The sequence below is a fragment of the Nuphar pumila genome, chromosome 9 (genome assembly GCF_984573655.1).
Source record: "Nuphar pumila chromosome 9, dmNupPumi1.hap1.1, whole genome shotgun sequence".
Lineage (NCBI taxonomy): Eukaryota > Viridiplantae > Streptophyta > Magnoliopsida > Nymphaeales > Nymphaeaceae > Nuphar > Nuphar pumila.
In genome coordinates this window covers 21,087,098-21,159,186 of record NC_143257.1, presented here as the reverse complement: position 1 = coordinate 21,159,186, position 72,089 = coordinate 21,087,098, and positions in this window count along the sequence as shown.

The following is a 72,089-nucleotide window of genomic DNA, read 5'->3' as shown; positions in this document are numbered from 1 at the left end:
GCTCCACACGTCTCCTTTCGTCTTTAGGTTCAACATCAACAAGAAGCGAAGATAGAAAGATGGCGATGGTAATGGCTGGTGTAGACGCAGATCTGAGGATGAACGTTCGACAGCCTCGCACCACTTCTTCGCTGGAATCAATGGTGGAGTGCTCGACCAAGGTTTATCACGCGGCTGGCTGGAGAGATGAAGAGTTTGATATGGGAGATGAAGGGTTTGAGGGAAAAGGAGAAAATGTGAAACCAAAAAGGGGAGGGCGAGTTCCAAGGAACCTCTTTGTAAACCCACCAACCGTTCATATCCAAGAGCCCTCATTTTTTTTCTTAATTATTTGGTTTAATGCCCACCATTTTTTTCTTTGAATTGGTTGGTTGGGCCTCCCATTTGGGAAAGACGCCCAGCCCTGTCCTTCGTTGTGCATCTTCCCCCCCTCCCCCATTTAATCCATCTTAAATGGGGAGGTGAAACGCCACTTTCTTAAAACATGTGTCGCCCTAAATTATGGATTCATGAGGAGTTACAAAAAAAGAAGATTTCGTTGGTTTATTCTGCAAAAATCCTAGTGCACAGGGGGATTTGAGCTGGGGACCTTCTTAGTACGAGGTAACGAGCCCCACTAGTGTGCCATACACAATTTCATTGCATATCTTTGCAACAAAATTTTATTTAACCACTTATAGACGTCTGGTGGATTTTTCCAAAAATGACGTCTTATGTATTTATTTCTTTTTCTCCTTTTCCCAATTCTAAAATCGTGGGAGACGTTAACACCTTTTTTTTTTTTTGAAACTTCCCCTTGCCCATTTTAAGGAGCCTTCCTCTTTACTATTTTAAAACCCCCTCTTAATTGTCAAATTAGTGGAAGGGCCTTTCCAAAGGAAGAAACTGTTGGGTTTCCTCTTTGGAAAACCACCCAGCCGTCCTCTTGTTATGATCCCATGATTTATCCATTTAAGTCCTTCTTAAATGATCTTCATTTAGGTTAAAAAGCACACGAATTTGCCAAATTCGTTTTTTTTTTGTAAAAAGTATCCCTGGCACACAAGGGGACTTGAACCGAGGTTCTACTCCCTAAGGGGCAACGAACCCCACGAGTGTGCTATTTTGAATTTCGTTGCATATTCTTACAATGTTAATTTATTTAACCTTTAGTAAGGTTTCGACGAAAATTCCAAAAATAACATTTTTGACAAAGAGACACATCTTTTTTCTAAAATCTGTGTGAGTGTAGTTCATGGGATTTGAACATGGGTTCTCTTCTCTAAGAGGTAACGAGCCCCACCAGTGCGCCACTGTTTGTTTCGTTGCAAACTCTTGCAATCGTAATCTATTTATCCTCTTTCGACACAATTTACAAAATAGCGGCTTTTAACAAAATCTGTGGCATACACGGGTATTCAACTCACATTCTCATCTTGCTAAGGCAACCAAACATACCAGTGTGCCAACTCTTACTTGGTTGGACTTCTTTGCGACTAAAACTACTTCAATGATGAGCGATGTTCAAAATCGCGTAAGTAAGACGTAGAAAGTGGTGTGAGCACTGTTTATGAGGAATCAAGTTCTGAGAATCATAAATCAAAGTCATAATACATATGACTAGAAATTGCCAAGTTTGGGACCCAAACGAGGAAAAAACCTCATTATTTTATGTGAATTTTTGGAAAGTGTATATCAGTAGGATATGGTCTTAACGAGGCCGATATTCGCAAGAGATGAAACTTTAGACATTTTCTTTGTGAATTTAGCTATAATTGAAAATTTGAAATTTGATTTTAAGTGGGTTTCACCTCCATCCAAAATCCGAATCCATATTTTATATTCGAATCCAATTACTGGATCCGTTTGATCTAATTGGATCGACTCTTCATCCTTTTTTTCGTATCCATTTCCAAGAATTATAACCTTTATTAATTTTGATAATTATCGAAATTTTGCGGGTTTTACATCCTTTCCCCCTAAAAAGGATTTTCGTCCGCGAAATTCGTTAAAAGAACTAAGCAACTAGACTGGAGTATCTTTCTTGTATTTTAAATTTTTGGTTTTCCTCATATATTATCCAATGGAAATCTATCAAAGAATTTCAAAGATTCAATCTAGTTTACTGTTAAAGATTCTTCGTTATACATCCCGAATTGGCATTGTGGATGTTTGACCTGACACAACCTTAGATAAGTCATCAGTAAATCCAAGAGATCGTCACACCTAGCTTCTCAAGCCATTTAGTCGAGCAAACAAACAATCATAAGTTTCTCGATCTAACTTGACCACAACATAAATATAGTAGTGTTCCTAGCAGTATATCTAGGTTTTTGATTTTCACATAATAAATCAATTTCTTCAAGAAATAAGAACATATTTCAATTACTATATACTTACAGAGCTCTTGCAGGGTTGCTGGAAGGCCATGAACCATATATTCTTGTCTTGCTCTGATACCATAGTTGTAACACCCCAAATATTTAACTTGAAAATTTTGGAATAATTTTTTTTTTCTAAACAGCAACAGAAAAGATTTATTAAATCCTTTGTCAAATTATTTGGGCGGGTTACAAGCGATAGCATAGACTCATGGTATTAAGTAAAACAAACTCTTGCATTGAATTACTATAAGTTTTAAATTACAACTTAATGATTTATTACAAGTCATATTCCTCAGGACATCTGAAGATAATATGGTCATATAGCACTGTCCGTAGCGACGACCGCAATTGCTCGCCATACCGTTTCCTGAAAATATTAAATCAGAAGGAGTCAGACTACCACGTCTGAGTAAGAAGCAGAGTAAGAAGCATAATATCCATATGAGTGTGCACAGTGTCAAGTGTAGAAGTATATGTGCAACAAGTTTAGATAGAACTAATAACCATTTAACAATTGATAAATGTACAGGTCACTAAAGTCAAGCATTTCATGATATATTCTATCAACATCAAAGCACGATCCATCATATGCATAAACCATATTCATATAAGTAATAACAACTTTTAAACTAATGTGGATGTACACCTGACCTAACTAAAGCATTTCATGTAAAGTGTGCATAAAGCACAAACATCAATGTTCAACACATCATTCATAAGTTATCACAAATTCCATGTAAAGGAAAACCAATCTGAATCATGCCTTGCAGGAGTCACATCTTACTCGAACAATTTCAACATCAAGCAGTATGCAAGTACTTGAAGATTTTTCTTAATGCACTAACTTTATGTTTCATCTTGTTAATTACCTTGTGAGTACACACAAACATTGGACATCGTAGCGGACCGAGACCACACAGGGTTTATTATTTTATAACCCGTATAACTAGCCGTACAAATATCTAAAGGGGACGGTTCACGACCGAGAGTACTCCCCAATGGCTAGAACTAAATATAGGATGCACCCTGTACTTCTGCAGAAGACTTGAATCTACCACCTAGGACGAATTGATAGTTCTGGCCCCCTAACTCCGAGGACTGGGGACCGGGTGAAACGCCTCACTCTCACCAAAACAAAAATTGTCCCATAGAGCTTGTACCATCTACCCTCTCCAAGGTAGACCATGGGTCCGGTAACATACACCGTCTTTCAGGTGTACTGAGAGCCCTGAGAAACCAGTAACATATACCGTTGTCAGGTATACTAAGAATCCCTTATTTTTATTTTATGTGTGCATATATTTTCATTCTTATTTGTTTGGGTCTAGTAACATACATCGTCTTTCAGATGTACCAAGAACCCTGAAAAACCAGTAACATATCCCGTCTTTCAGGCATACCCAGTATTCCACAATTATATTATATGCATATTTCATATTTTGTTTATTTCTCAATGCGAGTCATTGCATCACAGGGGATTTCCAAAATCCCAACCCATACTCGGGGTGATCTCAATGTATGCACATTTCTTAACTTAGTGTGCAATAGGCACTAATACAACTTTTTGTTGATTCGGTGTGAACCCGAACCAAGTACTTGTATATGCATTATCTTAGCTTTTGTTTTTTGTGCTAGGGTATACATATCGTACCCCACTGATGGTGCTGCAACATGGCATAACCCAACTTTAAAAATTCATAGGTGCTCGTATGACACTTTTAGCTTTCAACGAAAAGGGTGTGCGTACGCTATGGTGGCCAAAAAGCCCACCCAGTTTTCATTCTTCTTTAGATCGTCAAATAGAACAAGATTATGTATGCACTTGACATTTGCTGAATATAAGTATTTTAGCATTTATAAGATTGCACTGAGCCTTTAGTCTCACAAGTATTGTATTATATATATATACATATATATATACATATATATATATATATATATATATATATATATATATATATATATATATATATATATATATATACACACACACACACTCACACACACACACACACACACACACACACATATATATATATATATATATATATATATATATATATATATATATATATATATATATATATGGGAAAATCCATGATTATAGTTTTAGTTTCAGGATATTGACCTTTGAACACTTTTTATTGCTTGATAACACATGTTTCGTGTGTTATGGTAATCCAAACATTTTCTTGAAGGACACTCTGGACCACTTAGCATATACCTTTCAGGGTACTACTAAGGTTTCATTTGGGTTCACGGATCCACCGAGGTCACTTGGTCCAACGGGATGTTTAATTTAACCACAACAGGTGTTTTCACATATTCCTTATTTGTTTGGTTCGAGGAGGATGGCTCGTGACAATAAAGCCATAGTTCCAACCGTAGGTGTGAACATCCGACCAATCCCACTACGATGGGTCCCAAGGTTGCTAAGTTCACTAGGTGGTAATTCGAACCTGAATATGACATGCCACCACTGCGGGTACTATGGTCCACGGTCAGCTTCTCAGAACGGGCCAATAACAACTCGATTTGTATATGAGGTTGTGGGTCCCCTGCTAAAATACGTCAGCAGTCCGCTAGACGGAGGCACCGCCCCACCACAAAAATTCTGGGTTAGTAAACAACAACGGTAAGCTGGTTGCCACTTACCGGAACCCTTATAGGTGCATAATTTTTTTCTACCTACATGCATATATGTGCAGGGATTTTAACGCAGAGGTAAGTGTAAACACTCACGTTTGTGTGTGAGTGTGGACTTTTGGTCCACTAACAGAATGATAACTGGTTTTTTGTTTGCCATGTACATAACACCTAAAATTTCCGAATATCTACCCCACATAAGTTTAACATACAATTAATACACATCTACAATTTTTTTTACACTGATATACATTAACATGATTAAAGAACATGCATGCTTCATTTTGGTGGGACATTTTATCACAACATGGAGAAGCATAACGATGGGTTATTTATATACAACAGATTGCATACATCACCCAATCAAAATATAAAAACATAAATGACTGATCTGCAACATGAATCAAAATATGAGGAAACTCTATATCTACATGACCCTTTCTTTGACAGATTCACAACATGAGTGATATAATTTGCATTTACTTTAAGTGGATTCCAATTTGGGGGCACACATAGAAAACATAAAAAAATGAATGACGCACCAAGTATAAGTAATGGTATAAATACTACCATAGCTATCAGCTGTCATGTGGTTATGATAGTTTACACACAGGGAATAGCAATCTAGTACAATCACATACTTACATACATTTTATGTGTGTGACAGAGTTCAGTATACGTATATAGTTAAAAATGAGTTTTCTTTTTGTGCGACTAAATTGAGCACACGAATAGTCCATAAGAAATTTAGTTTCTCTGTGTATTTAGTTTCTCTGTGTCTGATTTCGGTACACTTATAATCAAATAAAAACTAATTTTAGTGTGACAACATCTAGCATACATGCATAGTTAAAAGTGAGTTTTGGTGTGCCTAACTCGAGCACACCCATAGTCAGTAAAAGAAATTTAGTTTATATGTGTCTGATTGTCGTACAATTATAATCACATAAGAATTAATTTCTGTGTGAGAGAATTTTTTTTTATACAGAGACGAGAAATTTGATGGTCCAACATATACACATACCGCATAATGCTATGTCCAAACATAAGGAGATCTTTCCCTTACCTCGTTGAAGACCGAAGGAGTTTGTGAGAGTGATTCCTCTTGCTCCACACGTCTCCTTTCGTCTTTAGGTTCACCGTCAACAAGAAGCGAAGATAGAAAGATGGCGATGGCAATGGCTGGTCTAGACGCGGATCTGAGGATGAACGTTTGACAACCTCACACCACTTCTTCGCTGGAATCAATGGTGGAGTGCTCGACCAAGGTGGATCACGCGGTTGGCTGGAGAGATGAAGAGTTTGATATGGGAGATGAAGGGTTTGAGGGAAAAGGAGAAAATGTGAAACCAAAGAGGGGAGAAAGAGTTCCAAGGGACCTCTTTGTAAACCCACCAACCGTTCATATCCAAGAGCCCTCATTTTTTTTCTTAATTATTTGGTTTAATGCCCACCGTTTTTTTTTCTTTGAATTGGTTGGTTGGGCCTCCCATTTGGGAAAGACGCCCAGCCCTGTCCTTCGTTGTGCATCTTCCCCCCCTGCCCCATTTAATCCATCTTAAATGGGGAGGTGAAACGCCACTTTCTTAAAACATGTGTCGCCCTAAATTATGGATTCATGAGGAGTTACAAAAAAAAAAGATTTCGTTGGTTTATTCTGCAAAAATCCTAGTGCACAAGGGGATTTGAGCTGGGGACCTTCTTAGTACGAGGTAACGAGCCCCACTAGTGTGCCATACACAATTTCATTGCATATCTTTGCAACAAAATTTTATTTAACCACTTATAGACGTCTGGTGGATTTTTCCAAAAATGACGTCTTATGTATTTATTTCTTTTTCTCCTTTTCCCAATTCTAAAATCGTGGGAGACGTTAACACCTTTTTTTTTTTTGAAACTTCCCCTTGCCCATTTCAAGGAGCCTTCCTCTTTACTATTTTAAAACCCCCTCTTAATTGTCAAATTAGTGGAAGGGCCTTTCCAAAGGAAGAAACTGTTGGGTTTCCTCTTTGGAAAACCACCCAGCCGTCCTCTTGTTATGATCCCATGATTTATCCATTTAAGTCCTTCTTAAATGATCTTCATTTAGGTTAAAAAGCACACGAATTTGCCAAATTCGTTTTTTTTTTGTAAAAAGTATCCCTGGCACACAAGGGGACTTGAACCGAGGTTCTACTCCCTAAGGGGCAACGAACCCCACGAGTGTGCTATTTTGAATTTCGTTGCATATTCTTGCAATGTTAATTTATTTAACCTTTAGTAAGGTTTCGACGAAAATTCCAAAAATAACATTTTTGACAAAGAGACACATCTTTTTTCTAAAATCTGTGTGAGTGTAGTTCATGGGATTTGAACATGGGTTCTCTTCTCTAAGGGGTAACGAGCCCCACCAGTGCGCCACTGTTTGTTTCGTTGCAAACTCTTGCAATCGTAATCTATTTATCCTCTTTCGACACAATTTACAAAATAGCGGCTTTTAACAAAATCTGTGGCATACACGGGTATTCAACTCACATTCTCATCTTGCTAAGGCAACCAAACATACCAGTGTGCCAACTCTTACTTGGTTGGACTTCTTTGCGACTAAAACTACTTCAATGATGAGCGATGTTTAAAATCGCGTAAGTAAGACGTAAAAAGTGGTGTGAGCACTGTTTATGAGGAATCAAGTTCTGAGAATCATAAATCAAAGTCATAATAAATATGACTAGAAAATTGCCAAGTTTGGGACCCAAACGAGGAAAAAACCTCATTATTTTATGTGATTTTTTGGAAAGTGTATATCAGTAGGATATGGTCTTAACGAGGGCGATATTCGCAAGAGATGAAACTTTAGAGATTTGCTTTGCGAATTTAGCTATAATTGAAAATTTGAAATTTGATTTTAAGTGGGTTTCGCCTCCATCCAAGATCCGAATCCATATTTTGTATTTGAATCCAATTACTGGATCCGTTTGATCCAATTGGATCGACTCTTCATCCTTTTTTTCGTATCCATTTCTAAAAATTATAACCTTTATTAATTTTGATAATTGTTGAAATTTTGCAGGTTTTACAATCACAGAATCAAAGTTGTACAAACAAGGATGCGCAAACAACACTCCCTAAAAGCTGACTCTAAATGTAATATTTGAAATGGCTTGTAGGATCTTAATCCTAACTCTATGGTTCAGATCATCTGATTACAATCAAGGTATGTCGATATACTCATGCTGAAGCTCGAAGTACGTGGCATATAAATATTTCTTCGGTTCTAAGATAATGGCTTCCCAACATCCTTGAGCACCTACCGATATACTTCGGACTATGGCCCTTAAGTACGTGGTAAGGGGGCGTTAACCCGAATAAGTGGTTAAGTTGTGAGGCTCTCTCCCAAACTATGGTTCAGTGAGACAGCCCAGCAATGTGAAGACCGGGACAATATAGGTAGGGATGTTTTTGGAAACATGCTCAACATGCAAGAAATCAGATGGCTCTAATACAGAGTCCTAAAGAGATAGGATTTAATAATAAAGAAGCATACACTTGCATACATTTTTTGTATTTTAGACCTAAGTCTAAGTGAGCATGGATAGATCTCCTCAATATGGTCACCATACTTAAATCCTATATGCATTATGTCAGCTAGGATAAAGTCTAGGCTCCTAAGATTTGCATGAAAATGTATCTCACATTTGTAGAATAATAACTTAGATAATATCAAATCAAAGAAAAATTCATATATCCAACCAGATGAAGACGAGTCCCATCACGGTCGCCACTTCTGTGATCATTGCAAAATATTTTCTCTTGTTCCTCTTTTCCTTCTCTTTTCCTTTCTAGCCTCTTTTTCTCTTTTTGAAGGAGAATAAAAGATAGAAAATAAGAGAGAATGAGAAAAGGAAAGAAAGAGAGGAACTCTTTTGCAAAGGACTCACTTGACCTTAATTTTAAAAATATTTTAAAATTACTCGCTTCCGTATTTTGAAAATTTGTGAGAAAATGAAGAGATAGGATTCGCTCGTCGGTACGAGGTTTGACCGTTCCTGGCGCCTTTACCAGGGGTAATCGAACTAAGGATCAAGCTTATGCCTTTTGCTTTGCCTAAATATTATCTAAGAAATTATTCTAAGTCTAGAATGCACAAAAAATCACGCTTGTGAAAATGCAAAGATGTATGCTCTTTGAGAAGAATAATTCAGTTTTTTTTGGGATTTTTCAAATGATTTTGAAATAAATTTGAGAATATGGTGAAGAAATGGTTTTTTGAAAGTTGAAGATTTTGAATCTAACTTAGGACTTGAAATAGGTCTGAAAGAGACTTAAAGTTCTAAGTCTTGGAATATTGAGAGATCTTGAAAATAAATCTTGATTTGAAGAAATTAAGAGAAGGGGAGATTTGAAACTGAGATAGAATTTTCAAAGTCCAAAGTGAATTTTGAATTTGATTCTCAAAAATCAATTTTGAAAAAGGGATCTTTGATCTTCAGTTTTGAATTTAAAACAGGAATTTGAATCAGGATTTAAATTTAGACTTGGAAAATAGATTTGAAAATGGTTTTGGAAATCGAGGTTGGAATCTTGAAATCCAGATGAGATTTGAAAATGGAATTGAATTGTTTGAATTGGAAATCAAATTGGAAATCAAATTGAAAAATGAAACTGGATTTAAAAATTTGAATCCAAGATGGAATCCGATTTAAAATCTGGAATTCAAGATAGAATTGGATTTGAAATCTAGAATCCTAGATAGAATCAGATTTGAAATCTGGAATCCTAGACGAAATTAGATTTGAAATCTGGAATCCTAGATGGAATTTGGAAAATTCAGAATTGAAATCCAGAATTCTAGATGGAATTTGGATTTGAAATCTGGAATCCAATATGGAATTAGAAGATGGATGTGGATTTTGGAAATCCAAATGAGATTTAAAGATGGATCTGAACCATGGAAATCCATATGGGATTTGAAGATAGATCTGGATTTTGGAAATCCAGATGAGATCTGAAGATGGGTCTGGGACTTGAAAATCTAGATGGGATTTGAGAATGTAATTGGATTTTGGGAATCCAGATAGAATTTGGATTTGGATTCAAGAAATCTAGATAGAACTTGAAGATGGATTTGGATTTGAGAAATCCTGATAGAACTCGAAGATAAATTTGGATTTGAGAAATCCTGATTGAATTTGAAAGTGGACTTGAATTTAACACTAATCTTAAAATTTTGATCCTTTAATTTCAAAGTGATGTGAAGATTAAAAACTCAGAAGATTTCAAAAGAACTTGGGGATTTGGGATTTTGTAGTGAAGGAAGAATAAACTTGATTTAAAACTTGAATTTTTGAAATCAAGTGATGAATCTGGGATTTCAAAGTTGAATTGAACTTTGAAATTCGATCTGAAATATTGAATTGAATTTGAAATTGAATTTTGAAAATGAATTTTAAAAATGAATTTGGAATTTCAAAGTTGAATTGAACTTTGAAATTTGATTTAAATTGGAAAATGAATTTTGAATCTAGAAATGAAATTGAAATTTTAAAGTCGAATTGGACTTTGAAATTGAATTTTGAAATAAGACAGATTTGAGAATAGAAAGATGAATTTGAATTTATAAATAAGAATTGAAGATTGATCTGAAAAATGAGAAGATATTTGAAGAATTATCTCAAAAATTACTTGGGTTTTTGAAGAAAATTTAAAGTGATTTGAAAATAATGATGTAATTCTATCCTAAATGATAAATGAATTAAAAAGAATTTGAAATTAGGCTTTGAAGAGCATATTTTATTCTTTAAGTGAATTGAAATAAGATTGAAGATATAATACATTCATGACTATGGTCACAAACGTATTATAAGATAATCTATATTTAAATTCAGATGAAGAATAAAACACATTTTTGGTGCCTTTATAGAGTTTGAAATGAAATTAACTCTCAATATATCCTGACTATGACCATTGATATATATTTTAAGTTAATTTCAAGTTAAACTCGGATAGAGAAAGAAAAATTCAGAAAATATGATGAATTTTGAAAGAGACTCAGTGTGGATCCAATGTTATTCCATAAAAGATAAAAATCTTAAGCATTGTTCACATTTTGATTATGGCCATCAATGTGAATCATTTGCTTAAGATTAGGTACCTATTACTAGAATGGTGCATGTGCCATTCATGTTCTCATTCATGAATTTTTGAAATAAAAGAGAACAATGATATAAAACAAGCATTTCTAGAAAATATGCATGCTCATACATTCTAATCTAGTACAAGAAATGTAAAGTTTTCATTAATATCTAGCTATTACAATATTGAATATGATAGAATTCTGAATCTAAAAAGAAACCTAACAATTTTTGCATATTTCCTACAAAATTCCAAGTTAGCCAAGTAATATGGAAAAGAGGTATCATGTTGAAAGACTAACAAGAACATGGTCATGTGCAGAACAATATTAAATGCGGATGTGCCTATCTAAATATAATGCTTATTCCTAATGAATGAGACTATAATGCATATAACATGTAACTAAGAAGTCAGAAACACTAACAAAGGTGAAACGGGAAATGAAATGAAGATGACATGTATAGAGGCATAACAAATGAGATTAATGTATTTATCAACTATAAGATGAATATCACACGATTTTGCAGAAAATTTGCAGAAAAGGGGTGACATATGAATGGTTTAATATGTCATAATGATTGGTCAACCTTTATGATCCATTCACATTTGTACTAGCAATGTGCAAGAAAAGATAGAAAAAGATGGTGCAAACATATATTGGAATGCAACAATGTGGTAGTAGGGGCTATGTAAACAGATATGCAAGTGAGACTATTTATTGTGAATAGTGATGAAGGTAGTGAGGCTACGACAAGGGTGCAACAATGCTGTGATATGTGAAGATGCAAGGTGTGGCTGGGGTGGGGAGCATACAACAAGTGAGGTAGTGTAAATGGGTGAAGAGGCAGCGGCAGGTGATGTGACGCAAGATATAATGGCTGCCTCCAACAGTGCCTTGAATCTTGACACAACAGGAGTTGTGAGATGCGGCTAGTGATGGTGAATGGTTGTACTTTTGCAGTGGTTATTTTTAAAACATTATTTTCAATAAAAGCATTTGAAAAATCGTCAACCAAAAATAATAAAAACCGACTTTCCACTTTCGTGGCAAGTACTGGTTGAATCCTCAGGGAACAGGATACATTCAACTTAAATCTAAAACTTTAATTTATTAATATCACAACTGTTTACAACTAAGTTAACATTACATTTTTAATCAAACTACAAATTAAAATGAAAATGAAAATGAACTAAAACAGATTGCTAAGTCTTCTCTGAATCGCCAGGGGTATTTTTCTCTTTTCACCATACATGCATTTGCACTCGCATTTTGAATACACCCGTTGATCTGTATCTAACTTATCAACCTAAAACAACAAAAATAAAAAGTCAGTATCAATTCCAACAATTAACTCTAAATTACATCTAAAATTAACTTTGAACGAATTACTAATCTAATACTACAATTAAGCTAAAAATAAATTAGACTGTTAAATCAATGAAAAATACAATTAATTAGACTAAGGAAGGAACATCTAAAACCACTACCTACGTTACTTGCGAGAAACACCAATTAATTCTAGAATAAAATTCTAAAAGACATACAAGTGCTAAACTAAGTTAAATTAATCATACAACTAAAAGTTAAAATGTTTAACTAAGGAAATCACTAACCTAATATAACTAATTTAAGGTAAACTAACTAATTAACGAAAACCAAGAAAATTAAATGTAAAGCTAATTTTAAGTTAAAGTTAAATACTAACTTGACTTGACTAGGGTTAGTTAACTACTAACTAGGGTTAGTCAAGGGGACAATTAAGGTTTAACATTCGTATTCATGCACCCCCTAGGTGAACCCATAGGGTTAGTCACTAATTAACCATAGTTAGACTTGCCTAATAGAACACTCTACACGATTTTGGCTAAAGAAACCTAAGTAAAAGTCAACACCCAAAAAGGAAAATAAGAAAATGCTATCCTACCATACCTTACTATTTACCAAATCTAAATCAAGGACTCATATTTAATTTACCTACAGCTAAATAAAGGACTCATAAGGACTTACCTAAGGTAGCATCACATGGTTTTTGAAAACCTTGTCTAAAAGTCAATACTTACTAAAACCTAAAATACTATTTAAATGTTAACCTAATTAATATAAACAAATAAAGCTGGACAACATACTAACAATTCAATAGCTAATCTAACTTAATAATTGAATTCAATGTGGGCCTAAGAAAATTTCATTCATTACTTTAAGTGGCACACCACACGAATTTGTCATAATCATAACAAAAAGTCAACATTTACTAAATGCACGTATGTTACTCTTACCAAAATTTAATACCTACCCAAACCAGCACAAGAACACACCTATAGTAATGAACCTAGCAAATCAATATAGGAAATTAACCAAGGCTAAATTAAGCAATCACATAAACTTCATAACCCACATGCTACACGATTTTTCAAAATACAAAGTCAACATATTCTAACAAATGGAATGTAAAGGACTAAAATGCTAACTTAATAATATACTGACTTAAAAGAAAGGACAACCTAATAATTCAAAATGTTTAGCTTACCTAATGACTGACAAAAATTCAAAGACGTCCCTAAACTACAATACCCTATTTTTACCAAACAATCAATTTTTAACCAAACTAACTCCAAAATTTAATCTACACTAATCTCTGATTAAGACCAGACCTAACTACTGATAAAACACCACTATACATGCTGGAATCAACTCTAAAAAGAAATTACAGAACAACAAAATATTAATCAGCAAAATCGGCTAAACATCATCTAGCCGGTTTTGCTAATTCAACATTTTTTTTCACACACTAACACAAAATGAATTTGTAAACCAAACTAGACTCGATCTTAGACCTGAAATTACAGACTCATGATAGTGGTTTTGCTGTCAAACAAAAATCAGAAATAAGAAACAGTTTGAGGTTGAGAAGATGGGACTCATGGTGGACTTGAATTACACTAAAAGAGAGGAGAAAGAGAAGATCATACCTCAAGGGCGATCTGACGAGGGAGGAGGTAGGGGGGAGCGGAATCTGCCATGGGAATTACGTTTCAACTTCTTCAGTGATGCTGCTGCAATACCATGAAGCTGATTCTTGTGGAGGTAGCATGGTTGAAGAGCACCGATTGATGGAAGATGCACCGATTGAATCGGGTGGAGAAGAAGACTGAGGAGGTAGAGCCGGTCATCCATGGAGGAGTAGACGACACTCCAGCCATGGATAGCACCTACCACCACTGCTACACCTGCAAAAGATAGCCCATGCTGATCAGCACACATCAAGTAGGAAAAGAAAATGAAAGACATGGAAAAGAAGAAGAATAATGTGAAAGAAAGGGGAGCGATAGCAAGGGAAATGCAAGCAAAGCAAGCAAAACCCAATAGGAGCAATGAGGTGGGGTGTGGTGGTTGAAGAGGAGGCATGGAAGTCTAAGATTCAGAGAGCTGGGCACAATTCCCTAGGCAAAAATGATTGCCTAGGGTTTTGTGCTACTTTTTATAGTAAAAACCCAAAATTTTGTTTTTTTCAAAAAAAGGATTAAAAAGAAAAGTATTGCTGGGTGCCATTTTTAAAGGGTTTTTTTTGCAATTACTTTTTGAAATGGGTTTGGGTCTGATTTGGATTGAATCTTGGTGTTTGTGCATTGATCCAAGGCCCAGATGGGCCATTTGGATCCGTTTTTGACCCGAATGCCTCGAGGTCCGAACCCGTTTCACTAAAAATGCGATCTCTCTCTCGTTTTAAGTCCGATTTGAACGAAATTCAAACCGTAGCTCAATGACATCTATATGCATCTAAGTGTGGGTTCTAAACCTATAAATGATGCATTTATGCAATAAAAATATATTATATTTATGAGTAATTAATGCATCATCAAATACCCCCATGCTAGAATAATTGTTAGTCCCTAACAATAGACCCTACCCTTGCGATGAAGATACGGACTACCCAAATAAAATGCAAACTTTTATTAAACTAACTAACTCACTTTCGTAGCAATCATGGTTGCATTTAGCACATGCAACAAGCCCTTTAAACCCATGGGTTACCCGAGTGGATGAGTAAGGTCTCGTGAGGATTTGCAGAGATGCTACCCACAAACATCAATGTCATGCAGGAATTAAAAATTATTTTTCAAAAATCTTAGGCAATTAAGAAATCAGTTTAAGCAAATATTTCATGTAATTTACATTCTCATAATAAATTTAGAATTTTTATGCCTCCACAGTAAAAACTTTTTCCTTTTACTTTTCTAAAACTATAATTATCTATGAATTTTCTCAGAAAGTCAAGTATCATCAAGTTATTATTTATTTATCCTCACTTGTATATTTTCTGCACAACATTTCACAATTATTCCTAAGCAATGAAATTTTTCTCATTAAGCTCATTCTTTTTCTTTTGATTTTCCATTTTCCATATTTTTCATTTTTTTTTCAGTTGAGCACTATTTCAAATTTTCAGTGTTCGTGACCCGTGTAGCGAGCTTTGGGTCAGTAACTCCCAGACCAGATGATCTTAGGGCACCAGATACCGAGTATCCCTCAGACTTAATTGCTCGAGTCACTAAACCTTCCATTTTAATAGTTTACGTATAATCTTTCTCTCATCATGTGCAATGTCTCTATCTCTTAGGCTTTCTATGAAGTTCATATAACGAGCCTTTGATTCGATGGCTCTCAAACCAGATGGTTTTAGGGCACCAAGTGTAAAACACCCTTCAGACTCTACTTGCTCGAACCACATAGGCCACAAATGTCGACTAGACAAGAAGATGATCTTCTTCGTTATCCTTTTCGTCATGAGACTCAAACACTTCAACTTGTGTCTGAGCTCAGCTACTGGGAATCGCAAAGACATCAACAACTAAACATGGCTCTTTTCTTTTAAGCTCATATCTCTAATTATTTTTCATTTGCTTAGTTTTTTTTTTTTCAAAATATACTGTGCATACTTATACTTAGTGATTCAAAATAACTCAAACATTCAAATACTATCTTTTCTTTGAATTTTACATAAATAACTACTCTTTTTGGATCAAATCAGAAGAAAAAAAAAATCACATGGAGCAAAAAAATTCTAACTTGTCAGATTATGCAAAAACAATCATATATGCTACAACTTGTTTCTTAAAGACCTAATTTTATGAGTTTTTAGCTACCTGGCATAAAAAAAATTTAGCATGCATCTAAACCAAAAATTTAGCGTGCATCTAAACCATCCCCCCATGCTTGAATGACACTGTCCCTAGTGGCATGCAAAGATATAAAATTGCAATGCAGATGCACACTAAAACAATAATATAGATACGGGAGAAAGGATAGATACAACCTGATATGCCCGAGCCTCTGAAGCTGATTATTGACTTGACTTCGCACCACCACTATGCATATACAAATGCATAGTTTTCTGCTGATCTGGTCAATGGTCTACTCCTGAAGGCGTGCTCTATGTCTGGTAACTTAGACTCATGCATTGAAGCATCAGATGGTACAATGTTCATGCATGACAACAATGAAATCCGAAACAAAAATCAAAACCAAACACAAAACAAATAACAGTTTTATTTCTAATATACATATGATACACCCTGAATAACTATTAACAAAATAAAAGTACTAACACATAAATCAACTAAACCATGTCAAAATTACTCTAAGCAATTATAATAACAAATCTAAATCTAAATCCAAATCTAAATCTAAATCAATAATTTTAGAAAATACAGAAAAACATAAGCTATGTTCTCTAAACTCACCTATCTATTAGCTCCTTGAATCATGTAATTCAGTGAATCCTAAGAGAAATAACATGTGAATCCTATATTTACTAACTATGTTAAATCCTACTGACTAAAACAAACAACTAACTAAACACATATTAATAAACTGAAATTTCAGAACTAACAGAATATAATCGTCGTTCCCCGGCAACGACGCCAAAATGTTGGTTGAACTTTTGCAATGGTATTTTTAAAATATATTTTTCAGTAAAAGATTTGGAAAATCGTCAACCAAAAATAATAAAAACCGACTTTTCATGAATATGGCAAGTACGGGTCGAATCCTCAGGGAATGAGAAATATTCAAATTATTCTAAAAAAATGTAATTTATTAATATTTCAATGTCTATAATGAATGAAACTAACTAAGTTAAGTTACACACTAATAAACAATTGAAAATTAACTAAAACATTCTAAATTCGGCTGGTCAAGCCTTCCTCAGATTGCTGGGGCATTTTTGTCTTTTCACCAAGTATAGCTTTCTCGCGCTTGACAAGATTACCCTTTTACCTGTAGCTGACTTATCAACCTAAAACAACATAAAATAAAAGTTAGTATTTGACTCACTAAAATTAATGTAAAATTATAACTAATTCTAATTCAGAAATTAACTTATACCACTAAATTGCAAAAATAAAATAAAATGCAGTTTCTAATTAACCAACTAATCTATGTTACACTAACTAAACTAACCACTGTCAGTATACTGACTAATCTCCAGAAAAATACAGTAAATTACCGAAAGCTAACGAATGAGTGAAATGTCAGTTTTGCCCATGATATCGTGCACGAAGAGATTTCTAACAGTTTTTTGAGAATAGGTTATTTGCAAGCTTAAACGGAGTCCAAATCAAACGATTTTTGTTATGTTGGATTTCTGACACATTCACAAATCTGTCAGACTTTACGGATTTTAAAAATCCATTTGGGAGCTTTGGGTATAAGCATTTGAAAATCAGTAAAAATTTAAAAGCAAACCTGTCCCGAAATTTAAAATCTAGAAAAACTCGCTTTTGAAAAACATTGCAAAACTCTACCAAATCAACTTTGATTGAGCTGATTTTTGGTTTGCACGCAGTCAACACATGAATGTAGAGAATAAAACCATTTTTTCAGAGAAACTTTGAAAAAATTCACCTACGATAACATCTGCAATTGACTACAATTTCTGGTCTGAAATTTCAATTCAATTCAAATCAAATGCATGTAATTCACACACTATTGAAATAAAATGCATGCAATAACAGATTGAACAGATCTATATACCCTAATAAAGAACATAATGAATTATGCTGGACATTAAGTTAAATCTATGCAAGAAAGCAAAACCTAAATTATTAATAAGACTATCTTAAGCCACATGTAGATATACCATGCTATAATATGAACACCTAATCTAACCTTAACAGTAGCTCACCCTAGACACACAACACTGTTAACCGTCCTATATATGAGACCCATGCAACTAAAAACAATTTACTGACTATGAAATAAAGCTGTGATAAAAAAAACCTTAACTAATTAATCACACTTAACTTAATAACCCTATTTTCCAATATAAATTGTCCCTTATGTGGGACCTTCTTAGCATCTAAATAATTCACAAAATGAAATAACTCATGCAGCCTACATGCCTAACTAACATAATCAATATGCAAGATTAATTATGAAATGAAATGCAGTAGTGAAAATGTCTAAGTCAATTTTCCTAATTAATGGAATATAAAATCAAAGCTAGCATGCTAAGTTACTTAAGAAAGATAGGTCCTTAATGAGTAATGAGGTTGACTGGGATTGAGGTGGGTCCCATCTACTTGACCTTATGGGAGGCACTTGCCTAAGAGGGAATTGATTCTTTTCAAAGTCAAGACTGACAACCTCTATGGATGTATACATTTTTTTTGACTTGAATTGTTACTAAAAAAATATAAATCTTCTTTCATAAGTCAAATGATATCATCAATTAAGTAGATGATTCAAAAATTGAGTCACCTTACCTAATTTGATATTCACAGAATCCTCTTAACGTGGTGTCTTCAAAGAAGACACAACACTTTCTCCATTTGAATCCCACGCATTTTTAAAACCCCCACAAGTTACCCAATCAACTCCTTGCCTTGACTTTCCAGAACTACCCTTCTTTCAAAATTCAAAAATCATAACCTTAGACTTAAATAACTATTCTTAACCTAATCTATGTAAGATCTACATTAACTAATGTATGGGCAGCATAGGAATGAGAAAAATCGTAAATGACTATTACTTAAAAACGTTAGTTCTAATTTAGTAAGCTATTGACTAATAAACTTATTATGTCCTAATACATTGAATCTAGTTTAAGAAATTAACCAAATCTCTAACTTACTAAACTTAACCTTTCAAGGTTCAGCAATGGCTGCCCTCCTCTATGGGGAAGATGACAACCATTGTTAATCTTGAACTAAAACAAATGAAAACAATAACATATATAATATAAAAGAAAAAATGAAGTAAAACAAAACGAAAATCCAGATTTCTTAACCACTAATCAAACCGTATATGAGACCAACAAAACTTAATTTTTAGGCACCTGGAACTATTGGGAAAATCCAACTTTACAGATTTTACAAAAACACCAAAATCGGCTAGAATGTGTCTAGCCGATTTTCAGATATAGCTTAAGTTAGACACACAAATGAATTTAAAGACCTAAACTAAACTAAGACTCGATCTTAGAAGACAGAAAAAACACAAATTTACGATAGTGTTCTTGCTGTCAAGAAAAATAGAAAATAAGAGAGGGTTCGGGGAAGGGAAGATTGGACTTGGGGTGGACTCGGATTACACTAAAAGAGCGGAGAGAAGAGAACTAACCTCTAGGGCAGTCCGACGGAGGTGGGGTGAGGTAGATCGGTTGGAGCCTAGATCCACATGCCCACACATTCTTTGCAATGCTGCAACCTCTCTTTGCCCAGCTACACTCATGTAGGAACCGATTATAGAGGGTTTGAGGAAGAAGATGAAGACCGTATGGAGAGAGGGACGACCAACCTCTTTGGTGTAGACGGCACACCTCCAAGACAAAGCTCCACATGATCTACAACCCTGCAAAAGAGAGAAAAACAACACATTAAAGAATATACAATCACATGGATGAGATGAAGAAGGAGGGAGGACACATGCTCGTAGAGAGGGGCATGTGATAGAGGGGGAGAGAGAGAAGAAAGAGAAGAGAGAGGGGAGAGCTTGGGCAATTTTTTCAGAGCATCCAAAAATGGATGAACCTAAAAAATTTAACTATTTATATTAGTAATTTAACCTAATTCTAAAAATAACCTAGAATAAAAGTTATTTAAGCTAACTACCTAAAGTACTTAGTATTTGCACTCAAATACCAAAACAAGTTAGCAAGAGGTGGTTTTCGGAAAACATTCTTGAAAATCACTTTGAATCACGTGGGTTTGGGTAAAAATAAAGTTTGGATTCAGTCCAAGATCCGAAATTGAGCTTCTGGATTGGATCTGGACCCACTCTACATCGAAAACTGATCCAAAACCCTAAAAATGCGATATTTTCCTCAATTCAACTCTGATTCAAGCAAAATTCGAAATGAGACCTCTTTTTATCTAAATATATCCATTCATGGGTTCTAAACCTTAAGAACACATAAAAATGCATGAATATTATATTAAAATGATGTGCATTTCATGCATCATCAGTGAAGAAAATAAAGACCAATATGAAAAGGGTGGTAATGGATGACAAAAGATGCACACAAGTGCAACAATGAATATAGCAAGTGTATCACATGAAACAGGTGGAAGGAGGACAATGCTGTTTCAGTGTTGTAAGTGCAAGGATGACACAACAGTGCTTTGCACTGCTGTGGGCTCAAATAAGCCACATCAGTGACTCACATTGTTGTAAATACAAGGAAAAACCCTGAGATGCTTGGAGAGAGGGGACAATGTAGTGCCTAGTGAAATGGGTGTTAAAGTGTGCCAGGGACTGTTGGTGGATATGTGTAAATGTATCATGATCAAATGGTGCCTAGAGTGTGAATGAGTAGGTAAGTGGAGATATGCTGATGATCAGGGTATGGTGAAATATGCATGTGACAGGGTATACATGAGAGTATATTTAAAGTACAAGAAGATCAATGAATCTAATGCAGGTGCACAAAGGTAACTGCAAAAACAAAGGAAAAAAAAACCATTATCAGTAGGCATGCTCCACATCAAAACTAGATTATTGTCCCAGGAAACGATGAAGGATCTAGCTTTGAGAGAGATAGGGAGCTTTTGCAGTAGGACATACCTGAATTTTTAGTAAAGCATACCATGATCTTGCTATAAACAACTGTCACTTCAGGGCAAGGTGGATGGATGCATTTCTTGATTCAAGTTCTGATAAAGGAATGGATTCAACACTATTGACAGAATAAAAAATTCTCCAGGTTTTCTGTTGGTGCATCTCTGCAATTTCAATGATAGGAACATCCTAATTTGTCACATTTACAAGCTCTATCCGGTTATTAATTGACTATTTTGATGACTCTTTAGAAAAACTAATGTTCCTATCAAGTAATATCTTTTTCTCGATGAAGCCTTCCTATTCAAGCTATTAGGAGCTCCAGCATCCCTGCTAGATGGCTGTTCTAACTCCATGGTCTTTGCTTTTACTCTGTATAACCCAAAGATATTTTGATATTTACCATGACCCTCAATACCAGCTTCAAATAATTCATTCAATGTCAATAGGATGGGGCTACCCATTGCCATAATTGCAATTGCTTAGGATACAGCCTCTGCAGCTAGCTCTGCAACCTTTACTACAACATCCAAATTCTGCAGTCATTTTGTGGTAGCTGAAACAACTTCTACCCTCTTTCTAGTGACCTCCTTTGCAAATTCGATGACCGAACTGGAGATGCCCTGTTTCCCTTTCCCTGTCAAAGTCGATGAAGAGGGGGGATAACTAATGGCATGGTAAAGATGCAAAATAGAAAGTGAGACAATGCAATGGAACAAATGGGATAACCAAGGATCAGAATCTCTGATGAGCAATGATTGCTCAGATTTCAAGGAACACAGATTGCAACACGCTAAGTTGACTTTCTTTAGATCAACAAACAAAGATGGGTCCAATGACAGATGAAAGCAGTTAGTAGATGGAGGAAATTGGAATCTGTGGATGCAACCTGCGGTAGAGGGCATAAATTTATGTACAGAATGGAATAACAACTTATGGCTTTAAACTAGATGCTGGAGATGTGGCTGATGCAATTACACAGAGCCAAGTTCCACAAGAATTTATAAACCATCTGTAGCATTACAATTGTGGTATAAGTTGCATTACCACTTGATGCTTAAAACTATCGTTGAATTTTTCCTCTTTCAAATTAAAAGGAGTGAATCAATATCTACTTTATAGATGGCGAAAATGAAAAAGCCAGAAGCCAAATTGTTATGTCCAAGACATTCAACAAATCACACAGTCGTTATATGATGAATATATGTTACAATGAATGGTGACACCATGAATATAACCTTGCAAAAATATTTTGCAGGAAGTACAATCTAACGCAACATGCTGAAGAACCTGTGGTATAAATAATGAAATTGAAACCGTGGTGAATACAAACCATATTCAATTCACAGAACGATTAATCTAAGAAAATTCTAGAAAGGCATATACGATTATTATGCTGAATTGAAATGTTGATCCCAAATTGCTAAGGGCTCGACAACTTATTCCATTATGCTGAATGGAGAAGTGATCGAATGCACACCGAAAGCAGGAGATTAAATACAAATTAGAAATTCAAATACAGAGAAAAGGAATATATATATATATATATATATATAATAACACAGAGGAATTGTTGATTAAGACATGAGCGGCTAATTTGAAAACAAAAGACAATAATCATGAAAATAAGAACTCAAACAGCACCAGAGAAACCAAAACATGAACAAAAGATCAAAACTAGAAAGGAAATTAAGCTACAAACGAAGAATTGAAAATCAAAAGGGGAATTAAAACTAAAAAGGAGAAATTAAAACAGACTCAGATGTAAATTGTGATCCAGATAAAATGCAAAGGGATATTAAATCTAAATAATATAAACAAAGAACAGAAAAAAAAGGGGAGGAAGATGTTGGGACATGATCGTTCCATTTGCTGTAACGAGAGGTAGATAGATATTGCTATATACAGATCAATCATGCCTCTAATGCCTTACGATGACAGAAGAATAAACCATAACGAAAAATTTCTTTAGAAGATCAAAATAAAAAGGAGAAGAAGGCTTATATAAAATCAGAAAGAGCACGATAAAGCAGTAAAAAGGGGTAAGCGATATGAAAGAAGATGGAAGAAGATGAGATACTTACCTTATGATGTTGTTGCTGGGACTGAAAATCCTTCGGTTGATCAGAGGAGAAGCTTCAGGGAGAGAAAGAAGAAGAGGGGGGTAAAGGTGAAAACGGATGAAGCAAGAAGGAGAAGGGTGGAGGGGTGAAACGCGATGCCTTGGTCTCGACCCCTGCGGCTTCTTTTATAACGAGAAGTTGTTAGGGGTCTTACGAGTTGGGTCCAAATTTTTTTGAGAGATTTCAAAATGGTGGTCTTTTCCAAAAGGTTTTTCTCAAAAGTTTTTTCTCAAAAGAGTTTTTTAGCAAAAGATGCTTTCAAAAGGGGGGGGGGGGGTTCTAAACTATTATTTTTGTATTTTTCTTTTTTCTTTTGATTTTTTTGTTCTTTTCTTTACATTTTCTATATTTTTTGTGTTTTTGAAATAAAAACTTTAAAACTATGAGAAAATAAAGGATTTTAAACTATTTTTGTAAAATTTTAAAAATATTTACAAAAAAAGGGTTTTCTGAGAATTCAGGGTTATTCTTTGAAAATTTCTTCAGAAAACGGGTTTGGATCCAGGCTTTTAGGCAATATTCGAGTTTTGGACCTCGAATCGAGAAATACAGAGCAGTGGATCCAAACGAATACCAGATGGACTGTCTGAGCCATTCAAAAATTATTTTGGTATTTTTATAATTTCAATTTTAAAATTAGATAACGAGGCTCAAAATTGGATTTTGATACTGGATCCGGATCCGAATCCGAAATTGAGTCAGATATAGAAAATGGATTTGAATTCCAGTGAATCTGAGAAATAACTGGAATTTAGATTAAAACTGACTCAATTATTCAAAAAATGGGGGTCAGGGGTAAAAAAGAATTTTTGGTATTTTTTTTGAAAAATTTGGGGTGTTCACACCGACCCAAGGAACTTAATAAGTAAAAAGAAAGCAAAAAGAAAAAAAAAGAAAAAAAAGAACCATTTAAAAAAAATAACGGTAAAGAATTTCTATAATGAAATGGGAAAAATAAATAGAATTCAAATAAAATAACACTATCATTAAACTATTTAGTTTTTAGAAATAATACTCTATCTAATTAAAAATGTTTTTTCCAAGATTAATCTTATGACTAAAATACCCTTTTTACGAAAATATTTTGAGAACCATTAAAATATGTCATGTTAAGTTTGAAACACCTCAAAAACACTTAATTGTGTTTAATAACTTATTAAATGATTAAATTGAATATTTTAATAGGATTTTGTTTACAACAATGATTAAAATAACTATTTTACCCTTCTTTGTCAGAAAGATAAATTTAAGCTTGTAAAACACCTCAAATTTACAATAAAAGATAGAAATACATTTTTAACTTGAATTAAAGTGATTTCTTTATTTACTTTCTATTAAAAATTTACAGGTTTTACACAAGTATTACATTATTCTTCCCAAAAAAGAATTTTGTCCCTCAAATTCAAAATCAAATCATAAAATAGTTAAGAAAATTATTTTCATAGCAGTGCATAAATAAAATATTTGTTCTGATGACCCTACTAGGTATCTACGTTCTAAATTTATGATAATTAATAAAATAAAAGCAATTTCAAGCAATCATAATGTCAAAACTAGCAAAAGAAGAACATACTTATAACAATGGTGGTCGGTTGGACGAGCTTTGAGCCATTTTTTCTTTATGCTCTAATACCAAGTTGTAACACCCCAATTTTTATAACAAAAAAAATGGTGGATTTTTTTTGAAATACTTTAACAAATATAGTGAAAAAATACATCAAGTCAAAAATTTGGCATGCTACTTCACATGAACACTTGCAAACATATAATTGTAGAATTTAAAATTTTAATGAATAATTAATCATGCATAAAATGAAATCAAACACCCACAATCGCTCACCATTAATTATAATTGTCTTTGAATTGAAATAAAATCTAAATAATATCAGAGTCCCAAAACATCTATGAAGGCAAAGAAAAGTTAAGCTCGGTCCCCATTGCAACCTTCTGCCTTCGCATGTAAGTATCTACTCATCACCTGAAAAACATTAAAACATATAGGGTAAGACACAACATGTCTCAGTAGAGTGAAATATACTAAAACTTGTAAAGCAAAAAATATGAAGCAAAATTTCATTTGGCTTTTCATAATTTAAAATTGAAAATTAAATGAACTACATACACAACTAGCATGCATATTCAATTTACTAAATTAAATAACTATGCATCTATTCATTGATTCAGAAAAATTCAAATACATGACTTACCATATGCAGAAGCAACTGAATGCATGCGTAAATTCTTATCTTAAATTATAATTTTTTTCTTAAATGATGCATGCAATGCCTAACTAATGCACATACATATTTAAATTATCACTTCTTAGCCCTGCTGATACGACACAGGCTGGACTCTCAGATCAGGACCATGGCTCAGGCAGTGTTTTACATACAGGGGTGGCTTTAGCCTGGACGAGCCCTTTCATTAAGACGGGGTGAGGGACGATAGTACGAGAGAGTTTTCCAACACCTTTCAATCCGATGCATCAGTTTTTCCTTATGAGTATCTTGCCCTATGCACTATAGTCTAATACAGAGATTTCTCTATAGAATCATGGGAGGGGAGGAGCAACCCTCCATGCTTGAAACTTGCTTGCCCCATAAAGTTTTGTATCACTTGTCATTCTTCTAGCAAGTATCTTGAAATTTAAATATCACATATTTACTTGATTTAATTTGTATTTTTCATGCAACATCTAAACTCTTGGCCACTTTACGGGTAATGGATGCATTCTTATAAATCATTGAAATTTTTATTAAATCATGCTTTTGACATAAACTTGAGCATATGCGAATATGAACATCTCATTCATTTCATGCTTAGATTAACACATATGCATGTACATGGTCAATGCAATAAAGAACACAAATTTGAGAATCCATAACATCACATATCATCTTCATCATCATCATGAACATATCTACAGTCAATACCATATTCAAAATAAAATTGAAAACTTGTATTCATGGGACCACATTGGTCCTTTTTCTTTTGGTATAGGCTTTCTTAGGCATCGTGCCTAATCATCTCATTTAGCAACACATATTTTATGCTAAACACGTGAACTTTTGCATAAAAACAGACCTGAATACGCATTTACACACTGCATACTCTTCAAAATTAAAGAATTTATGCGACATACATGCAACTATATGAAGATTAACTCTTAGTCTAAAGACAGGTCTCAATTCATGAAATCCTCAACTCTATCTGACTGTTACAGAGTTCATAAATTTTTTTACATTTAATGAACAAATCTGATATTTTTACAGAATGTAGGAAATTATGTCAGTTTTCTGTAGGAACAAACCGTCCATAAAAATTTCTCTGTATGAGGGAGATATGATCATTTTTTTAAATATATGTTAGATTGTATTTCAACTATTGCCAAACCGGATTCAGACCATAGACATAACTCAAAATTTCACAGTATATAGGAAATTTTGTTAGCTTTCAAATGCAATAAACCGCTCATCAAACCTCTTCCGGATGAGGGAGTTATGAGCTATTTACTGGTTAGATGTCTGACTGGAAACAATAAATTTCTGGTCTATGCATTCGGGTGGGCCCAAACCGGGTCACCCAAATCCGTACAGCCAAAGATATTTGACATAATTTTTAATCAAAATAGCAGTACAACTACACCTTTAAGTCTGATCTATTCTTATTGACACAAATCAGTTTTTTACTCAGCCGGTTGGCCAGAAAAATCGATCCGTCTCTCACATGCATTAATTATTCAGAAATAAATTCAGAAAATACCCAATTAATGAAATAAATCATAGAATTTACATGAAAATAAAATTCAAAAAAATCTACAAAAATCACATAATACTCTTATACATATATTCTACTAACTACAAAAATAAAATCACATAGGTTCATACACGAACTTCATAATATTCTCTAATATACCAAAATCTTTTTTGAAAAACCTGATTTGACTAAAATTGCAATATCTCAAGATTCTGACCATGGAAATTCATAAAATTTCTATAGAACATCTACAATATTATATACTACCAATCCAAGTTGATACTTGCATGAAAATCATAGCATATTTCATGAAATCTCAAAATTTACAGATTTCTTTTATGAGAAACCCATTTTTGAAAAATTCATGTTTTCAAAGAGAGTTTTCCTTTGAAAAACCCTTCTTTTTACATGGTTTGATAGCCTAAGCCAAACCCTTCATGTGAGGGTTTGTTTAGGGTCTATGGATGTGAAAACCCATGTAATTTGTATCAAGAATTCCGTTTTACAAGTAGAGTATAGATCACCTACCTTTTTATCGAAAAATTCGTTCCTACGAATCCGACGGGTCTTTTCTCATGATCCGGCCGTTCCACATGTGTCACAACTTTGTACACACCCTCCTTAGGAACTCTTACACCACGTGATGGTCTACATTGAATCTCTAAGGTGAAAATCAATGGAGTTGAGGTAGAGGAAAGAAGAAGAGAAAGTGGGTTTTTGGGAGAAGGAGAGAGGGAGACTTGAGATAGGCTAAAAATACTGAAAGAGGCAAAATAGGGGGTGTAAACCAATCCTCCTCTTTTATAAGATCAATAATTAGGTCAAGGGCTGAGACAAATCCTAGCCCTTGATCTAATATAAAAGAACCTACTAAATCCTATTAACCTTCTTACCGTTTCTTTTTTTTTCTTTTGCATTTTATTTATTTCCTTTACATGTTCTCTTCTTTTTTTTTATATATACTTAGCATAATATATACAATATACCTTATACTTAATATACTATATGTAATATGAATACATTAACATAGAGAGAGGGTAGGTCGACCCCCTCTTGGCCTCTCTTTCTAAGTTGTGAAAAGGCAACTTGCTTGCTTGGCAAGCAAGTTGACCTTTTCAAATGTTTTTTTTTATTAAAAAGCCAAGAAGAAAACATATGTTCTGAATATTGGTTTGTATAGCAATACAATTTCAACATGAAGGGGAGGGGGAAAACTCATGGTTACTAAAATGGCATAATTAGGGAAAACTTTCAAAAGTATAAAACAATAGCCACTGATGAATGATACAAACCACAAGTTTCCAATACACATGTACTGGTGTTAAACCCAGTCATGAAGAAACAAAAGAATGGAGCTTTGTGAACACTGGAACATGCTCATACATTACCCCATACGTAATCACATCTAGGGTCAGATTGAACCGACCAAACCATTGGCTCTTTATGGTGTATGGTCACAATATTTTTTTCTTTTGACTTTTAGGCTCTCTCTCCTTATATACCCAAAAATATAGACCAAGCAAAAATCACTATATTGCACATCCCACTTTATCATCATAGTATGCTAGGCAAACAAGAACTCATAAAAAAAAATCAGAACCAATAAGTTCCCAGCCATTAACGTCTGACATGCCATATTGAGCAAATGTCATAGTTCATTGCAACATCAACGAATCATATAAGATTTAATGAATGAACATGTTATCCTTAAATAGGATTTTTATTCATGACAAAAAGTAATGCAAATCTAACATCATATTATATATATTACAACAAAAAAATAAATAAGCAATGTCTACAGCAATTTCTTATGTGAAATCCTCAAATTGGTATTACTGTGCAGGTATAAGATATCCCTTTGAACTCTTAGATGACTTTTACTAGAAAAAAAATTATATAAACTAACAGCCAAATTAAACATTTCAGAAAAGTCTGAAAGTCTATAAGGTGCGTGGCTTGGCAAACTAACTCAAGACACCCTTCTGAACATATACCCAAATCAAAAAGCTTTGTCCAACTCCAAACCACCTTAATAGAAAAACTGATTCTTTTTTTTTTTTGTATTTCATTCAACTTATTTAGCTTAGGTTATAACATATGTTATATATCATATTATATACATTATATAGCATCTAATATAAGGCCATATTTGCTGGACATCAACCCCCTTTTGGGGTTCTAAACTTACTATATTATGTGTCAAACTTGCTTGCTTGGCAAGCAAGTTTGACTTGGATATATATATATCTTTTTTTTATTATTATCATTTTTTATTCTTCCCATGAGGCTTACTTACCTAATCCCTCAAGGGGACCAGCCTTTTTTGGATCCTTCTAGATATTCCAAAAGTGAAGCCCCCCCTATAGGGCTCTTTTTAAGTTTTTTAGAAAGTTTTGACTTTTTAAGCTTTTTCTTTGTTTATGGAAACTTTGATTTTAACTTAAATTTTAAGTTTGTTTTTGTCATTAACTTTTTTAAAACTTTAAATAGGATGCCACATAGGATGGGAGGGTCCACCTATGGACTCCTACCATTTTATCAATTTTAGTTAATTTTTGAAATTCATTCCATGAAATTTAAGTTAAATTCATTTTAAATTAAATTAAAGTACTTTCTAAATTAATTCAAAATTCACATAAAATACAAATGCATTTAATTTAATTAAATTAATGCCTAATTAAATTTTATTAATATATTTTCAAAGTTTTAAGCATCTAAATTATCTATTTAAATTAATTTCACTAATGTTAAAATCCAAATTTTACCAAAGATGCGATTCAAAATTCCAAATTCACCTTAAATTCTAAATGTCATTTGAGCCTAAATTAACTTTGAATTTCAATTAAATTCAAATTCAAATATTTACAAATTCAAAATGTCCATTTATATAAAATATTTATATTTCTTATGGGTTAATTCAAATTCTTCAGAAATAATTTTTGAAAAATTCGAACCTCAATGTGATCGATGAGACCCAGGGGCGTGTAGGGGTTCCTTTCACATATTAATAATATTTTCTAAACCCTATAGCATTATCATTATGAAGTTTTTCTTCTAAAAGTATCATTTTCTCAATAATGCACTTCAAAAACAATACCTACCCGAGTCTGCAGGACCTGCTATCGTATTGACTATTTGATTTCATTTTGGTTTCGTACCTTAGGTTTCAAACTCCAATTAACATTCAATTAAGTCTCAAATCTAATTATAATGTTCGAGATATATTTATTAAATTCAAATTCAAATCCAATTCTGATTCGAATTTGAATTTTTTAATTAGGATTCAGATTGGTAAAACTTTAGAATTTGAAATCAAAATTCAATAAAACTTCAAATTTAAAATACACACTCAGTTTGAATCCCATCTAAGATTTAAAACTCAAATTAAGATCCAATAAAAATCAAAACCTTGATTTAGAATAAATTCTCACTTGAAATTTATTCTGAATCCCAATTAATACTTGAATTATAATTAATTTTTTAACTTAATTTTGAATAATGTTTTAACCTTAATTTACTATTATTTCTCATAAAATATAAAAAAAATATGGGTTTTACATGAAGTAAGCCTCTTCTTTTGCTCCTAAAAGCTTTATTTGCATTGCTACATCTATATGAACTTTATCTCCTTGTGAAGTAGCTTGGTCATCAATGTCGCGATCTTAGAAAAGTCCTGAATAAATCTTCTATAATATCCTGCAAGACCAAAAAAACTATATATATCTGACATGGGCTTTGGTTGTTTCCAGTCTAAGACTGCTTCCACCTAATACAATTCCAAAACCACAAGATTTAAACAATTTAGCTAAAAAAAATCCTATGGAAAAACCGTTCTCAAGGCATAATCATCAAGGTGAATTTACCTTAGTAGGGTCCACTGACACCCCGTTCTTTGAGATCACATGTCCCAAAAACATCACGTACTCTAACCAAAATTCGCACTTTGAAAATTTTGTATACAACTGATAGTGTCTAAGTGTCTTGAGAACGATCCTCAGGTGGTCTATGTGATCTTCCTTACTCTTTAAATAGATGAAAATATCATCGATGAAGACTATTACAAACAAATCCAGATAAGGACAAAAAATCATGTTCATTAGGTTCATGAATGCCGCCGTAACATTGGTTAACCCGAAGGCATCACTAAAAACTTGTAGTGACCATACCGTGTCCTAAATGCTGTCTTCTGCATATATGATTCCTTGATCCTCAATTGGTGATATCCAGATTGAAGATCTATCTTTGATAAAACCTTGGTATCCCAAAGTTGGTCAAACAAATCGTCAATTTGTGAAAGAGGATACTTATTCTTGATCGTCACCAGATTCAACATGCAGTAATGGTAATCAATACACATGCACATTGACCCATCATTCTTCTTGACGAACAACACTGGAGCACCCCACGACAAAACACTTGGCCTAATGAATCTCTTGTCCATCAGCTCCTAAAGTTGCTTCTTTAATTCTTCCAGTTTAGTAGGCACCATACGATAAGGAGCTCTAGAGATTTGGGTCATACTAGGCACCAACTCTATAGCAAAGTCAATCTCCCTTGCAAGCAGTATGCCTAACAAGTCATTCGAAAAGACATCTGCAAACTCGTGAACCACATCCAGGTCCTTTATCGAGGTCGTGTTGAGTTCTACCAAAGAAACACTGGCTAAGAAGGCCTCACAACCCTTTTCTGTACATCGCTGAGCCTTTAATGTTGAGATCATTCTCACTTTACGCTATTTCTTACAAGCCTTGTACTCAAGTACAGGTTGATCAAGATGATTAAATTTTATCCGACACTCACGACATATCATATAAGCATAGTGCTCGTACATCCAATCCATGCTAAGAATCACATTAAACCCAACTATATATAGTACAACCAGGTTGACAGAGAGGTTCTACCCAGAAATAATTGCTTCCACATTCGATAAGTAAGTGCGAGCGATGGACCTACAACTTGAGGGTGATGATTTCCAAAATGTATCCCAAAGTGATAGGAGTTATATCAACTATGTTTGAAAACCGTGTGGACATAAAAGAATGTGCAGTGCCAGTATCAAACAATACTTTAGCATCAAACTTGGTGATAGAGACTATACCTTTGATGACATCAGCATCCTCTTGCAACTCCTCTGTAGAAGTTGCAGACACTCTGCCTATTGCCCTCTTTTGTCCCTGTGCCTGCAACTGTTGTTGTCGCTGCGGCTGCTGCCCATGTGGTGCGACGTTCGCTCCTTCCTATGCTAGCCTCTTTAGACAATTCTTGATGAAATGTCCCATCTCCCCACATATCAAGCACGCTCCTGATGCCCTATGGCAAACTCTTGCATGTGTCTTCTTGCAGATAGGGCACATTGTGGTTGACTGGTCCCACCCTACTGCACCTTGGCCTTCTTCATAGGCGGTGCCCTGCTCAACACAACTGTGGGTCTCTGGGTCTTGTTTTTATTACCCTTTGACCTATTGAAACATCTAGACTGAGTCTTCTTAAAAGACTCACAATCCTTTTGCTATACGAGAATAGTTGTTACTATTTGTTTGGGGTATCTTTAGGTTGTAAAAAGAATTTAATTATTTTTCCCACCTGAAGTACCGTAGTCATTTCAATGGCCTTGTTGAGGTTTTGGGGTCGACTCGTCAGAACTCGGGACCTTAGCCCATGGACTAACTTCTTCGCATGAGCCTCATTAGTGGTATAAGTGTTAGGACAATACTTCTCCAAATGTCAAAACTGAGTGGTGTACTCAGCTACCTTCATACTGCCTTGTTGGAGATCCAAAAAATCTTATATCTTGCGATCTCTAGTGAACTGCGGGAAGTAGGTGTCGAGGAACACCTTTAAAAATTGCGCACAAGTAAGCGTCTGCACTCTGCTGGTGTGAAGTGCACTTCTCGAACTGTCTCCCACCAACTCTTGGTATCACTCTTAAGTTAGTAGGTGGCAAAGGCAACCTGCCTCTCAGCGAGAACCTCGAAGATATCAAAGATCTTGCCTATGGCGTGATCCACTCCTCGGCTGCATCGGGGTCCTCCTTCCCAGTAAAGGCTGGGGGACTCAGTTCCATGAAGCACTTATAAGACACTCCATGGTTCGCAACATTCGGCATCCCATTGCCATCAGGGTGATGACCATTCCCGTTGCGATTACCAACATTATTGGTGACGTTCTGGCAAGTGGCAGTCAACATAGTGACGACTTTAAGGAGGAAGTCCCTCTGAGCAGTCCATCTTGCGGGCTGTCATGCGTCCATCTACAAAAAATTTAGTTCAGCATAAATGTCTAAGTTTGCACAAACAAATTTTTTTTTTTGCTGATGTCTTTAATAGGCATCTAAGTTCTGAATTTGCATAAATCATAAAAATCTCAATATTTCAGGAATTACTTTCATATCAGTGCATAAAATTTAAAAAGGAATACAATCACCAGGCGATGTCAGTCAATTAAACGAGTTCGAGCCAAACTTTCTCTTCTGCTCTGATACCAAGTTGTCTTTATCTAAAGATAAATTGATATCTCCAGAGAATCTAATCCCTGCTCCAATACCAACTTGTAACACTCCAAAATTTCTATCCCAAAAATTGTGTATTTTTTTTGAAATGGTTTTACAAAATTGGAGCGAAAATTTGAATGAGATAAAAGCTTTGGCATATGACATTTCTATCATAACCTTTTCAAATACACTTCAAATTTAAAATTGAACATTCACAAGTACTGAAATGTCCATTACACTTTAAATTAATTAATAACATAGTCCTTTCAAATTAAATGAATATCAGAATCATGAGCACTTGTAAATGCTCATAATCCAAAACAAAGTCTGAAAATGGGCAAGGCCAGGATCAGTCCCCATCGCAACCTTCTATAATCGCATGGCCATCTATTCACTACCTGAAAACATTAAATAATAATCATTTTAAATAATTAAGTCCTTAGTAGGGCAGAGCTATTCAATACATATAAATTAAAACACACAAGCAAAGATTAATCTGATACTCACGTGCCCAAACATTAATTAATCATGCAAGAATACATGCAATGTAATTCTTTACAGGACTTTCAATCATTCATTTACGTAATTCTTTCCATAAAAAATAATTACTTAACTATAAACATTTAAATATGCATGAGCAGTTAAAAATGTATGCACATACCGTTGCAAAATTGGAACTGTATTCATGAGTGACTTTTTTTTAATCTTTAATTAGGTTTTTGTATGACCCACATTTTTTTAGTATCTTTCTAAATAAATTCATGAGGCATTTCCAAGTGAAACTAGCATTCAAACTCGAAATATGAAACAAATCAAGTTTTATGAACCAGTTATACTTAGGATATTCGTATCTTCACGAATATATGCTCAAACAGTCAAGGAGTCATAACTCCCTCTCTGAATAAAATCAAGAGATTTGTACGAGCCAACTTTCTTAGTTACATCAATACGAAGAGAATGGCGTACTCAAATTTTTTCAGAAAAAATCACCGAAAACCCAAAATTTTTGTGGGACCCACAAAAATATTGGTAGGACCGACAGAAATATTCTTCAAAAAATAGCTTATGGGACCCACAAAATATCCCATGAAAAATATCTAGTGGGCCCCACCTCAAAAAGAACCTCTTGAAAATTTTAGAAAGGAAAGGGCAAGACGGGGAAAAAAGCCTTTGGATTTTTCTAGCTTTTTCTAGAAAAATCCAAAGAGGAGGTGGGATTACTTGGGGGCCAAGTAATCTTGGCTATAAATAGAGGTGCCCCCCCTCCTTAAAAAATCGTCCACACCTCCTTTGCCTTCTCTCTCTCCTAAACCTTCCCTACCTAGCCTAGCCTGCCTGAGTAGGTCTGAGCCTGCCTGACCTGGTCCAAACCCAGCTGACTTGACTTGACTTGAACCTAGTTGGGTTTGAAGTCAAAATCAAAGTCTCTTTTAGTCTTGAAACCTAGTTTGGTTCACTTGACCCAGACCCAGCCTACTTGGGCTAAGTCCAAATCTGCTTGACCCAGTTGACTTAGACCGAACCCAGTTTGGTTCAAACCACTTAGGCTTAGCAGCTTGACCTGCTCTTCCTCTTTCTCAACTAGGTCAACCTCATTTGACTTAGTCTGACCTCTCAAAGGAAGGATCAAACCTTGTTCGAAGCAGTCAGAGTGTTCCAGAGCTGTTTCAATCCTGATTTGAAGTAAGTTCGCTTCGTTGATCCATCTCTCTCAAGTATTTGCTTGTTTGTATACGATGTATACCTTCTGAAGTAGTATCTGACCCTAGTCCTTGGTTGAGCCATCTAAGATACTTCGGTGTTCATGCGCTCACCTTGTGACTATCGTCGGATATATATGTTTGAATGCGTAGTATACACGTTCTTAAAAATAGTATCTCTCCCTAGTCCTTAGTTGAGCCCTCTAGGACACTTCGGTGTTTATGCACTCGCCTTGTGACTATCGTTGGATGTCGATTCCCACGTATATTGTATTTTGTCTTGCCATTGCGTTATATAATGCTAAGGCTCTTGCTTTCTGCAATTTATAATTACGCACTTACATTACACATTTTGTCTTGTCATCGTGTTGAATGATGCCAAGACTCCTACTTTCTGCAATTAATATGTAAGATATTTCATTCAGTTTTACCCCCGATCAATATGTATATGCACTTCTTTACATCGCCGCCATATAAAGTACATGCTTCTACTTATACTAAATATAGTGCACGTTAATGAATGTTCAAGTAGAGATCAATTCTAAATCACCAATCGATTCTATTACCACTCCTTGATCAAGATTCTGCTTGACGAATGAAGCCCCTATTGGAAAGGCTTTGTCTTTGCGCAAAACTACTTTTTCATAAGAACTAAGTCACTTACGCATGGCCTGGATATGACCCAAGGTTCTATTAAACCTCTATGGATACAAAGTACACACAATGGTGCATATCCATTCTTGAGTTAAAGCGTAGTGATTTTCCCATTAAAGATGAGAAGTGTTGCTGGAAATTCTAAAAAGATGCTCACTGAGCTCAAAAGAAATGCACGCTTCCTCAGACAAAGAGAGGGAGTGCTGCTAAAATTTATGTAGAAGCTCAACCAAGCTCGAAAAGAGCGTAGCATGTTACTCCATTATATAGAGGAGGTGCTACCCATATTTCGTCAAGTACTTTCTACAACGTAGAAAGGTTCGACTCACTCCTGTTATCGAAGCAGGGGAAGTGATGTCGAAATGGTTGTCAGAAGAGCTGCCAGAACCAGTTGAATAGCATGAGGATGTCTTGTTGTTGAAACGCTGCCAGAATGACCCATTTCCATGTTTCGCCTGTAAGGGCACTTTAATCGTAAGGGCCGCAGAGCCAGAGTAGTTGCTGTGCCTTGACTAGGACACTACTCGTAAGGGCCGCAGAGCCAGAGTAGTTGTTGCGCCTTGAATAGGCCAACTGCTCGTTGTGGTGATTCACGTCGAGCAACCGATCCATTGGGATTGAGTCATATGCATGTTCATGGATACTGTTATACAACTAGACTCGTAAGGGCCGCAAAGCCAGAGTACGTTGTCCACCCAAAATAGGTGAGGTGATCATGATGGCCGTAGTGCCGAGAGCTCAGTTAAGCATGCATATGAATAAGACTTAAATGTCTCATGAACCCCGTGGTTGATGGCCATGTTAGGGAAGATTACTGAATGGGGTCAGGTATATATATATCCTCAGTGCGGGATGTAGTGGCTTATCCGAATGGCAAGAATATATTCGACAAGTAACTGTTAGACCGATGGACCCCTTCAGAACTAACGCTCACCATGACAGACAGTGATGGTACAACCCGAGTGACATGTATTTGATTATGAACCTAACAAAGCTCAATGAGAACTCAGTCACTCAAGGGGTTTGAGGTTGTGGTTATCCTTAAGATCTAAGGATTGAATGTAGAGGATGCATCCGAACCGGCCTGCTAGGGTTCTTCCGGTAGAAGTTTACCGCCCTAACATGGATGGGGTCAACAGGCCTCTGGGGTATCTAAAATATATGAAATAATCAACACCCAGAATGTCGCGTTGATGCCTGGACAATGCTTTACCCGTGTACCAAGGGTAGAAGAGAATAATATTGAAACAATGCATTAGCTCTAGGTTCAACGATGTATTGAATGTATGAGTAAATGGACGTTGTTGTGTCAAGTCCTGCATAACCTTAGTGAAGATGTCATGATCGATATACTACTAAACCGATAGGGCAAAGACTTGTGTTGTATCTACACGACTAAGCGAAGCTCGAGGAGCTTGCGCCTTAGGCTCGTAAGATACATATGTGCCAAGTATGAAGACTTGAGCTTTGACATCCCAATTGAAACCCAGAAGAGGTCAATGCTAACTCATGCATACTTGAGTATGATTTTCAAATCATAGCCCTGAAGAGGCTTACGCTAAGTCATGCAGACTTGAGTGAGAGATTCAAATCACAGCCTTGAAGAGGCTTGCACTAAGTCATGAAGACTTAAGCAAATATTCAACTCATAGTCATGAGGAGGTCTTGCAATATACGCCAAGTCGTGAAGACTTAAGCGTCGTTATTGCGAACTGTGACCCTGAGTAGTCAATGCATTTACTTGAGTTGAATGGATGTATGTTTTCTTGCTTACCCGACCATCAGTGGTTCTGACCCCGTTTAATGAGGATTTTAGGTGTTGGACTTGCGTTGCGATATATAGAGCAATGCGGCATTGAGTTCTAAGGTTTCTCTAGACAATGTTGTACTGCTTCCTTTATTAAACCAAATACTACTTTTTCCAAGTAGTGATGTTTCTAATAAACAAGTGGTTTTGATAAATGGAATACCTTGGTGGTCAAGGGGTGCTTCGCTACATACCTGTGACTTGGCCAAAGTTTCCTAAAACTGAGAACTCATTATCGTCTGAATCCGCTGCTAAAAGCTTTTCTAAGTTCCACTGCAAAAAAAAAAAAGAAATTCATGAAAAATTTTAACTTAGCTTTGTTTTGGAAATCCGAGGCGTTATAGTTTAATTTTTAGATGATGCATGCCATGCCTAACTAAATGCGAAATCACTTTAGGTTTCAATTTTTAGCCCCGTGATCGAATGAAATTGTTAATATTTTATGCATGCTAATTTGATATGGATGACATGTACATGATGATGCGAATGACTGGATGCATTTAGTTGTTAAAAATCATTGCTTTATTTTACATATGTGCTTAAGTCCAAAATGAAAGAAAAGCATGTGTAATGATACTTGAAATGTATGTTTTAAAAGTGTACATCCATGAGCCCTAAAGAGGCTGAATTCCTTAGTTGGATTCATATGTGAGTGTTGCATGAAAGTAATTAATTTAAAAAGTTTAACCATGTAACATTAAAGATTGATACTTGAAAGGAGAGGTCAAACAATACTTTTGGCTCCGTAGGCTTTGTTTTGAGCACAAAAGGTTGCTCATCTCTAATAACAAAGATAGAAGAAACCTCTGCATTAGACTGCAGTGTAGAGGATAGAAACTCATGAGTGAAAAACTGATGCATCAGGATGACGGTGTTGGGAGCGCTCTCTCTGTAAGACCCATGAAATTTCAAGTATTTTTCTTATATTTCTCTTATTTATAATTCATGTTTCTAAGATCTAGAATGAAAAACTGATAGGACCAACTAAACCTAGAATGATTAGTCAAAAATGAATTTTAGAAAAAAATATAACCTTGTATTTGAATTTTGGAAAAATATAACCTTGTATATGAATTTTAGAAAAATATAACCTTGTATTTGAATTTTGAAAAGTATGACCTTGTAAATGAATTTTCATAAGTATAGCATTGTAATTAAATTTTAGAAAATATGAGATTCAATATAGGATTTTCATAAAATAAGTAAAGAATATTCTAAAAAATAAAAAGTACATAGTTAGAGTAAATGGAAAAGGGAACTAAATAGTTAGAATCTAACTACAAGAAATAATAGAAAATTTAAAGTAACTAGAAAGTAACTTAAAAGTATACTTTAGGTAAAAAGTACCAATTAGATTCAAACTAAGCAAGTACACTAATGATTAGATTGATTTTTCTAAATCCAATAAAATATTTATTAAATCTAAAAATATCTTCCAAAGAAGCTAAGATATCTAGCCTAATAGGTCTTCTTAGTAGGGTCAAGGGTTATGCTTGGGAGAAAAGTAAGATGATTTAATCTCCACCCGTGATTCCTTGAAATTCATCTCAACCCTCCATTTAAAAAGTAATCATGACTCCCCCCCTATAAATATCCCATCAAATTGAGAGTTTCAAGCATCCAAGAGCTTCTCTCTTCCTTCTCTCTCTTGTTTTCTTCTCTCCTTTTAGTTTTAGAATTTTTTGAGTTTTTTCTTCTTTTTTCACTTAAGAATAGTGAAGGGTGCCTCTCTAAGAACTCTTCCCTATCTCTTAGTGCTTTGAACGAGTCCAAGCAAGAAGAGGTCCAAGCCTAGGTCCCAAGTCAAGGTAAGTAAAATTATCACTTATACATCTTGATATTATTCAATTTCTATTCTCTTCTTAATCCTTATTATCATCCATATAGGAAAACATTTTCATATGTAGTGTCGAGAATTGCATTATTAGTTTGTTTTATCCATTCTCAAGATATACGATTTTTTCTTATTGTATTCTTATGATAAAAAGAATGGTTTTAATGTCCTAATGCTAGATCATTGTTATGGAAAAGTTAGTTGGTATTAAGGAGAATTTTCTTTGATATTACATTCATGCATTTTCATTTATGCTAGTCATGCTCCATTCCAATTTAAAAGATTTGTGGAATCCATGTGCTAATGGCAAGGAAGAAATAATACTCTTGAAAATTTGTGTGAAAGGATGTGTCTTAATCCTACTTAAAGTTTTGAATTTGATTCATGTGAATATAAGAGAATGAATGCTCAAAATTCGTATGATGTGCAAATCTATTTTCTTTTGGAAAAATCATGCAAACATGATAACTAGAATCATGCCTAAAGTCAAGTAAATCGGATAGTTGTGATTCACTTAATTAAAAGGGATATTTTTTATATAAATCAGATTTTTGGAATGATTATGGGTTTTTGAACAAATAGAGTTTTGGATTTGGATTGTTAGATTGTCCAATTATGATTGTCTAATTGATCTTCCTAATTTAATTCTCTAATTGATTTTCCTAATTGAATTCTTTACTTGATTTTCTCTAGTTGAATTCTCTTTAAATTAGGTTTCTTCTTTAATTGATTTTTCCTAATTAGTTTTGTATCCAATTTGATTTAAAAAAAAAGGGATCTTGGATATTGATCCTTCTCAAAATGAATTTGGACCCTTCTTAAGATAAATTTGGATTTACCCAATTGAATTTTTGGATTTGGATATACCAAAATGGATTTGGATTTACGCAAATGGATTTGGATCTATTCAAATGGATTTGGATTTACCCAATTGGATTTTTGGACCTTCTTAATTGGATCTTGGATCCTTCTCAAATGGATTTGGTTTTGGATCTTCATAATTGGATCTTGGATCTTTCTCAAATAGATTTGGTTTTGGATCTTCTTAATTGGATCTTGGATCTATCTCAAATGGATTTGGTTTGGGATAATCTAAATTGGATCTTGGATCCATCTCAAATGGATTTAGTTTTGGATCTTGCATCCTTCTCAAATGGATTGGATTTTCTCAAAAGGATGTGACTTTATGTAAGACCCATAAAATTTTTGGAAAATTTAAATTTGCATAATAGAAATTTTCTTCTTTGAATGTATTTATGTAGCCCTATTAATCGAAGCTTGACATATTTATTTAAACGCATGAAACCATGGCATTTCAAACACTTGTTCTTAGAATTGAGATTTTAAGAAAAATTTCTTGAATCTTGGAGTAAATTTAGGTAACTTCTTTAAAAAAAATGATAGAATTTCAAAAATGCTTATATAGATCTCTCTCTCTCTCTCTCTCTCTCTCTCTCTCTCTATATATATATATATATATATATATATATATATATATATATATATATATATATATATATATATATATATATATATGAAACCCTAGAATGAATACCTATATTCATATGAGTCAAGAATTATTTTTAAACCCATTTCATTTTAGATATTTTGGACAAGAGAAGCAATTTAAAAAAAAAAAAACTTGAGTTTTTTGAGAATTTAGAAAGATACTTTTAAAACCTAAGTGTAATTTAAAAAAAAAATGATGAAATGAATGAAATAATGAAGCATAGTGGGGGCCTTAATGAATAATGCCCTAGAGGGGCACTATTGAAAGGTTTTTCAAAAAAATTCAAATGATATAAGCTTATAGAGGCATTTTTGGACTGGAGGGTTTATTTACAAAAGTGTAGCCGCCTAGAAGGGTGTGACACTTAAGTGAATGAACCACAGCCCTTCATTTTTAAGATTAAAACGCAACTGTTGGATTTAAACCCTAATCTTATAAAACCCTAAGAAAGAGAGAGTGAGCCCATTCTCTCCTCTCTCTTCCTCTCACCCAAAACCGTGGGCTTTTCCTTTGCTCTTTGTTGTCATCGCAAAATTTTTCCGTCTTCCATTCCCTATGGGAGAGAGAGGAAAATGCTTTCACGATTCAAACTTGACCGGATTTTGGAAATTTATTTTGAAATACTCGCCTTCGTTTTTTAAAATCGCGGGAAAATCCATGGGATGGGGCTCGACCTGTTGGTACGAGGTTCGACTGTTCCTGCCGCCTTTAACAGAAGTAATTGAACCAAGGACCAAAATTATGCTTGACTTAGTTAAATTATCGAAATTTTATTCTATCCTAAATGCACAGAGAATTCAGGCATGTGCTATGAGATTTGGTAAAATATAAGTTGGAAAACTATGATGTATGCTTGGAAATATTTGGAGTTGAAAAGTATTTCTCAAAAAAATATAGAAATCGATCTCTTAGGAGACTCAGATGAAAAAAATTGGAAAATCACCAAAAAGTTTGTGAAGTTTTGGGAAAATCGTGAATGGATGAAAGTCCTGGGAAAATGGAGAAGAATCCTTGAGAAAAAATGAGCATTTGAAAAGGAAAATACTTGTCAGGAAAACACGAACTTTGAGAATTTTCTTAGGAAAATGGTGGAAAATTTATAGGAAAACTCTTTGGAGAAGGAAGTTCAAAATTTGGGAAACCGAAATCCTGAGAATATTGTGCTCAAAATATATGAAAATCGATTTTGAAAGATGAGAAATTCCTTTTGAAAATGAGTCTTAAGAAGATAACATTTTCTAGGGAAAACTTGACTTGGAAAATCCAACTTTGAAAATGTTTAGAGTTTTTGAGAAATCAATTTGCAGAGAATGAGATTTTCTTGAGAAAATCATGAGAAAAGCAGAGGATGCCATGATGCAGATGATTTGAATGAATGAATTCACTTTGAAAAGATTTTCTGAGAAAATTTGTTGGAAAAATGTGTATTAAGTCAAAATAAATCCTTCACATATTCTGACTGTGGCCATGAACATGTTCAGGGTTTAATTGATTTAATTCATGGTGTTTTGCAAAATTGGAAATATGATGTGCATTTTAAGATAGCCTAAGAGTGTAGGCCCAGTATGACTGGTAGAAAGATGATGGATCTAGGTCTCGTCCATATTCCGACTAGGGCCGTAAATATGGACTTCACCGAGTTCATCAACTCTCTAAGAGTTGGTGCACGTGCCATTCGTGTTCATCCACAGTGATTTTAAAATAAAATGCATGATTCATAGAGTCAGGATCTTGCAAAATCAAACTACATGATATGCATCTTAATCTAAGCAGTAAAAGTAAATATTATTCCAAATTTGATTATTACATCTCTTGACATGATGGAAAAAAAATACATAGTGTAAAAGAATTAGCATCCTTCAGATTCTCTTGCAAAATGAGAATTAGCACGAGGAATTGATATACAAGATACCCAAGGAAATGGGCATATATATAGGACATATACAACGAAGAGGTATATATATGTCTAAATGCTAAAATTTGTGCTAAATGACATGTAACAATGGAGGTGTATTTACATAAAAAAAATAGCTACATAAATGCTCATATATGGAAACAAGTGTACATGAAGGGATCCACATATATATATATATATAAGTATATATATATACATATATATACATAATGTATATATATGTGTATATATATATATATATATATACATAAGTAGGTGTACATACAATGGGAAAATATACTTAGTGATTGAAATTCCATATACAATGGGTAAATATCAAAAAAAAAAAATACAGGTTATATACAATTTCTGTACATGATTTCACAAAGCCATAATTCCCAAATTAGAACATATTTCTCGGTAAGATTGGGTATGGAGCTTCCCTGTATATCAATAACAAAGCATGCCAAAGATGGTCTAGAAATCATGAATGGATATTGACATATCCATCCATGAATATGACTAATTATCAACACTGGGTACCTGCAGAAAAGGGAATGGGTAGCAAGGTAGGTAAATATATAGGTGAGGCATAAACTTTATTGAACTAAACCATATTCTAGTCTTACTGTCGCCTTTCAGCTATTTGAGGGTCACAACGCCAAGCAAAATACGTCCTTTTGCTTTTACCAATTTGGCCACAACAGGTGATGTGTATGATGCTTTTAATACATATTGAACATAGCTATATAACATAGTAATGATGTAAATACAAAGGTGATGATATTTAATGGCTGAAACAAATGGCCTCTAAATATATTACATGGGAACACATTAGACTGCTACAACTATGCGAATGATGGGTAGATGTTAAAATAGTGCTACAGGAAAGGGAACAATTGTACGTGATAAAGAAACACAGATTGCAAGATGCTATGATGCCTGAATTAATAAACAGAGGTTGTGTGGTAAAGTGAAATATATACAGTGGAAGAGCATAAGACACAACTATAAGTGGGCATAAATAACAGGAAATTGCACAAACAAATATGGGATGTTAACAGGCTGATGGTATACAGAAATAAAACCATTGACTACTTTGGAACGCGTGGGTGACTAATGAATATCATTCAAATGCACTGCCAGCCACAAGTCAATTCCTGCAAACTGATTATGCTTGCTTTCTTATGGCACACAAACAGGTAATATAGAGACTTTGTTGGATCGGCACATCAAACAAATCTTTTATTAGTGCCTGTCATCTTTGTTGAGACCTTGATGTCATAGAGCTAAGAAATAGCTCAACTCACGGGGACTGCTCTGGTCCTTTTGTTCACAGAAATTTATATTCAGTTAGATACCATATCCATTGAGATATAATGATATATCATGAATCCAAATCTTGCCTGACAGAATACAAGCCCACATGATGGATCAGTGTCGATTTTAGCAAACATTGAGAAAATCAATGGTTAGTTACCACAAAATGGGATGTTACAGTAATAACATTGCACGTCATCTCTGTTGTAGCAGAGATTTCATGCAAAACCAAACAGAAATCCAGATCTAGGTTTTGTAATAAACTCTATGAATCCAATGTAGAGTTCATGTCTGTACATTCTAGATTACTGTCCTTTACCCCAAGACACCATAGGGCTTATAATTAGTTGAGGGTGAATATGAAGTTACTGACCATCACATTGCCAAAATTGTTAGAGATATTGAAGCACTACAGACATACTAAAGCAACTTGCGATGGAGATGAAGAAATAAGATGCCAAACATAATAGGATAAGGGACAAAAAAAAAACTCAATGAAACACAGAAAATATAAATATAAAAGAAGAGGATCCAAATAAAAGGAAGGTGTTGTGCCTAGATCAAGGGCATTGTTTGATGTACGATGAACCATTACAGGTATCGTTTGGTACAGTTACTTTCAAATGCAGAATCAAGACAATATAAATAGGTAGAGACATGTAAAACACAGGAAGGTTGGGCAAAGTCACTATTAAGCATGAAAGCATATAAAAAAAATGGAAGATATGGGAAGATAATAACATCAAAGAATGGCTTATGATGAAAGGGGTGTCATAAGAAAAAAAAAAAATTTAAGTAGGCTTTCTTGCAACATCTAGAGGCCGACACAGGGACGAAGATAATTTTTTTTTTGTTTTACAATGAGTAACTGTTAAATGCATAGACGATATCAATGATGTGCATCATGGAATGATTTAGGTATGGGTCTGAAAACCCTTAAATTGAAATGAAATTGTCATCCCATGACACCTGCAATGCTGGAACAAATCAAATAGGCTAATAAAAAAAATGATTGTTTCGTTAAAATGGGATGTTCAGAGGAACCGATGATGCCATTGCAAGGCATCATCGATCATCAATGTAGAATATGACCATGAATGCAAACCACATCAATAGGTGCAATGGATTTGCAGTGCATATGTAATGAGATAATCCTATGATGCAATAAAAGAAAAAAAAATGTTAGATTAGACATACTGCATAATGAACAAAATCAGACCCATGTCAACTTTAATGAACTCAATGAGACTATAATTCCTAAAAGAATGATCGAATTTTCTTACCTGAGTGTTCGAACTACACGCCTTTGGATGACAGTTCTTCAAAACTTGCAGATTCGCAGGAATTCCTCTATTCTTCTGTTGAAGGAGGATGGAAGAAGGATCAAAGAGGAATGGATGGGGAGAGCAGAAGTCCGATCTACAAGATGATTTTTTTTTTTTGAAAAGGAAGCACTCTCCTCAAAATGGAGAAACAGAGGACTTGAGAAATAGGGGAAGCCGGAGCCCAAAAAAAATCCGCCTCCTGTGCCATCATTTCGGTCCCTTTTTAAAGATTTTCGGAAGTTTTTATCCGAAAGATCAACGTTTTTGAATTTTTTTTTCACCAAATTTTTGAAAGCATTTGAGAGTCTTTTAAACAATTTTTTGAAAATTTTTGAAAATTCGTCAATCTTTGATAAGGGGACGACTGGCTTTTTTTTCGGAAATCTCGGTTCATTTACCTACAACTTAGGTAAAGTGAACCCCTTTTGTGGGTAGGGCTTCACGGTGGCGCTCTTTTGGGGGCCGAAAAGTAATAACTAAAAAAAAATGATAAAAAAATGAATTTTGTTTTTCTTTTTCTCTTTTTTTTTTAATGTGGTGCCACCTCAACTGGATTTGAAAACTTTTTGAAGTATATAAAAAAAATTGTTTTTCTTGGCAAAGAGTCTTAGTGGGGCGCCACCTACGTGGACCCACTAATTATTTTATTAAAATTAAGTTAAATGAAAAAGTTTTATAAATCGGTGCCACTTTCGGATGGGCACGATTTTGAAAATAAGAGAAAATTTTGAGAATTTGAGTGTGACACCACCTCAAGGTGGGTCCCACGTCACTTATTTGAAATAAAAGCCAAGTGTATTTTTTGGAATTTTCACAATAGTAGGCTAAGTTTAGAAAACACGAAGTAAACTTTGGTTCGGTTTCAAAACTTAGAAGAAAATGGTTCTTCAGGGTAAAATTTAGAAAGATGCGGAGCAATTCGGAACCCTTCTTGTAGAAGTTTCACATAAGGTCTTCTGAATTTGAAATTGTGTCCCCCCCTTTTCGATTGACGAATTTTTGAAAATCAATGTAAAAAACTATCTAGATCGTTTTCTTGAGAAGACTTTTATAATTCGGAGTCCTGGGGGTAAAATGGGAAGAATTGGCAAATTTAAAAACCCAAGGTTTTGAAATCAAATTTTGAAAAGTTTAAAACTCCAATCTGGATTAACAATTTTGAAAATCGAGAGTTCTGGATCTCAAAATGACATGATGTGCAGTGAAATGATATGAAATGCTCATACGATGCTATGCAAAGACATGTTTCCTGAAATGCCCCTCTAAATTAGGGCTTGAAAGTTTCAGCTTCTTGTCGAGAGTAGGATTTTGAAATTTTGCAGTTTGAAGCTATTTCTTAGTCGAAATGGAGAAATTTTGAGATTTAGGAATGGAATTTAGGGCTTTCTGCAAGGTTCATTCTTGGAAAATGACCAATTTTCCATTTTATTGATTTCAGAGAACTGAAATATGATGTGTCAGGAAAGTGAGCGAAAATTTGAGGTGTTTACAGATGCCCCTCTTTGCTACTAAGCCAGCTTGTCGCCGAGCTTAGTGGCAAAGAAAAACACTCCAAATTTTGGCTAAAAAAAATGCCCCAGTTGGAAGGATCTGACTGGGTATGAAGAAATTAGCCCGAGGAAGATGGTAGATATGAAGTGGAGAATGAAGATAAAAGATTCACTCTGTGGCAGTGAAGTTCAGGTTTTGCCCTTATCCTGGATGGGACAGAAATACCTCGTATGGAATGAAGCTCAGGTTTGACCCTTAACCTGATTGGGGATTGAAATATCTCATAGAAATGAGACTCAGGTTTATACCCTTAACCTGATCGGGCGGAAAATGGAATACCTCTTTGAATGAGGCTCAGGTTTGTACCCTTATCCTGATTGGGCGGAAAATGGGATACCTCATTAAATGAGGCTCAGGTTTATACCCTTATCCTGATTGGGCGGAAAATGGACTATCTCCTTGAATGAGGCTCAGGTTTATACCCTTATCCTGATCGGGCGGAAGATGGAATACCTCATCAAATGAGGCTCAGGTTTATTCCCTTATCCTGATCGGGCAGAAAATGGAATACCTCATTAAATGAGGCTCTGGTTTGTACCCTTATCCTGATTAGGCGGAAAATGGAATACCTCATCAAATGAGGCTCAGGTTTGTACCCTTATCTTGATTGGGTAGAAAATGGAATGAAATCCTAGAAAGAAGAGACCATGATAGAACCTTCAGATTTTGCACAATAAATCCGACAAGGGTTTTGCAAAAGGAAGGAAAATGGAGTCCCTAAAGTCTGAAAAGGGGTTGATTTTGGGTGTCTCATTGCTGAGACTAAATAGCTTTTGAAATTGCCTTTTGCGAGAAAATGATTGGTGGTTCGACCTCGAACCAAAATGGGACTGTCTATGGTTGGACAGTGGGGACACAGGGAAGTGTGCAAATTTGAGAGATCACGTTCTCAAAGAAGGGAAGGAATCAAGTCCTTAAGAGGGATTTAAAATTGGTGTCAAGATGTATCAAAGACGAACATCAAGCTCTCACTTCACGTCGGGATAGCTAGAAAATATCATCAAAATGTTGAAAATTTTGTTGTTGATTCAAAATATTTGGAAATGATGCATATTGTGGCAAAAATATTCATTCTTTTCTACCTAAAGCATTACCTCCAAATGAGCTTCACTTCGTAGAATCAAGATTGGGAATCTAAATTGCTTGCAATTGACCTTCCTCAAGGAAGCTATCAATTTCCTTGATATGAACAAGGAAGAGAATTTGATATTATGAAAGCAATTGATGAAAGGATATTGATAATAAAATTTCACAAAATTAAAGAGGATTCTTGATAGATTTGGCAGTTTGATATCCTGAGAGCTTCTCTCATGATAATCTTTCTGCACTCTTTTGGCTCTCTTGGGTTTTGGTCACATTCTCCTTCATTTTGGAGATGTCCTGACTTTTCTCTCTTTCTTTTTCCTTTCTTGCTCTCCTTTGGGAAGGGTATGTCGCAAACTCCTTCAACTTGGAGATGTTTCGATCCTTCTTCGACAACGATGGCTTATGGGTTAGAGATTTTTGGATGATAGCGGAAATTAAATATTTTTTGGGGATTCTCGGGAGGTTCATCGCATCTGCCTTCATCTCGACAGTGCTTTGGACTTTCCCTGGAAGGATCCGTCACAAACTCCGTCATCTTGGAGATGTTTCAAATCTTCTTTGGCCCCGAGGGTCTACTCGCTTAATTCACCTTCATCTTGACGACAAGTGAGAGATCACTTTTGCGGATATCTAATTGCAACTTGTGTGATTTTGAGGAAACGGGGCTTGGATGAATTCTCTCTTTTCTAGCACTCAGGATATTTCTACTGCCTTGTCTTCACAAGAATGGTCTTTAAAGATGTGCCACAACTGCGATCAATATCAATCACCTACGACTTTTCAATGTTTTTGAATCTTCTTTGCTGGCCATATCAATGATTTATCCTTCATCCTTTTGCTTGGCCAATAGAAAGAATTTGAATTTTGAATCTCTTTTTGCGAAAGCTTCACTCTCTTGGAAGTAATGCTAAAGGTAAACTGAGGTAAAGATTTATGCAATAAAGATTTTGAAATCAACAAGTAATTTGGTTGACAAATTTACAACATATTCTTGAAATTCTTGGTGAATGAGAGCATTTGAAGTCCGGCTCAACACATCCGTGACGAAAATTCTCCTCTCTTTTTCCCCAAAAAGCGAGACTCAGGCTTAGCCCTTACCTGAATGAGAAATGGGAAATACTTCGCTCTTCCCTGAAGAGGAGGTGTTTGCAAAACGAACTTTCGAAGAGAAATTAAGCTTTCGTCAAAGCTCCCTAATATTAGGCTTCTCTTATAGAAAGGGGCCGATAGTAGTGAGGTCGGAAAATTGGGTCATGAAAGGAATGAGTCCATCACACTCTCCCTAAAAAGAGGGTCCTTCATGACGAAAAATGGCCTAGTATGAAAATTGGGGGGGGGGGGGGGGGCTCAAGAAAAGCGAGTCTACGTCGAGCCTCTCCCTATGAAAAGGGTTCCTTGTGTGAAATTGGAAATTGTTTTGCAAATGGTTCACAAAGATGCGAGTCCCTTCAAACTCTCCCTGAAAAGGGGCTAAGTGAACGAATTGGATAGCATGCGAAAAGAACGAGCTCCCTCGAACTCTCCCTAAAAAGGGTCTCTCGCAAGAGAAAATGATTGAAATTGGATATTGAGATTGATTGACCCAAAAGGTCAAAATTAGAAATTGAGAAATTGATTGTTGGAAATTGGGTGACCCGAAGGTCGAAATTGGATGACCTCATGGTCGAAATTGTGTGACCCGAAGGTCAAAATTAGAAATTGAACTTGGAAAATTGGAATTGGGTGACCTGGAGGTCAAAATTGAGAATTGATTGACCCCAAGGTCAGAATTGAAGAATTGAATGATCCGAAGATTTAAATTGGACATTGGTGGGCAAAATGTCAAATTTGAGAAATTGACTGACCTTGAAGATCAAAGTGATTTGGATAAAGAAAGGAAAATAATGAGTTCAAGTTAGGGCTCGAATAAAGTAAAGAGATCACGAGTCAGAACCTGGATCAATAAAGGAAAATGAAGAGCTCGAATGAGAGCTCGAATAAGGTAAAGATATCACAAGTCGGAACTCGAATCAACAAAGGAAAATGAGGAGCACGCGTAAGGTAAAGAGATCACGAGTCAGAACTCGGATCAACAAAGGGAAATGATGAGCTCAAACCAGAGCTCGAATAAGGTAAAGAGATCACGAGTCGGAACTCGGATCAACAAAAGAAAATGGCGAGCTCGAGTCAGAGCTCGAATAAGGTAAAAAGATCACGAGTCGGAACTCGGATCAACAAAGGAAAATAATGTGAAGGGAAAACCCAAATTGGAACTTGGATTTTCAAAGAAAATAATTTAAAGGAGAACCCAAGTCGGAACTCGAATCTCAAAGGAGAAATAATTTGAAGGAAAATCCGAGTCGAAACTCGGTTTTTCAAAGAAAATAATTTAAAGGGAGAACCTGAGTCAGAACTCAGATTTCCAAAGGAAAAATAATTTGAAGGGGAATCCGAGTCAGAACTTGGTTTTTCAAAGGAAATATTTGAAAGAAAACCCGAGTCGGAACTCGGATCTTCAAAAAATAATTTGAAATAAAACCCGAGTCGGAACTCGGTTATTGCAAGGAAAATAATTTAAAGGAAAACCCGAGTCGGAACTCAGATCTTCAAAAGAAAATAATTTAAAGGAGAACGTGAGTCGGAACTCAGATCTTCAATGGAAAAATGATTTAAACTCAGATTTTCAGAGAAAAAAATAATTTGAAGCAAAACCCGAGTCAAAACACGGATTTTCAAAGGAAAAATGATTTAAAGAAAAACCTGAGTCGGAACTCAGATCTTCAACGGAAAATGATTTAAAGGAAAACCTGAGTCGAAACTCAGATCTTCAACAAATAATTTGAAGGAGAATTCGAGTCGGAACTCATTTTTTCAAAGAAAATAATTTGAAAGAAAACCTGAGTCGGAACTTGGACCTTCAAAAAATAATTTGAAAGAAAACCCGAGTCGAAACTCGGTTATTCCAAGGAAAATATATTAAAGGAAAACCCGAGTCGGAACTCAGATCTTCAAAAGAAAATAACTTAAAGGAGAACCTGAGTCAGAACTCAGATCTTTAATGGAAAAATGATTTAAAAGAAAACCTGAGTCGGAACTCAGATTTTTAGAGAAAAAAAAATAATTTAAAGGAAAACCTGAGTCGGAACTCGGATTTTCAAAGGAAAAATGATTTATAGGAAAACTTGAGTCGAAACTCAGATCTTCAACGGAAAATGATTTATAGGAAAACCTGAGTCCGAACTTAGATCTTCAAGGAAAAATATAAACCAATCTTGAAAGTTGGATTCTGAAAATTATGAAATTCGAGTCGGAACTCGATTTTCTAAAAGAAAATGGACCAACCTAAGAGTTGGGTTTGAAAGAAAAGAAGTCTGAATCAGAATTCAGATCTTCAGAGGAAAACTCAATTAAAGGATCTAAATTTTGTAAATTGTCAGTGTGGGGACTGGATTTTGGAAAGAGGATTCTATTTGAAGAATTTTGAGGAAAAATCAATAAAGATTGTAAACTGCAGTTAGGGATTTTGAAAAGAGGATTCTATCTGAAGAATTGGGTGCATAATAAATACAAATGGAATGCACATGCATATGAAATGCACATGCATATGAAATGCAAATGAAGTGCAAATAAATGGTGAGAGATTTTATTTGATACTGCCAGCATATAGAATGTTTGAAAACAAATTTTCAAAAAAAAAAAAATGCCCCAGTGTAATGGGGAAGAGAGAATAATATTAAAAAAGGGCTCTTGAGAAGAAACATAACGATAAAAGAAGAATATCACAGTTAAATGAAAAAAGTTGATGATTTTATTGATGTCTTAAAAGGGATGACAACTTAAAAAGGAAAAACAACTAGGACTATGTCGTCCTGACAAAAATAAATATGACAAAAATGAGATGGCATTGGCATTGGCATTGGCATTGGCATTGTCATTCTTCCGAGTGATCTGGGAAAGGCTTGGTCAGGAGTGCAAGTCGTCCCTCTCTTTCTTCCGGCACCAAAAGCTCTTTATCGATGTAGTCCTGTACAATATTTTTGAGAATGAAGCAGCGTTCAGTATCGTACCCTATTGCCCGATGGAACTTGCAGAAGCAATCTTTCCATTTCCCCATGGTGACGGGAGGATCCACAATCCTTGGAAGTTTGATCATATTCTTCGTGAGCAAATATCCAAGAATTTCTTCCATTGGCTGGCCTAAAGGAGTAAACTCGTGATCATAACCCCAACCATCATGCTTTATCTTCTTCGGATTGCTTGATTTCTGTTGAGTGATGACTTCCTTGACTTCTTTCTGGGAACTGGACCGAACTTGCTTGGTTAGGGCTACTGGATGTTCTTCTTCTCTGTCTTCAACAAAGAGGTTCTTATCAACGCAGTCTTGCATAATGTTTTTGAAGACAAAACAATGATCAGTGTCATGCCCTAGTGCACGATGGAAGTTGCAGAACTGCTTTAAGATTCTTTCCATGATGGTGGGAGGATCTGTGGCTTTTGGGAGCCTGACTAATCCCTTGATCAACATGTATTCAAGGACTTTGTCGAGTGGCTTGTCTATAGGAGTGAAATCTCGATCACCGCTCCAGTTTCCGCGCTTTGGTTTTCCTTGATTTTTTTCCTTTTGCTGAGGGTTGGATTGAAAAGGTCTATCCTGGATTCTAGAATACTTTCCTTTCCGATACTTAGACTCTTCTAACTTGCTACTTTGATTGCTTCTGTTTTTGTTGTTGCTGGGTTTAGAACTTTTTGCATTGTTGTGGTCGCCAATGATGCTCATAGGGATGGTGATAGATGCTTCTTCTTTCACATGAACTTTTCCAAAATTGGCTTCAACTTGCTCGAATGATATCTCGATCATCATTTTTTTGAACAACCGATATATAGCGGGATCGATCTCCTCCTTGATGGTCTGAGCTCCCTCTTTGACCGACTTTATGGAATCTATTTCTCACTAACTGTCTGTAACTAATGTGTCGAAATAATGAGGTCTTTGATCTTGCCTGAATCACACAACCATGCCAATGCCTTCTGCAGAACAAAATGAGATGTTTAGCGTGATAGAAAAAAGAATTTTGAAAGCAACACTCTTGAGAGAAAAACAAATGATGGGATCTGGTTGGCAATCTTGGAAGGACATGACAAACAAAAATTTTGGATAAAATTTGGAAGATATAGTGGAAGATATGGAAAAGTTTTTGAAGATATAAAAAAATTTGTAGGTAGGATCGGAATAAGGCTGGATATCCGAGATCCAGTAGAACGGGAGAATAGAAAATTGCCTGAAGTTTTGAAAGAAATCGGATATTTGAGAAAATCATCCAGGGTTTGAGAAAATATCTTGTGGAAAATAAGGATATTTTGAAAAAGGCCTAATATTTTGGGAGAAAATTTTTTTTGGGGAAATATGAAAAACTGAGGAAATAAGATACAATCACATCCTGCACAAACACTTATGCACATACAACACTCCCTAAAAGGTTGACTCTAAATGCATCATCTTGAAAACAACTGTAGGACCCTAGCCCTAACTCTAGGTTCAGATCATCTTTGTCCAATCCAGTTATGCCGATATACCTGAACCAAAATCTGAGGTACGTGGCATATAATCTCAACTCCGGTTCTAAGGTAAGGTTTTCCAACATTCTTGATCGCCTACCGATATACTTCAGACTGTGGCCCGCGGTATGTGGTAGGGGGGTGCTAACCTAAATAAGTGGCCCAGTTGTGAGGCTCTGTTCCGAACTAGGGTTCTGGAAGAGAGCCCAACAACGTGAAGACCGGGTAAAGATAGGTAAGGGAGGTTTGAAAAAAAATGATCACATGCAAGAAATAGATGGCTCTAAATCCTAGAGAGATAGATTTTGAAAACTTTGAAGAAGCATACATTGTTTGCATTTAGATCCTAAATTGAGGAGAGTTATATTTAGACCTAAGTCTATGTGAGCATGAAAATATCTCCTCAATCTGGTCCTACCAAACCATGCCTAGTCTATATGCAGTCAATGTCAGCTAGGTCAGAGTCTAGGCTCCTAGGTTTGCATGATATCAGAAAGTAAAGAACTGACATTTTATGAACACAATTTTGATGATTGAAATAAGTCAAACACAATTTTGGTCAGACAAGGACAGGTTCCATCACGGTCACCAAACCTGTTGTCGTCGCAAAATTTTTCCGTCTTCCCTTCCCTGCGGGAGAGAGAGGAAAATGCTTTTGTGATTCAAATTTGACCGAATTTTGGAAATTTATTTTGAAATACTCGCCTCTGTTTTTGAAAATCGCGGAAAAATCCATGGGATGGGGCTCGACCTGTCGGTACGAGGTTCGACCGTTCCTGCCGCCTTTAACAGGGGTAATCAAACCAAGGACCAAAATTATGCTTGACTTAGTTAAATTATCGAAATTATATTCTATCCTAAATGCACAGAGAATTCAGGCATGTGCTATGAGATTTGGTAAAATATAAGTTGGAAAACTATGATGTATGCTTGGAAATATTTGGAGTTGAAAAGCATTTCTCAGGAAAAATATAGAAATCGATCTCTTTGGATTCTCAGATGAAAAAAAATGGGAAATCAATAGAAAGTTTGTGAAGTTTTGGGAAAATCATGAATGGATGAAAGTCCTGGGAAAATGGAGAAGAATCCTTGAGAAAATATGAGCATTTGAGAAGGAAAACACTTGTCAGGAAAACTCAGACTTTGAGAATTTTCTTAAGAAAATGGTGAAAAATTTATAGGAAAACTCTTTGGAGAAGGAAGTTCAAAATTTGGGAAACCAAAATCCTGAGAATATTGTGCTCGATATATCTAAAAATCGATTTTGAAAGATGAGAAATTCCTTTTGAAAATGAGTCTTAAGAAGATAACATTTTCCAGAGAAAACTTGTCTTCGAAAATCCAACTTTGAAAATGTTTAGAGTTTTTTGAGAAATCGATTTCCAGAGAATGACATTTTCTTGAGAAAATCATGAGAAAAGCAGATGATGCCATGATGCAGATGATTTGAATGAATGGACTTTGAAAAGATTTTCTGAGAAAATTTGTTGGAAAAATGTGTATTAAGTCAAAATAAATCCTTCACATATTCTGACCGTGGCCATGAACATGTTCAGGGTTTAATTGATTTAATTTACGATGTTTTGCAAAATTGGAAATATGATGTGCATTTTAAGATAGCCTAAGAGTGTAGGCCCAGTATGACTGGTAGAAAGATGATGGATCTAGGTCTCGTCCATATTTCGACTACGGCCGTAAATATGGACTTCACCGAGTTCATCAACTCTCTAAGAGTTGGTGCATGTACCATTCGTGTTCATTCACAATGATTTTGAAATAAAATGCATGATTCATAGAGTCAGGATCTTGCAAAATCAAACTACATGATATGCATCCTAATCTAAGCAGTAAAAGTAAATATTATTCCAAATTTGATTATTACATCTATTGACATGAATGAAAAAAAAAATACATAGTGTAAAAGAATCAACATCCTTCAGATTCTCTTGCAAAATGAGAATTAGCACGAGGAATGGATATACAAGATACGCAAGGAAATGGGCATATATATAGGACATATACAACGAAGAGGTATATATATGTCTAAATGCTAAATTTTGTGCTAAATGACATGTAACAATGGAGGTGTATTTACATGAAAAAAATAGCTACAGAAATGCTCATATATGGAAACAAGTGTACATGAAGGGATCCACATATATATATATATATATATATATAAGTATATATAGATATATAGATATAGGCATATATACATTATTTATACACACACACACACACACACACACACACATATATATATATATATATATATATATATATATATATATATATATATATATATATATATATATATATATATATATACATAGGTAGGTGTACATATAATGGGAAAATATACTTAGTGATTGAAATTCCATATATAATGGGTAAATATCAAAAAAAAAAATTTACAGGTTATATACAATTTCTGTACATGATTTCACAAAGCCGTAATTCCCAAATTATAACATATTTCTCGGTAAGATTGGGTATGGAGCTTCCCTGTATATCAATAACAAAACATGCCAAAGATGGTCCAGAAATCATGAATGGATATTGACATATCCATCCATGAATATGACTAATTATCAAGACTGGGTACCTGCAGAAAAGGGAATGGGTAGAAAGGTAGGTAAATATATAGGTGGGGCATAAACTTTATTGAACTAAACCATATTCTAGTCTTACTGTCGCCTTTCAGCTATTTGAGGGTCAGAACGCCAAGCAAAACACATCCTTTTGCTTTTACCAATTTGGCCACAACATGTGATGTGTATGATGCTTTTAAAACATATTGAACATAGCTATATAACATAGTAATGATGTAAATACAAAGGTGATGATATTTAATGGCTGAAACAAATGACCTCTAAATATATTACATGGGAACACATTAGACTGCTACAACTATGCGAATGATGGGTAGATGTTAAAATAGTGCTACAGAAAAGGGAACAAATGTACGTGATAAAGAAAGACAGATTGCAAGATGCTATGATGCCTGAATTAATAAACAAAGGCTGTCTGGTAAAGTTAAATATATACAGTGGAAGAGCATAAGACACAACTATAAGTGGGCATAAATAACAGGAAATTGCACAAACAGATATGGGATGATAACAGGCTGATGGTATACAAAAATGAAACCATTGACTACTTTGGAACGCGTGGGCGACTAATGAATATCATTCAAATGCACTGCCAGCCACAAGTCAATTCCTGCAAACTGATTATGCTTGCTTTCTTATGGCACACAAACAGGTAATATAGAGACTTTGTTGGATCGGCACATCAAACAAATCTTTTATTAGTGCCTGTCATCTTTGTTGAGACCTTGATGTCATAGAGCTAAGAAATAGCTCAACTCACGGGGACTGCTCTGGTCCTTTTGTTCACAGAAATTTATAGTCAGTTAGATACCATATCCCTTGAGATATAATGATATATCATGAATCCAAATCTTGCCTGACAGAATACAAGCCCACATGATGGATCAGTGTCGATTTTAGCAAACATTGAGAAAATCAGTGGTTAGTTACCACGAAATGGGATGTTACAGTAATAACATTGCACGCCATCTCTGTTGTAGCAGATATTTCATGCAAAACCAAACAGAAATCCAGATCTGGGTTTTGTAATAAACTCTATGAATCCAACGTAGAGTTCATGTCTATACATTCTAGATTACTGTGTCTTTTACCCCAAGACACCATAGGGCTTGTAATTAGTTGAGGGTGAATATGAAGTTACTGACCATCACATTGCCAAATTTGTTAGAGATATTGAAGCACTACAGACATACTAAAGCAACTTGCGATGGAGATGAAGCAATAAGATCCCAAACGTAATAGGATAAGGGACAAAAAAAAAAAACTCAATGAAACACAGAAAATATAAATATAAATATAAAAGAAGAGGATCCAAATAAAAGGAAGGTGTTGTGCCTAGATCAAGGGCACTGTTTGATGTACGATGAACCATTACAGGTATCGTTTGGTACAGTTACTTTCAAATGCAGAATCAAGACAATATAAATAGGTAGCGACAAGTAAAACACAGGAAGGTTGGGCAAAGTCACTGTTAAACATGAAAGCTTATAAAAAAAAATTGAAGATATGGGAAGATAATAACATCAAAGAATGGCTTATGATGAAAGGGCTGTCATAAGAAAAAAATAATAATTTTAAGTAGGCTTTCTTGCAGCATCTAGAGGCCGACACAGGGACGAAGATAATTTTTTTTTTGTTTTACCATGAGTAACTCTTAAATGCATAGACCATGTCAATGATGTGCATCATGGAATGATTTAGGTATGGGTATGAAAACCCTTAAATTGAAATGAAATTATCATCCCATGATGCCTGCAATGCTGGAACAAATCAAATAGGCTAATAAAAAAAATGATTGTTTCGTTAAAATGGGATGTTCAGAGGAACCGATGATGCCATTGCAAGGCATCATCGATCATCAATGTAGAATATGACCATGAATGCAAACCACATCAATAGGTGCAACAGATTTGCAGTGCATATGTAATGAGATAATCCTATGATGCAATGAAAAAAAAATGTTAGATTAGACATACTGCATAATGAATAGAATCAGACACATGTCAACTTTAATGAACTCAATGAGACTATAATTCCTAAAAGAATGATCGAATTTTCTTACCTGAGTGTTCGAACTACACGCCTTTGGATGGCAGTTCTTCAAAACATGCAGATTCGCTGGAATTCCTCTATTCTTCTATTGAAGGAGGATGGAGGAAGGATCAAAGAGGAATGGATGGGGAGAGCAGAAGTCCGATCTGCAAGATGAATTTTTTTTTTTTGAAAAGGAAGCACTCTCCTCAAAATGGAGAAACAGAGGACTTGAGAAATAGGGGAAGCCGGAGCCCAAAAAAAATCCGCCTCCTGTGCCATCATTTCGGTCCCTTTTTAAAGATTTTCGAAAGTTTTTATCCGAAAGATCTGCGTTTTTGAATTTTTTTTCACCAAAATTTTGAAAGCATTTGAGAGTCTTTTAAACAATTTTTTGAAAAATTTTGAAAATTCGTCAATCTTTGAGAAGGGGACGACTGGCCTTTTTCGAAAATCTCGGTTCATTTACCTACAACTTAGATAAAGTGAACCCCTTTTCTGGGTAGGGCTTCACGGTGGCGCTCTTTTGGGGGCCGAAAAGTAATAAGTAAAAAAAAATGATAAAAAAATGAATTTTGTTTTTCTTTTTCTCTCTTTTTTTTTTAAGGTTGTGCCACCTCAACTGGATTGGAAAACTTTTTGAAGTATATAAAAAAAATTGTTTTTCTTGGCAAAGAGTCTTAGTGGGGCGCCACCTACATGGGCCCACTAATTATTTTATTAAAATTAAGTTAAATGAAAAAGTTTTATAAATCGGTGTCACTTCCGAATGGGCACTGTTTTGAAAATAAGAGAAAATTTTGAGAATTTGAGTGTGACACCACCTCAAGGTGGGTCCCACGTCACTTATTTGAAATAAAAGCCAAGTGAAATTTTTGGAATTTTCCCAATAGTAGGCTAAGTTTAGAAAACACGAAGTAAACTTTGGTTCGGTTTCAAAACTTAGAAGAAAATGGTTCTCCAAGGTAAAATTTAGAAAGACGCAGAGCAATTCGAAACCCTTCTTGTAGAAGTTTGACATAAGGTCTTCTGAATTTGAAATTGTGTCCCCCCCTTTTCGATTGACAAAATTTTGAAAATCAATGTCAAAAACTATCCAGATCGTTTTCTTGAGAAGACTTTTGTAATTCGAAGTCCTGGGGGTAAAATGGGAAGAATTGGCAAATTTAAAAACCCAAGGTTTTGAAATCAAATTTTGAAAAGTTTAAAACTCCAATATGGATTAACAATTTTGAAAATCGAGAGTTCTGGATCTCAAAATGACATGCTGTGCAGTGAAATGATATGAAATGCTTATACGATGCTATGCAAAGACATGTTTCCTGAAATGCCCCTCTAAATTAGGGCTTGAAAGTTTCAGCTTCTTGTCGAGAGTAGGATTTTGAAATTTTGCAGTTTGAAGCTATTTCTTAGTCCAAATGGAGAAATTTTGAGATTTAGGAATGGAATTTAGGGCTTTCTGCAAGGTTCATTTTTAGAAAATGACCATTTTGCCCTTTTATTGATTCCAGAGAACTGAAATATGATGTGTCAGGGAGGTGAGCGAAAATTTGAGGTGTTTTCAGATGTCCCTCTTTGCTACTAAGCCAACTTGTCGCCGAGCTTAGTGGCAAAGAAAAACACTCCAAATTTTGGCTAAAAAAAATGCCCCAGTTGGAAAGATCTGACTGGGTATGAAGAAATTAGCCCGAGGAAGATGGTAGATATGAAGTGGAGAATGAAGAGAAAAGATTCGCTCTGTGGTGGTGAAGTTCAGGTTTTGCCCTTATCCTGGATGGGATAGAAATACCTCGTATGGAATAAAGCTTATGTTTGACCCATAACCTGATTAGGGATTGAAATATCTCATAGAAATGAGACTCAGGTTTATACCCTTAACCTGATCAGGCGGAAAATGGAATACCTCTTTGAATGAGGCTCAGGTTTGTACCCTTATCCTGATTGGGCGGAAAATGGGATACCTCATTAAATGAGGCTCAGGTTTATACCCTTATCCTGATTGGGCGGAAAATGGACTATCTCCTTGAATGAGGCTCAGGTTTATACCCTTATCCTGATCGGGCGGAAGATGGAATACCTCATCAAATGAGGCTCAGGTTTATACCCTTATCCTGATCAGGCGGAAAATGGAATACCTCATTAAATGAGGCTCAGGTTTGTACCCTTATCCTGATTGGGCGGAAAATGGAATACCTCATCAAATGAGGCTCAGGTTTGTACCCTTATCCTGATTGGGCAGAAAATGGAATGGAATCCTAGAAAGAAGAGACCATGATGGAACCTTCGGATTTTGCACAATAAATCCGACAAGGGTTTTGCAAAAGGAAGGAAAATGGAGTCCCTAAAGCCTGAAAAGGGGTTGATTTTGGGCGTCTCATTGCTGAGACTAAATAGCTTTTGAAATTGCCTTTTGTGAGAAAATGATTGGTGGTTCGACTTCGAACCAAAATGGGACTGTCTATGGTTGGACAGTGGGGACACAAGGAAGTGTGCAAATTTGAGAGATCAGGTTCTCAAAGAAGGGAAGGAATCAAGTCCTTAAGAGGGATTTAAAATGGGTGTCAAGATGTATCAAAGACGGACATCAAGCTCTCACTTCATGTCGGGATAGCCCCGAAGGTCGAAATTGGAGATTTGGGTGACCCGAAGGTCAAAATTAGAAATTGAACTTGGAAAATTAGAATTGGGTGACCCGGAGGTCAAAATTGAGAATTGATTGACCTGAAGGTCAAAATTGAAGAATTGAATAATCCGAAGATTTAAATTGGACATTGGTGAGCAAAATGTCAAATTTGAGAAATTGACTGACTCTGAAGATCAAAGTGACTTGGATAAAGAAAGGAAAATAATGAGTTCGAGTCAGGGCTCGAATAAAGTAAAGAGATCACGAGTCAGAACCCGGATCAACAAAGGAAAATGAAGAGCTCGAATTAGAGCTCGAATAAGGTAAAGAGATCACGAGTCAGAACTCAGATCAACAAAGGAAAATGAAGAGCTCGCGTAAGGTAAAGAGATGACAAGTCGGAACTCGGATCAACAAAGGGAAATGATGAGCTCGAATCAGAGCTCGAATAAGGTAAAGAGATCATGAGTCGGAACTCGGATCAAGAAAAGAAAATGGTGAGCTCGAGTCAGAGCTCGAATAAGGTAAAAAAATCATGAGTCGGAACTCGGATCAACAAAGAAAAATAATGTGAAGGGAAAACCCAAATCGGAACTTGGATTTTCAAAGAAAATAATTTAAAGGAGAACCCGAGTCGGAACTCAAATCTCAAAGGAGAAATAATTTGAAGGAAAATCCGAGTCGGAACTCGGTTTTTCAAAGAAAATAATTTAAAGGGAGAACCTGAGTCGGAACTCAGATTTCCAAAGGAAAAATAATTTGAAGGGGAATTCGAGTCAGAACTTGGTTTTTCAAAGGAAATAATTTGAAAGAAAACCCGAGTCGGAACTCGGATCTTCAAAAAATAATTTGAAAGAAAACCCGAGTCGGAACTCGGTTATTCCAAGGAAAATAATTTAAAGGAAAACCCGAGTCGAAACTCAGATCTTCAAAAGAAAATAATTTAAAGGAGAACCTGAGTCGGAACTTAGATATTCAATGGAAAAATGATTTAAAAGAAAACCTGAGTTGGAACTCATATTTTCAAAGAAAAAAAAAATAATTTGAAGCAAAACCCGAGTCGGAACACAGATTTTCAAAGGAAAAATGATTTAAAGGAAAACCTGAGTCGGAACTCAGATCTTCAACGGAAAAAGATTTAAAGGAAAACCTGAGTCGGAACTCAGATGTTCAAAAAATAATTTGAAGGAGAATCCGAGTCGGAACTCGGTTTTTCAAAGAAAATAATTTGAAAGAAAACCTGAGTCGGAACTTGGATCTTCAAAAAATAATTTGAAAGAAAACCTGAGTCGAAACTCGGTTATTCCAAGGAAAATATATTAAAGGAAAACCCGAGTCGGAACTCAGATCTTCAAAAGAAAATAATTTAAAGGAGAACCTGAGTCGGAACTCAGATCTTCAATGGAAAAATGATTTAAAAGAAAACCTGAGTCAAAACTCAGATTTTCAGAGAAAAAAAAAATAATTTGAAGGAAAACCCGAGTCGAAACTCGAATTTTCAAAGGAAAAATGATTTAAAGGAAAACCTGAGTCGGAACTCAGATCTTCAACGGAAAATGATTTAAAGGAAAACCTGAGTCGGAAGTTAGATCTTTAAGGAAAAATATAAACCAATCTTGAAAGTTGGATTCTGAAAATTAAGAAATCTGAGTCGGAACTCGATTTTCTAAAAGAAAATGGACCAACCTAAGAGTTGGGTTTGAAAGAAAAGAAGTCTGAATCAAAATTCAGATCTTCAGAGGAAAACTCGATTAAAGGATCTAAATTTTGTAAATTGTCAGTGTGGGGACTGGATTTTGGAAAGAGGATTCTATCTGAAGAATTTTGTGGAAAAATCAACAGAGATTGTAAACTGGAGTTAGGGATTTTGAAAAGAGGATTCTATCTGAAGAATTGGGTGCATAATAAATGCAAATGGAATGCACATGCATATGAAATGCAAATGAAGTGCAAATGAATGGTGAGAGATTTTATTTGGTCCTGCCTGCATATAGAATGTTTGAAAACAAATTTAAAAAAAAAAAATGCCCCAGTTTAATGGGGAAGAGAGAATAATATTAAAAAAGGGCTCTTGAGAAGAAACATAACGATAAAAGAAGAACATCATAGTTAAATGAGAAAAGTTGATGATTTTATTGATGTTTTAAAAGGGATGACAACTTACAAAGGAAAAACAACTAGGATTATGTCGTCCTGACAAAAATAAATATGACAAAGGCATTGGCATTGGCATTGTCATTCTTTCGAGTGATCTGGGAAAGGCTTGGTCAGGAGTGCAAGTCGTCCCTCTCTTTCTTCCGGCACCAAAAGCTCTTTATCGATGTAGTCCTGTACAATATTTTTGAGAATGAAGCAGCGTTCAGTATCGTACCCTATTGCCCGATGGAACTTGCAGAAGCAATCTTTCCATTTCCCCATGGTGACGGGATGATCCACAATCCTTGGAAGTTTGATCATATTCTTCGTGAGCAAATATCCAAGAATTTCTTCCATTGGCTGGCCTAAAGGAGTAAACCCGCGATCAAAACCCCAACCATCATGCTTTATCTTCTTCAGATTGCTTGATTTTTGTTGAGTGATGACTTCTTTTCTGGGAACTGGACCGAACTTGCTTGGTTAGGGCTACTGGATGTTCTTCTTCTCTGTCTTCAACAAAAAGGTTCTTATCAATGCAGTCTTGCACAATGTTTTTGAAGACAAAACAATGACCAGTGTCATGCCCTACTGCTCGATGAAAGTTGCAGAACTGCTTTAAGAATCTTCCCATGATGGTGGGAGGATCCGTGGCTTTTGGGAGCCTGACTAATCCCTTGATCAACATGTATTCAAGGACTTTGTCGAGTGGCTCGTCTATAGGAGTGAAATCTCGATCACTGCTCCAGTTTTCGCGCTTTGGTTTTCCTTGATTTTTTTCCTTTTGCTGAGGGCTGGATTGAAAAGGTCTATCTTGGATTCTAGAATACTTTCCTTTCCGATCCTTAGACTCTTCTAAATTGCTGCTTTGATTGCTTCTGTTTTTGTTGTTGCTGGGTTTAGAACTTTTTGCGTTGATGTGGTTGCCAATGATGCTCATAGGGATGGTGATAGATGCTTCTTCTTTCACAGGAACTTTTCCGAAATTGGCTTCAGCTTGCTCGGATAATATCTCGATCAACATTTTTTTGAACAACCGATATATAGTGGGATCGATCTCCTCCTTGATGGTCTGAGCTCCCTCTTTGACAGACTTTATGAAATCCATTTCTCACTTACTGTATGTGACTAATGTGCCAAAGTAGCGAGGTCTTTGATCTTTTCTGAATCACACAACCATGCCAATGCCTTCTGCAGAACAAAATGGGATGTTCAGCGTGATGTAAAAAAGAATTTTGAAAGCAGCACTCTTGAGAGAAAAACAAATGATGGGATCAGGTTGGCAATCTTGGATGGACATGACAAACAAAAATTTTGGATAAAATTTGGAAGATATACTGGAAGATATGGAAAAGTTTTTGAAGATATAAAAAAATTTGTAGGCAGGATCGAAATAAGGCTGGAAATCCGAGATCCAGTAGAACGGGAGAATGGAAAATTGCCTGGAGTTTTGAAAGAAATCAGATTTTTGAGAAAATCATCCAGGGTTTGAGAAAATATCTTGTGGAAAATAAGGATATTTTGAAAAGTCCTAATATTTTGGGAGAAAAAAAAATTTGGGGAAATATGAAAAACTGAGGAAATAAGATACAATCACATCCTGCATAAACACTTATGCACATACAACACTCCCTAAAAGGCTGACTCTAGATGCATCATCTTGAAAACAGCTGTAGGACCCTAGCCCTAACTCTAGGTTCAGATCATCTTTGTCCAATCCAGTTATGCCGATATTCCCGAACCGAAATCCTAGGTACGTGGCATATAATCTCAACTCTGGTTCTAAGGTAAGGTTTTCCAACATCCTTGAGCGCCTACCGATATACATCGGACTGTGGCCCGCGGTACGTGGTAGGGGGGCGCTAACCCAAATAAGTGGCCTAGTTGTGAGGCTCTGTTCCAAACTAGGGTTCTGGAAGAGAGCCCAACAACGTGAAGACCGGGTAAAGATAGGTAAGGGAGGTTTGAAAAAAAATGATCACATGCAAGAAATAGATGGCTCTAAATCCTAGAGAGATAGATTTTGAAAACTTTGAAGAAGCATACATTGTTTGCATTTAGATCCTAAATTGAGGAGAGTTATATTTAGACCTAAGTCTATGTGAGCATGAAAATATCTCCTCAATCTGGTCCTACCAAACCATGCCTAGTCTATATGCAGTCAATGTCAGCTAGGCCAGAGTCTAGGCTCCTAGGTTTGCATGATATCAGAAAGTAAAGAACTTACATTTTATGAACACAGTTTTGATGATTGAAATAAGTCAAGCACAATTTTGGTCAGACAAAGACATGTCCCATCACGGTCGTCAAACCTGTTGTCGTCGCAAATTTTTTCTGTCTTCCCTTCCCTGCGGGAGAGAGAGGAAAATGCGTCGCGATTCAAACTTGACCCGATTTTGGAAATTTATTTTGAAATACTCGCCTCTATTTTTGAAAATCATGGGAAAATCCATGGGATGAGGCTCGACCTGTCGGTACGAGGTTCGACCGTTTCTGCCGCCTTTAACAGGGGTAATTGAACCAAGGACCAAAATTATGCTTGACTTAGTTAAATTATCGAAATTATATTCTATCCTAAATGCACAGAAAATTCAGGCATGTGCTATGAGATTTGGTAAAATATAAGTTGGAAAACTATGATGTATGCTTGGAAATATTTGGAGTTGAAACGCATTTCTTAGGAAAAATATAGAAATCGATCTCTTAGGAGACTCAGATGAAAAAAATTGGGAAATCACCAGAAAGTTTGTGAAGTTTTAGGAAAATCATGAATGGATGAAAGTCCTGGGAAAATAGAGAAGAATCCTTGAGAAAAGATGAGCATTTGAGAAGGAAAATACTTGTCAGGAAAACTCGGACTTTGAGAATTTTCTTAGGAAAATGGTGGAAAATTTATAGGAAAACTCTTTGGAGAAGGAAGTTCAAAATTTGGGAAACCGAAATTCTGAGAATATTGTGCTCGAAATATCTAAAAATCGATTTTGAAAGATTAGAAATTCTTTTTGAAAATGAGTCTTAAGAAGATAACATTTTTCAGGGAAAACATGACTTGGAAAATCCAACTTTGAAAATGTTTAGAGTTTTTTGAGAAATCGATTTCCAGAGAATGATATCTTCTTGAGAAAATCATGAGAAAAGCAGATGATGCCATGATGTAGATGATTTGAATGAATGAATGCACTTTGAAAAGATTTTTTGAGAAAATTTGTTGGAAAAATGTGTATTAAGTCAAAATAAATCCTTCACATATTCTGACTGTGGCCATGAACATGTTCAGGGTTTAATTGATTTAATTCACGATGTTTTGCAAAAATGGAAATATGATGTGCATTTTAAGATAGCCTAAGAGTGTAGGCCCAGTATGACTGGTAGAAAGATGATGGATCTAGGTCTCGTCCATATTTCGACTACGGCCGTAAATATGGACTTCACCGAGTTCATCAACTCTCTAAGAGTTGGTGCATGTACCATTCGTGTTCATCCACAGTGATTTTGAAATAAAATGCATGATTCATAGAGTCAGGATCTTGCAAAATCAAACTACATGATATGCATCCTAATCTAAGCAGTAAAAGTAAATATTATTCCAAATTTGATTATTACATCTCTTGACATGAATGAAAAAAAAATACAGTGTAAAAGAATCAACATCCTTCAGATTCTCCTGCAAAATGAGAATTAGCACGAGGAATGGATATACAAGATACCCAAGGAAATGGGCATATATATAGGACATATACAACAAAGAGGTATATATATGTCTAAATGCTAAAATTTGTGCTAAATGACATATAACAATGGAGGTGTATTTACATGAAAAAAATAGCTACATAAATGCTCGTATATGGAAACAAGTGTACATGAAGGGATCCACACACACACACACACACACACACACACACACACACATATATATATATATATATACATAGGTAGGTGTACATATAATGGGAAAATATACTTAGTGATTGAAATTCCATATATAATGGGTAAATATCAAAAAAAGAAAATACAGGTTATATACAATTTCTGTACATGATTTCACAAAGCCGTAATTCCCAAATTATAACATATTTCTCGGTAAGATTGGGTATGGAGCTTCCCTGTATATCAATAACAAAGCATGCCAAAGATGGTCCAGAAATCATGAATGGATATTGACATATCCATCCATGAATATGACTAATTATCAAGACTCGGTACCTGCAGAAAAGGGAATGGGTAGCAAGGTAGGTAAATATATAGGTGAGGCATAAACTTTATTGAACTAAACCATATTCTAGTCTTACTGTCGCCTTTCAGCTATTTGAGGGTCACAACGCCAAGCAAAACACATCCTTTTGCTTTTACCAATTTGGCCACAACATGTGATGTGTATGATGCTTTTAATACATATTGAACATTGCTATATAACATAGTAATGATGTAAATACAAAGGTGATGATATTTAATGGCTGAAACAAATGGCCTCTAAATATATTACATGGGAACACATTAGACTGCTACAACTATGCGAATGATGTGTAGATGTTCAAATAGTGCTACAGGAAAGGGAACAAATGTACGTGATAAAGAAAGTCAGATTGCAAGATGCTATGATGCCTGAATTAATAAACAGAGGCTGTGTGGTAAAGTGAAATATATACAGTGGAAGAGCATAAGACACAACTATAAGTGGGCATAAAGAACAGGAAATTGCACAAACAGATATGGGATGATAACATGCTGATGGTATACAGAAATGAAACCATTGACTACTTTGGAACGCGTGGGTGACTAATGAATATCATTCAAATGCACTGCCAGCCACAAGTCAATTCCTGCAAACTGATGATGCTTGCTTTTTTATGACACACAAACAGGTAATATAGAGACTTTGTTGGATCGGCACATCAAACAAATCTTTTATTAGTGCCTGTCATCTTTGTTGAGACCTTGATGTCATAGAGCTAAGAAATAGCTCAACTCACGGGAACTGCTCTGGTCCTTTTGTTCACAGAAATTTATAGTCAGTTAGATACCATATCCATTGAGATATAATGATATATCATGAATCCAAATCTTGCCTGACAGAATACAAGCCCACATGATGGATCTGTGTCGATTTTAGCAAACATTAAGAAAATCAATGGTTAGTTACCACGAAATGGGATGTTACAGTAATAACATTGCACGTCATCTCTGTTGTAGCAGATATTTCATGCAAAACCAAACAGAAATCCGGATCTGGGTTTTGTAATAAACTCTATGAATCCAACGTAGAGTTCATGTCTATACATTCTAGATTACTGTGTCTTTTACCCCAAGACACCATAGGGCTTATAATTAGTTGAGGGTGAATATGAAGTTACTGACCATCGCATTGCCAAAATTGTTAGAGATATTGAAGCACTACAGACATACTGAAGCAACTTGCGATGGAGATGAAGCAATAAGATGCCAAACGTAATAGGATAAGGGACAAAAAAAAAAAACTCAATGAAACACAGAAAATATAAATATAAAAGAAGAGGATCCAAATAAAAGGAAGGTGTTGTGCCTAGATCAAGGGCACTGTTTGATGTACGATGAACCATTATAGGTATCGTTTGGTACAGTTACTTTCAAATGCAGAATCAAGACAATATAAATAGGTGGAGACATGTAAAACACATGAAGGTTGGGCAAAGTCACAGTTAAACATGAAAGCTTATAAAAAAAAATGGAAGATATGGGAAGATAATAACATCAAAGAATGGCTTATGATGAAAGGGGTGTCATAAAAAAAATATTTAAATAGGCTTTCTTGCAGCATCTAGAGGCCGACACAGGGACGAAGATAATTTTGTTTTTTGTTTTACAATGAGTAACTCTTAAATGCATATACGATGTCAATGATGTGCATCATGGGATGATTTAGGTATGGGTCTGAAAACCCTTAAATTGAAATGAAATTGTCATCCCATGTCGCCAACAATGCTGGAACAAATCAAATAGGCTAATAAAAAAAATGATTGTTTCATTAAAATGGTATGTTCAGAGGAATCGATGATGCCATTGCGAGGCATCATTGATCATCAATGTAGAATATGACCATGAATGCAAACCACATCAATAGGTGCAACAGATTTGCAGTGCATATGTAATGAGATAATCCTATGATGCAATGAAAGAAAAAAAAATGTTAGATTAGACATACTGCATAATGAACAAAATCAGACCCATGTCAACTTTAATGAACTCAATGAGACTATAATTCCTAAAAGAATGATCAAATTTTCTTACCTGAGTGTTCGAACTACACGCCTTTGGATGGCAGTTCTTCAAAACTTGTAGATTCATGGAATTCCTCTATTCTTCTGTTGAAGGAGGATGGAGGAAGGATAAAAGAGGAACGGATGGGGAGAGCAGAAGTCCGATCTGCAAGATGATTTTTTTTTTTTTTGAAAAGGAAGCACTCTCCTCAAAATGGAGAAATAGAGGACTTGAGAAATAGGGGAAGCCGGAGCCCAAAAAAAATCCGCCTCCTGTGCCATCATTTCAGTCCCTTTTTAAAGATTTTCTAAAGTTTTTATCCGAAAGATCAGCGTTTTTGAAATTTTTTTCACAGATTTTTTGAAAGCATTTGAGAGTCTTTTAAACAAATTTTTGAAAATTTGTCAATCTTTAAGAAGGGAATGACTGGTTTTTTTCGGAAATCTCGGTTCATTTACCTACAACTTAGGTAAAGTGAACCCCTTTTGTGGGTAGGGCTTCACGGTGGTGCTCTTTGGGGGGCTGAAAAGTAATAACTAAAAAAAAAATGATAAAAAAAATGAATTTTGTTTTTCTTTTTGTTTTTCTTTTTCTCTCTTTTTTTTTAAGGTGGTGTCACCTCAACTGGATTTGAAAACTTTTTGAAGTATATAAAAAAAATTGTTTTTCTTGGCAAAGAGTCTTAGTGGGGCGCCACCTACGTGGGCCCACTAATTATTTTATTAAAATTAAGTTAAATAAAAAAGTTTTATAAATCGGTGCCACTTCTGGATGGGCACTGTTTTGAAAATAAGAGAAAATTTTGAGAATTTGAGTGTGACACCACCTCAAGGTGGGTCCCATGTCACTTATTTGAAATAAAAGCCAAGTGAAATTTTTGGAATTTTCACAATAGTAGGCTAAGTTTAGAAAACACAAAGTGAACTTTGGTTCAATTTCAAAACTTAGAAGAAAATGGTTCTTCAGGGTAAAATTTAGAAAGATGCGGAGCAATTCAGAACCCTTCTTGTAGAAGTTTGACATAAGGTCTTTTGAATTTGAAATTGTGTCCCCCCCTTTTCGATTGACGAAATTTGAAAATCAATGTCAAAAACTATCCAGATCGTTTTCTTGAGAAGACTTTTGTAATTCGAAGTCCTGGGGGTAAAATGGAAAGAATTGGCAATTTTAAAAACTCAGGGTTTTGAAATCAAATTTTGAAAAGTTTAAAACTCCAATCTGGATTAACAATTTTGAAAATCGAGAGTTCTGGATCTCAAAATGACATGCTGTGCAGTGAAATGATATGAAATGCTCATGCGATGCTATGCAAAGACATGTTTCCTGAAATGCCCCTCTAAATTAGGGCTTGAAAGTTTCAGCTTCTTGTCGAGAGTAGGATTTTGAAATTTTGCAGTTTGAAGCTATTTTTGAGTCCAAATGGAGAAATTTTGAGATTTAGGAATGGAATTTAGGACTTTCTATAAGGTTCAATCTTGGAAAATGACCATTTTTCCCTTTTATTGATTCCGGAGAACTGAAATGTGATTAGTCTGGGAGGTGAGCGAAAATTTGGGGTGTTTACACTCTCCCTTTGTGTTTTTGTGTAGAGGTGGGTACCGATTTGGGACTCCCTTCTATACTCTAAGCAAAGGGGAGTGGTCGCCTTCCTCATTCCTTCGAAAAGAAGACACCACACGGTTTCTAGGTGAGCTTTATTCTTAGCTCCCATTTGTTTTTGAAAAATATTTCAAGCACTAGCATGAAGCCATGTATCCCTAATGTATTCTTGCATGCGTGGGAGCTGGGCGGACTAGAACCCACCATGGGTTTTGCTTATTTTCCCTTTCTTTTTTTGTCTATCCGGCTTGCTCACACACGCTCATAATCTTTTCTCCTTGTTGTTTCTATTTTGATGTTCAACGCATGGCTTTAAGTGTTTTTCTTCTTTAAATCGACGTAGAACCTTCATGGTGGTAGGGACAAAACCCATGAGGTTCAGTCATCCCATGGGCTTTGGCCATAGATCTGTCCCTACTGCAGAGAAACCACCTAGTGATGGGTCGGTCTGCAGCAGAGCAGCCACGCCCAATGCCCTCCTTCTTGGTGCGGCCCACAATCATGGTGTTTTTAGGACCATCTGGTCGAATTTCGGCAACCCCAGGGTTCTGCCCAGAATGGGAAAGGCAGCCATGATGTCTGCTATTTAGGAATGCCCTTGTTATCATCGCAAAATTTTACTTTTGCAAGTCAAACTGACCTTTGAAAAAGATTTTGAAAATAACTCACCTCCGTTTTTTAAAATGCGGGAAAAATCCGTAGAATGAAACTCGTCTGTCGGTACGAGGTTCGACCGTTCCTGCCACCTTTAACAGGGGTAATCGAACCAAGGATCAATCTACTGCTCTGCTCTATTCAACTTGTCTAAATCATATTTAAATGCACATAGAATCAGGCATGTGCTATGAATTTTCAGAAAATGCACATTTGAAAACATGATGTTTGCTTTGAATGATTGAAATATTTAGAAAATTTAAATCTTGGAAATGATATCACATGAAAAATCGTGAAATGAGATTTGAAATGTACTTCTGAGAGAAGTAAAAATCGATTTTGAGGAATCCTTGACATTTGGTGAAAATCGATTCTGAGAGACTTGGTTTCTCTGAATTCAAACTTTGAAATTGAAATTCTAACTTAGAAAATTTGAATTTG